The sequence below is a fragment of the Pteronotus mesoamericanus genome, unplaced genomic scaffold (genome assembly GCF_021234165.1).
Source record: "Pteronotus mesoamericanus isolate MK-2021 breed Mesoamerican mustached bat unplaced genomic scaffold, CSHL_Meso_final contig_182, whole genome shotgun sequence".
In the NCBI taxonomy this organism is placed as follows: domain Eukaryota; kingdom Metazoa; phylum Chordata; class Mammalia; order Chiroptera; family Mormoopidae; genus Pteronotus; species Pteronotus mesoamericanus.
Window position 1 is genome coordinate 22,190,171 of NW_026555078.1, and position 71,620 is coordinate 22,261,790.

Genomic DNA, 71,620 nt, shown 5'->3' on the forward strand with positions numbered 1-71,620 from the left:
GTATATGATTATTCCTGGACAGAAACCCAGCTGAGGTCCAGACTGGTAATGTAATTTTCCCATGTCACGCAGGTATAAAGGTCAGTGCTGAGACAGGGACAAAACCTTGGCCTTCAAATCTGTAATCAAAACATCCCTGAAGATTTTGCTATAGGAAGACAGCGTTGTAGAGAAATGTTTTAAATGAAAAAAAGAAAACCCACAAGGACTGTTGTGTCTGCCTGGGTTGTGGGGGTCTGGGTAAGGGTGACTGGGAGAAAAGTTTCAGCCAGTAACCATAGGGTAGGGGGTCCCTAAGAAAGAAGAGGTTACTACAGGACATGGCTGATTCTCAAGAGAGGTGACTAATTTTACAATGAGTCAGTCTAGGCTCGGGAAGGGGCCTCTTCCTCCTCCCAGGCCCATGACCTAAGCGTGGGGAGGCCGGGCTATGCTCCCTAGCCCCGGGGATGATTAAACTGCCTGAAAGGAAGGACAAGGGTGGCCCTTTCCACCCATGAGAGCAGTCCCCTAGCCCCTCTTCTGTCCAGGCATCCATCCGGGGAGCTCTGGCTGGGCTGCTGGCTGCTGCTGGAGCTTGGAGGCTGCAGGAGGCAGGCGGTAAACAGGAAATGGTTAAGTAAGAGCAGGTGGAGCACGAGGGTGCTGGAGCAGGGCAGGAAATAGCTGAGCAGCTGAATGGACTCAAAAGAATGCTCTGCCCTCCTCCCCAGGCTCTGGAAAGGCGCTGTCCACCCACTCCTCCCTGCCTCACAGTGTGAGTCCCTCAGCCTGGCAGCAGCCTGACCTGCCCACCCCCCACCCCCATCCCCAACTCCTCAGCACAGCAGGGTCTGGGGAAGGTGTTGGGAGGACATGGGCCCAATCAACAAGAAAGTCCAGCCTGTACCAGTGGGGCCAGAAGGAAGGAGTTCCTTCCCTTGCGGGACTGTGAGTCAGGCCCATCTCCACTGGCGTGGGGGCAAGGGGCTTCAGGATGTGGGCAAGGAATGCTCTCCAAGAACTAGGGTTGTTTTCCTCTTCTTTGTTCTTATTTCCTAGAGGGCCCTTTGCATTGACTGGGGCTCCCAGGAATGCTACATCTTACTCTGGGTAGAGCACACAGCCCTGTGCGTGTCCACCAGCCAAGAAGGAAGGAAGGAAGGAGGCATGGAGTTCTCTCCTTTTCTCCCCTTTGCTCTTACAGCAGCAGGTACCAGGCAGGGAAGTGGGCTGCCCTTTAAGGGGAGATGGGGAACTTGAGCTCAGGGAAGTGACTTACACAGTGAAGGGGAGCCAGGGCTTAAACCCTCGTTCTGCTTCCATGCTCTACCCCTGCTCTTCCCCTGCTCGTCCCTCTGCTTCTCAGATTCAGATTTTCCTTTTTTCTCTCTGCCTGGGGAATAAAATCAATGCTCTGGGTACTATTTTGACCTCCCTCTCAGAGGGACCTAACCTCATGGAAAAACAGGGCTCTGCTTCCCAGGGCCCTCTTGCACACTGAGCACAGGCTTCCTCCCTGCACAGCAGGTGGTCTAGCTACTCTGGCCTTGAGGTGTCACTGGCCCATAGCTGTCTGAGGACTCTGGGCATCCAGGTATCCAGGTAGGAACTCCCAACTCAGGCCTCATCAGGCAGAGATTCCCCCATTGCCGGGCACCTGAGTGGACACAGGGACACTGAGGCAGGGGGTGGTCTGTTCTCACCGCTGCTGCTGCTTGTTCCCTGGCATGTTGCTCTTGGGATCAGTAATGCTACAATGAGCAGCTGATGGCCTTGACCCCCACCTGAGTGGGGGGTGACCAGTGGGGGAAGAAGCTGTGCTCATGTTTTCTTGACAGCAGTGGACACCAAGGGTATTTCAGCCCTGAATGATGTTAAAAATTTAAGTTTATTGGATATATAGTCTATTCGATTACTTAGAGTAAGTATATACTGAAGTATGTATGTGTGTTTATTTATGCATGTTGACTTATTTAATTCCTACAGCAACCCAAAGAGGAGGTGCTTTGATTATTCCCATTCTAGAGATAAGGAAACAGGAACAGAGAAGGGAAGTTGCTGGCCCTCGTCACAGGGCAGCCGTGGGTCCAGGTATTCTGCATTCGGACCTGGACAGCTGGCTCCAGGCCCCATTCTGGCCACTATGCTGAATTGCTTATGTGGGGAGCCTTTTGAGGAGGCCACACTGGTTCCTTGGATGTCCCTAATGGGATCCCTATTCTTCAGGAGAAATTCCTGTTTTCTCAGTAGCTGGAAGTTTCTGGGCATCCTTTTCCACTAGCTGAGACTCTCTAAGAACACCAGGGGAGAGGAGGAGAAAATGGTGGAAAGCTTATTGCTGCTCCAGGCGGAGCTATGAGCATGCTGTCTTCCCATGGTCAATGCCATGGGGTCCTGAGGAAAACCTGCCACTGATTCTGTTCATTCAGGAGCCATGTGTTGGCACCAATTTTGTGTCAGGCTCTGGGCTGGGTACTGGGAGGAACCTACTTAAGTAGACACAGTGTGTGCCCCAGGGTGTTGGTGTTAGAAGAGACAGTCACTCATGTGTCTATTGATTAAGTGTGGTGGACACTGAGATGGGGGATACATGGGGCAGGGGGGTAGGAAAGCAGGAAGTCTGACACTCAGCCAAGCTAGGAAGTCAGGGAAGGTGTCTTCAAGGTGACCACGCCTTAGCTGAGTCTTGAAGGATGATCCAAGTTAACCAGGAGAAGGAACAGGGGTAGGGTGGGGCAGAGGCAGGGCCTAAGAAGGCAGATGTTATAGTGCAGGCAAATGCTTGGAGGCCTGACACTGGGAGGTAAAAACAGAGCATAAGCACATCCGCATTCCCAAAGGCAGTGTGATAGGAGATGAGGGTAGAGGTTTGCATCACAAGGGCCTGCAAGGCTGCATCTGGTCTCTGGAGCTTTGTCCAGCCTCTGCTTCCTGGCCTGGAAAAGCACTGCAGCTAGGTGGACTCACACTCCCCGATTTCAGAATTACTGGGAAGCTAGAGTAATCAAGACAGAATTGTGAAAGGATGGACATTTATAACAATGGACCACGACAGAGAGTGCAGGAATATATCCACACATGCATGGTCAGTTAATTTTTGACAAAATGCAAATAGAATTCAAAGGAGAAAGAATAGTCTTTAAAACAAATATCATGCTGGAAAATGTGTAAAATATAAAAGTATGAAAGTCAGAAACATAAGAAAGTATGAAAGAAAAAACCTGGAAGTATAAAAGAGAAAAACATAGGAGAAAATATTTATGACTTGAGTTAGGCAAAGATTTCTCAGATATGACACTAAAAGCATGATCCATAAAATAAAATGTTGATATATTAGACTCCTCAAAATTAAAAACTTCTGTTAAGAAAATGAAGACAAGCCACAGGCTGGAAGAAAATGTTTTCAAAACTTCCATCTGACAAAGGATGTGTATATAGAATACATAAAAACTCAATAATAAGAAACAATCCAACTTTTAAAATGGGCAAAATATATGAACACATACTTCACCTCAGAAGAAATATGGATGGCTAATAAACACATGAAAAGATACTTAGCATCAATTTCTAAATTCAAATAATAATGAGAAAGTTCTTTATACCTTTTAGAATAGCTAAAAACATTAAAAACAGACAACTGACAATAACAAGTAATGGGGAGGATATGGAGCAACCGGAACTCTCATTCATTGCTGGTAAGAACGCAAAACAGTACAACCACTTTATTGTAAAGTTAACCACAAACTTATCATATGACCCAGCAATCCCCACTCTTGGGTATTTACCAAGATAAATGAATACTTAGATCCATGCAAAAACCTGTATGCAAATGTTTATAATAGCATTGTTCATAAGGGCCCCAAATGGGGAACAGCCCCAATATCTTCCCATTGCTGAATGGATAGACAAACTGTTATAGGTCATGCAGTGGGGAGCTACTCAGTGGTGAAGATGAACTGCTGATATATTCAATAACATGGATGAATCTCCAGTTCACAAGGCTGAGAAGTCAGATTCTAGTGGCTTTATACAATGTGATTCCATTTATACAACATTTTGGAAGAGGCAAAACTACAGTGGAGACAACAAAACTGCTGAGTGCTTTTCAGGGGCTGGCATTGGGGACAGGGTTTAACTACAAAGAACACACTGGAGAATTTTGGGGGGGGGTGATGAAACTATTCTCTATATTAATTGTGGTGTGATTACCTGACTGCATAAATTGGTTGAAACTCATCGAGCTATATTTTAAAATGGATAGATTTCACTGTATGTAAATTACATTGTCATAAATCTGACTTTTAAAAAACATGGTAGCTGGGTTATAGAACCCACCTTGACCCTGGCTCCCAATTGCCTTTCTGCCTCCTCAGACCCTGCCCCGTCCTGGAGGCCCCTCCCCCCAGCTCTGAGGGAAACCTTGCTCCTCCTGGTTTTCCAGGGCTGCTAGGGGAAGTCTTTATTCATGAGCCCTTCCTTTGTCGTGTGGGATCCTTCTTTTTATTAAATGAAAGTGCCCTTGGGAGGGTGAATAGCTTAAGCTGAGGGAGGCTCTAGCAGGATGAGAGAGAGGGAGGGGTTGGGAGGGGAGACAGTTTCCAAGAGGTTGGAGAAGGGTAGGGGTGGTTGGCTGCACTGGGCTGTGCCCCTGTGTTGTGGGCATGTCAGGGGCAGGGACAAGGAGCTATGTGAAGGCAGAGCCCCCTCTTCCCCCATCATTGGCTTAGGATGCAAAGTTCTCCCTCCCTACCTGGCAACCACAGGCCTGGCCTGGGCTTCCTTCCCAGCACCTTCCCCCTACCTCCTAATTATCCAATTCCAAGTACAAATTGCCCAGACAGGTTTGGGGGATTATTTCTTTATGGTAACCAAACACAAAAGGCCTCAGCATCCTTTCTCAGTATATTTCCACTCCCCTGGCTCCTTGGGGGTTCAGATCACCTTCTGAGTTTCTGTCCTTTTGGGAGTTTCCTGGCCAAGGAGAGGAGCAGGCATCGAGGCCTCAGGCCTCAGTGGTTCTGTGCTGCAAATTACTGGGCGGGACGATTGGTCAGGGCATCTGTTTGGTCTCTGTAGCTGATACGTGTATTTTTTTCTACAACATTTTCTTCAAGTAAGCTCTGCACCTCCCCACCACAGGGCCTGTGCACATGCTGTTCCTTGTCTCTAGGGCTCTTCACCTTCTGATTTAATTAAATCACCATTTACCATACCTTACTGTGTGGATGGTGCTGAGGAGCAGAAATAAATAAGAGGAAATTCCTTGTGTAAAAGAAGACTTTTGCCAAAGGAGAATGGTGATGATGTGGTAGTAACAAAAACAGCAACAGGAGCAGCAGCAGCAGTAACAATGGCAAGACTATTGTGGAACGTACTATGTGTCAGGTATTACAGACACAATGTCATTCAAAACTCACTGTGGTCTACAAGGCTGTCATTATTATTGTTCTCATTTTATTTATTTATTTATTTTTAGACAGAGAAAGAGAGAGAGAAACGTTAATGTGTGGTTGCCTCTTATGCACCTTCCCCACTGGGGACATGGCCTGCAACCCAGGCATGTGCCCTGACTGGGAATTGAACCAACAGCCCTTTGGCTTGCAGGCTGGTGCTCAATCCACTGAGCCACACCAGCCAGGGCTCTATTATTTCCGTTTTATAAGTGAGAAAACTGAGGCTCAGAGAGGTTAAGTCATTTGCTGAGCATGTCCTTGACTTGACTTGCCACAAAAGGAAGGAAACACAAAGATAACCTTGATCTATCTCATGGGTTTCCTGAGGCTGCAACCGGAGGTGCCAGCCCAAGACTGTGGGCAAAGGAGGGCTGGGCAGGAGGCTGCACACATGGCCAGCCCACCCCCACCTTTCCTCCAGGGCCCTTCCTATTCATTGCATTCTTGGGGGACATTTTTTTCTAATGTGTAAAATGTAGGACTGGCTGCTCAGGGGTGACCAGAGGCCCTGGGAAAATGCCCTGAGGAGGAGCCTCCCTGACTCAGAGCTCTCGTACTTCATTTTTTGGACCAAGCTAAGGTGTGTGCTTGATGTTGGGCTCACAGCAGACCAATAAGTCATGCTCGGGCTCCCAAAGTCCTGGTCGAGCTCTGCTGTCTAGTAAACCAAAGACAATCATTTATGAATAATGAGGGTGTGATATTGTGCAATAGTGATGGACTGAGGGGTGACTCACTTCTGAAGTCCTCGAATCAGAGCAATGTTATTTCCTTTGGCTTCCAGTAGACCTAACCAGACTCTCCTAAACACCTGCTTCCACTGCTGAATCAGAGATGTGGGCTCCGGTTTGCGGTGGAGGGCTGTGACCTTACTGTGGCCCGAGACCAGTTAGAGAGAGACATTGTTGAGGACATGATGTCCTGGAGTTAAGGCTGGTGGGGCCAAGCGGGGTGAGGAGGCCTGGTCCTGGGGAGGGGGTGTAGATATTGAGCCCACTGAGAGAAGGGAGTGCAGCATTTTGGTTGAAGCCAAGAAAGTTCAGAGGGAAAAGATGCAAAAGATGATCCTTGAGCAAGATTTGATTTCTCTCGTTCCTCCCTCTCTACCCCTCCTCTCATGAGGAAGACAGAGAAGCAAAACTAGGAAAAGCCTCTGGGTAAAGACAGCCTTTGGAAAGGCCAGGGCTTGGTGCCCGCATTGCAACTGCCTTAAAATAACTTCGAGTGAAATAACTTCGAGTGAGGCCTGACCAGGCGGAGCCCAGAGCTGGTGACCAAGCTCGGCCTGCGTGCGGCTGTCCAGCAGATAGCAAGCTCACTTCCCACAGCCCAAGAGATAGGCATATAACACCTCCAGAAAAGCAAAGCAGGGGGACCCTCGTCCTGGGGAAGCCCTCTGAGGGCAGGATGGAGTCTTCCCTTCTCCTTCTCTCCCTTCCTCCCTTCCCCCCTCCCTCCCTCCCTCCTTCTCTACCTCCCTTCCTCCCTTGCTTCACACCCTCAGGGCCTTCAGAGATTTGGACAGAGTAAGCACATGCTCATAAAAGATAAAAAGCCCAAAAGAGGGTGTGGAAGAAGACCCTGGGAGGGTGACTCTGGGGCAGTCACCAGGGGTCAGAGATGTCTGCAAAGCCAAGTTGGGAGGACAAGATTTAAGAGGAACATTTGGCAATCTGTGCAGGTCCAAGTGGGAGGTGTCTGGTCACACACAGTCAGTGCTGTTGTTATGGTTAGGAATGGTGCCAGCTCTAGGCAAATCCAAGATAGACGACAATTACCCAGATTGTATGAAAACACTGTACAAAGATTGACCCTTCCTGAGACATCTAAAATTATTACTTGTGAAGGGGAGCAAAATATGTGTTACTTTGTCATGTGGATTGTTTTAAAATGAAGGTAATCAAGACTCAGCCCACTCAGGAAAATCTTTTACCTCTCCCCTAACTGCCTAAAAGAATTTAAATGGGGGATCTGGCCCAGAAAGAGAGCTATTACCAAAGATAACTTTTCATCTGAAAGACTTAGCTGCACAGCACGACAAATAATTACCAAATATCTGCTCTTCTTAACATCCTGGGAAATGCCCTCCTCACTTTGGGAGCCTCGGGCCCCCCTCCCATTCCTTAGCTCAGGAGGGAATATGAGCCTCAACTGCCTGACTGCCTTTGGGGCTCATATTTTTATGGGGCTCCCATACATATGAATTAAATTTGTTTTTCTCCTGTTAATCCGTCTCATGTCAATTTAATTATTAGACCAGCCAAAGATCCTAGAAAGATAGAAGGAAAATGTTTCCTCCGCAACCCTTGAATTGCACCATTTTAACCTCCAGACATCTTTGGGGAACGTATCTACTGCCTAGGGTCCACTGTTTCCCTGTGAACTATGCAAATGGCAGGTTATTCACTTCCTGGTCTTGAGGAACATCATCAAGGTGAGGGCTTGGAGACCCTGATGCGCTCTTTGTTTTGCTCTCCATTTCCTTCTGTGACTTCGGAAGTCTCACGGCCAGGACAACTGGCTCTGCAGGGAGCCTGGGCCCTTTCTAGAGGACACAAGCTGCAGGAACTTGGGAGTCCTGCTGCAAACGGTTTGCTCAGCGAGGCCTGGGCCTGGGGCTGAGATGTCTACTGCCTTTGCAAGGAAGCTAAAATGCTAACTGGGTGGGCGTCCCTGCTTTGGGAGACCATCCCTGGCATCACATAATGTGGCACTGGAAGGGATGTCAGCACATTTCCCCTCCACAGCAAGTTTCTTCTATAAAATGCCAGAGGCTGCTCTGCGGCGGGTGTGGGGCATGGGCAACACTTTCACTCATGTTGCCCCCACCTCCTCCCGCCCCACTGTCTGCGCACCTTGCAGTCCTTGTGTAATTTGCCGCGAACTTCCCCTGTTTCTCTCCTCCTCTCTCCAAGGAGGAGGGAGTTTTCTCTCGTGTGTTCTGCTGATGCTCTCAGCTCATCCAAGGGGGTGGAGTGATGAGCCCTTTCTGCAGCAAGGCCTCCCAGAGAACAGCCTGTCTCACTTCCCCAGTGGAGCCTGGTAAACGAAGGCAGGTGTGAGCCTGTGTGGCGGAAGAAACCGGTGGCGGGAGTAACCAGGAGGCTGTGGGTCAGAGCATTCCGCTTGCCCCTCTTCCCTCTCTCATTCTCTAGCTCCCTCAGTGCCCGCTTTGTGTTTCATCTGCTCTGAAGCGCAGCCACGACTTCCAGGTGCCTTCGCAGGGCCGTCGCGCCCTCACTCCCCTGCCCCTCTAGGCTCATCTCCCAGCCTCCCCCCACATTCCCCTGTGCAGGCCACGCTCATCTGTCGAACCCCAGCACCTGTAATGGGGCTGGGGCACCTACGTGCCTTTCGCCGGCTGCCCCCTCTGCCTAGATTATGCTGGTCTCTCTGATAAACCCTTATCCGTCTTTCAGGTTCCAATCAGATGCCCTGTCTGAGTCTTTCTGGATCTCCCAGAGAGAGAGTTGGGCTGTCTCAGCACGCTTTGCCAGCCTCTTTATGGGAGAAAAGTGAATCTAATTGCCCTCTAATGAATCGTTGGTCTTACTGTCTAATTCCCTTGATGCAGAGTGAGCCCTTCGGGAGCTCCATGCTGTAGTCACTCAATAAACGGTCATGTGAGCGAATGAATGGACAAATGAGAAAAGGAGACGGAGGTGCACCCCGAAGGGAGAACCTGCCTCTGAGAACATTACTCAGGCTGCCCTCTCCAGAGGTTCCTTTTGGGCACGGATTCCCCCCTCCCCCCCCCATCCTCAAGATGCTGCTCCACCTGCCCCACCTTCTTCAAGGATTTCTCCATGGCTATTTGCCTGTGGTTTTTCTGGTCAGTTCATTGAAGGACTTGTGCATTTGGTGGGGACTTAATGCCCAAAAAAGCCTGGGAACCAGGTCTGGGGGAAATGAGAGGAAGGACCTTACCCTCTGCAGTGAGGAAGTCTGCTCAGGGGCAGCCGGACCGACAGGAAGGAAAGGCCCCAGGGTTTGGGGATGATTCCTTTGGGGGACAGGAAACAATAAGAACGTTTTATTGAGTTGAGGTTGGGGGGGTCATGGGCATGGTGGCAGGAGTGAGGAGAGAGTGAGTGGATGTGTGTGGGTGGCTGTGGGAAGGAAGGGTGTGGGTGAGGTTAGGAGGGAGTGGGAGAGCGGGTGACTCAGTGGCCCAGCTGCACGGTGGCGGGATAGCAAGTGCCTGCACAAGTTTGAAGTGAGAGTTGGGGAAAGGAAATGAATCAGGGGAACACAGGGGCCAGGGTCATATGGAAGGGGCATGTCACTGGGTCAGTGAGAGTCCTTGGCTTGGAATTGCTCACCCAGGCACAGAGGTTGCTCAGGGCGCAGGTTAGGGCCCCCAGAAGAGGTGGAGGGAGCAGGAAATAGACATTAGGACCTGGCCAGTGCCTGGAATGTGGGCTTCTGGGCAGCCCGGCTTTCCTTACAACACAGGGAACAGCTGGGATTTGGGGGCCAGGCTAGTCCCCTGCAGGACATGCCTCAAGCTGCTGAGGAGGGCTAGCAGCTAGTTCCTTCACCTGTCCCCTTCCGTCCCTCCCCCAACCCTCCCAAGTTCCCTTTCCCTGCAGTTCATATACTAACAGCCCACAGCACTCCAGGAGGGGGTAAATCGGGATCCATTTGTTTTTCCAGGGTTTGACCTCTGGGTAAAACTCTTCCCCCAAAATGTGCCAATTTAAGTGAAAGCGATAAATCAGTCCCTTTGAAATGCAGAAGCAGCTTGGGGAAGCCCCCTTTGATATGCAGCTTGGAACCGAGGCACTTAAAACCTGGGTTAATTCTCCAGCTTTATTGGAGGCAGAGAAAGGGAAGAGGAGGAAACCCAGGGCCAGTCATTAAGTCTGGGCACTTGAAAAGCATGGGGCAGGGGCGCAGGGGGATCACGAAGGCCTGGCGGCCCTGGGAAAAGCGTCCGGGGCCCTGACGAACTAATCCCAGTTCCCACCCAGACAGATGAGACGGGTTGAAGGGCGGTGGAGAGGAGGGGCCGGCAGAATTGGGGAGAGGCTCCCAAGGATGGGGAGGCGGTTGCTATGGAAATGGAGTGGGGCCTTGGGAAGGAGAAAGCCAAGAGCCAACTTGGCAATTTCCTGAAAGGAGCTGAGAATTCGAGTGAGTGTGTGTCCCATTCACTGGGCAGCTCTGGCTTTCGGAGGCCAGGACCGCAGGCCCTGCAAGGGAGCCAGGGCCCCGGGCTTGCCTGTTACCTGGGGGGAGGGCTGGCGGGGGAACCCTGGTCTGGACCCTCATTAGAAACATCTGTTCCTGGAGGCCTCCTCATCCCAGGGCTGGGGGAGGAGCCGTGCCTGAGGGCACCACGTGATGTTCACACAGGGTGGGGCTCTGAGGCCACTTGGCTCCCCACATCCCACTCCCAGAAGGGAGGCCTGCCTGGGTGTGGAGACGCCGGAGGCCCGAGGTCAGCTGGTGGTGGTGAGGTGACCCTGCACCCTGGATTTCAGGATAGTTCCCACTGTTATCCCTGCGAGTGACAAGTTCAGGTCTTGGACTTGTCAGGCAAATGCTCCAGTTCGAGGTTTGGGACGAGCAGCCCCCAGTGACTTGACTTTGTAGCTGGATTGCCCAGAGCTTTTGAATGCAGCGCCCACAGCTGATGGCTGGTTCTGCCTCCTCCAAGTGGCCGCACGGCCACCCATCCTCCCCTGCTCTGTGTGGTCTGAGCTCTTTGTTTTATTTTTGAGGGAGTTGCGAGTGGAAGATGGGAGCTTAGAAAATAAAGACGTGACCCTCCTTCCAGGGGTGTCCAACCTGCGGCCCGTGGGCTGCATGTGGCTCAGGATGGCCATGAATGCGGCCCAACACAAAATTGTAACTTAAAACATCATGAGATGTTTTTGCGATTATGTGTCACAATGTATTTAATGTTTGGCCCATGACAACTCTTTTTCATCCAGTGTGGCCCAGAGTTGCCAAGAAGTTGGACACCCCTGCTGGAGCTCGGTCCTTCCATTTCAGACAGGCCCGGGTGGAGGATGACCGTCAAGCGCTTGCCACCCCCGGTCGCCCTCTGACCTCGGGGTGCCGCATTCTGGGGAACGCATTTATCATGCAGCAGGCTGGTCTTTTGCCGCACAGGTCCTGGTTCAGTGGGCTCGGGGTTCACATACACAGACACTCAGGGTAAGCTTAGCAGCCAGTGAGAGGGGCTTTTCCTGATTCCACAGCACTACCTCCCCGACCTCAGGAATTGGGAACCCACATCCATTTGGAGAAGCTTCTCCTCCACCTGTGCCTCCTCCTTAGACACCAGCTCACCTTGAGTCAAGTAGGGCTTCAGGGGTCCGCCCGGCCCTCCCAAAGCCTTCTCCTGTCATATGCTTATGATTGTATGCCTCAGTAGGCCTCAGACAAGGCATCAACGGAACAAATCACAGAAATAACTCAAATAACTCTTTTTAGCTCTTTACACTCAGGACAAGCTGAGAGCCCCTAGAAGGCAAGGGTAAAGCAGTGGTTTCTCTGTGTGCCACCACCTGACACCCTGGGGAATGTGAGAGAGGAGGCACAAAGGGCCCTGGGCAGGCCCAGCTCTCCAGGGCTGCTGCCCACTCCTCTGGTCCCTGTCCTGCGCTGCGGGGGCCAAGAGGTGGGAGGCTCCCCTGTGCCCTGTGCCCACGTGATCGCGCTCTCTTGTCGTTAGTCTCCAGATTAAATGAAATTACATTACAAAGCTCCAGAGCATTTCACCTAAATTAAAGCAGCAGGACTGCGCAACAACCCAGCCCCATGGCCTTCTAGAAGTCCAGGGCAGAGGCGCCATTTTGCGCCCCTCCCCATGCTGAGAATGTCGGGCTCAGGAAAGGGGTGTGGAGTCAGGCTCACAAAATGCCTGCTGGGAAGCAGAGCCAAGAGGGCTTAAGATGTGGGGGCAGGCCAGATAGTCCCCCAAAGGCCCCGGAAAAAGAAAGACGATGGATGGAGGAGGTGCACGGGTGTGGGGTCCTGCGGAGGAAGGCAAGAGAGAAAAGGCAGATCACGGTGGCCCAGGCGGCGTCAGAACCGATCCGGAGTCAAAGCTAGTGAAGGCCACATTCATGCTGTCTTAGGTGTTGCTGGGAAGAGACCTGGGGGCGGTGTGTGTGTATGCCCATGCCTTTGTGTATGCACGAGAACCCGGGCCTGTGTGTACACACACGTGTACGCGCGTGCACACACACAGGGCTGTGGGGCAGGCCGGTGCCAGAAACTGCTGCATTCCTCTTAACCTCAAAGCCAGCCTTCCGTCCAAAATGCTTTCTCATTATTCGCAGGCACATTTCTTCCCACCACACTCAGCTCTTGTTTCTGTCTTTCTATATGCTTGCTGCAGTTCAGACTCTCTCCTGCTCTGCAATGCAACTGTGAAAACGCCTGCATTTTATTAATGCTGCCTGGAGTCAGGCCGGGGCCCCTCTGCTCTCACCGCCCCCCACAACTCTCCTCTTCCACATGCTCAGTGAAGCAAAGCACAGGGGTTAACCCTGTGTGTCTGGGTCTCTGTCCTGGAGACGTGGGGATCCGCGAGGTAGTGTGGAACCTGCAGAAGAGGAGGAGGTCCCCTAAGTCCTTTAGACGGTTTGTCAGGGGGTGTGGGGGCTCCCTGGACTCAATGCTTCCCTTGCCCTGAACTTTTGGCTGGTTCTTATCACTGCCCCTCAGCGTTTGTCTTCAGAATAGGAGGACATCATTCTGTCTTGAAAGGAATTCTTGCAAAGTTCTAAGAGAAACTCCTGAAGAGGCCGGCCCTTTAAGCGTCTACTCTATCCGTTTGCCTTCAGGAGCCAGTGGGACTCCTAGAAACCATTCCAGAAACAGAGCTGCTTTTCTCTTTAAAATATTTTCAATAAGGAAAGCATAAAGAATATAAAAATGGCCTATCACCCTGAGAGTCCTGTAAACATTTTTTTAAATACAACACATGCACATAGCTTTAAAAGAAAAAGAAAGAAAGAAAGAAAGAAAGAAAGAAAGAAAGAAAGAAAGAAAGAAAGAAAAAGGAAATGAGCATAGGAAGGTATATATAACACAGAAACTTCAGTTTCTCTCCTCTCAAACCACAGTTGCTCCTCCCAAAGATAATGATTGCTAACGGGGGAAGAATTTGAATGCATACTGACATCTTTTTTTCATTAAAAAGAAGCCTGAGATTCCCACCATATCAGCACATGGAGTCCCCCTTCATTCTCTATAATGGTTGCATATTAATTCTGAGTACGGCTGTATCATAGCTTAGCCAGGGTCTCCTGATGGGTGCAGAAGATGCTTCCAGCTGGTAGGTTTTCCACACATTGCTGCAGTGAGGATCTCTGGACATATGCCTTGGGTGTACCTGCTTCAGTGTGTCTTCAGGGAAAGTCCTACCAGCATAGTTGCAGGGTAAAAGGATGTGTTTATGTAATATTTTGTCTACTTTTTTTTTTTTAAGTCATTTGTTTTCCTGCCCTTCTCCATTTCTTTTTCTATCCGGCAAACTCCTAGTCATCTGTCAGATTCTAGCTCATATTCCACCTGCTCTGTGAAACCTTCCCTGATTGATCTAGGAACCCACTGGCTCCTCCTTCCATGCTTACCTAAGCCTGGTTGTAGCTGGCTTTTAAAAAGTGTCTGTTCTCCATATAGGATCATGATACAAGCACATTGACATCATTTCTCCTGGTACACAAAGTTTTGTCTTTTAGCATCTTTCTCTGTGCAGTTCCAGGGGACTTGAACATCTATTTGTACACTCATGTTCATAGTAGTGGAAACGACCCAAAAGTCCATCACAGTTGGACAGATAAAATATGGTCTATACATACAATGGAATATTAGTCTTAAATAGGAATGAAATTCTGACACATATTACGATACGGATGAACCTTGAAGATATTATGAGTGAAATAGGCTAGTCACACACAAGAAAGACAAGTACTGTATAATTTCATTAACATGAGGTAATAGAGTAGTCAAATTCATGGAGATGGAAAGTAGAATGGAGGTTTCCAGGGGCGGGGAAGAATGGGAATGAGGAGTTAGTGTTTAATGGGTCCAGAGCTTCAGTTCAGGAAAATGAAAAAGTTCTGGGGATGGATGGTGATAGTTGCACAATAATGTGAATGTATGCAATGCCACTGACCTGTACACTTAAAAATGGTTAAAATGGCAAATTTAACTTTTATTGCACATATTTTACCAAAAGAAAAACTTTTCTTTCTTCTTATGAAAATGCGCCATCTCATAGGCTCAAAGTTCCTGGCAGGCTTTTTCCGTGGGTGAGCATACCCATCCCCCTACCTCAAGGCAAGGCTGACCCATCCAAGATTGGAGAGTACTTATCCTATTTTCAGATATTTCCAGGGAAGTGAGCCCATTACATTATTAGGCAATCTTTTCCAGTGTCTCAAAACCCCAGACATTCTTGGTACCAGACCTTTCCTGCTGCACCTGAAGTTAATTTTTCCTTGGTCAGTAAGTGCTTTGTCAGGCACTGACTCTTCACACACTTGAAGGCTCTTGTTACATCATCCCCCAACTTGAGAACTGAGGCCACTGAGGAACAGGCTGGTGAGTGGACTTTGAGGGCCTTGTGAGACTTCCTCTTAGGCTCCATCCTCACCAGCTTGCGGACTGATATTGCTGGGTTTTGATTCCTCAGCGGAATCTCGCGCACAGGATCCTGGGGCCCTGGGAGGTGAAACAGTCCACTGATCTCTCCCCTTGTTAGGGGTGTGGTGTGTTGGGCACGTAGAGCTTTTTCCTCTCAGCTCTCTACCTGCACCCTTCTGTGGAAGGTCTTTTGCTGACAGGGAAGAGTTCCCCAAAAGACAGGTGCAGAACTAGTGAGTCATTTCAGCGACCCCCTCTGTCCTCCAGCCAGAGATTGTACGGCATCTGAATCAGCTGTTTGGAACATGTACCTGGCAGTCACAGTGTGGAAGGTGCTGACCTTGTCATTTTAGAAACATCAAAGGGCTAATGAGAGAGGAATGAGAGCTGAGAAGACCTTCTCACCTGGGTGCCTGTCAACCGCAGGCTTGCAGCGCCTGATGGGGCTGAGAAATGTTGTCACGAGGTTGGAGGAAGTGGAGACTTCTCTGTTGAGAGGACCTGTCCCCAGCCCCCCTTCTGGGGCACAGGAAGGGAAGAGGGTGCAGCTAAACGGTGGCCCCATGCTCAGCGACTCAAATGTCACTGCTGCTACAAAGGGAAATCCGTGTGGGGGTGAGCACCTCCAGAGACCTCACTCCCCTGCCGTTCGAGGACAATAACATCACTCCTGTGTTCATATGCCAGGCCCAACAGCTCAGGAACATTAGTCGATGAGCCTGTGTTGACATTTTTGACTTCAACTCATGGCTTGTATGTAGGACTTGGCCTCAAGAAGGAACTGAGGCCTGAGGAAGGCAAGAGCTCTAAGGTACTTCCTGCAACTAGAGCTCAGATGAGGAAAGAGAGTTCCCACAGATCAGTGTAGTAACTGGCGTCTAGCATGAGCTTGGTGATGGGCTTTAACATTACTATAGTTCATGAATCATAAGGTAGCCTTGGTCCTTTCCATTTCCCAAAGAGCTGGAATGTCTAACACAGCAAATTCCAGACACCCTGGTAGAAATTACCTTATGATCAAGTTGCCAGGGCACTGTATCTATAAGCACTTGGAAATGCTAGTATTAGTATTTGGTTGTTTCCGTTCTTTTAAAAAAAATTGTGGTCTGTTTATTTTTTGCTGTTTTTGTTCCGGTTCCATCCTTCAACCCCCAGGTTCACCCACCCAAGCTGCTGGTTTCAGGAAACTCAAGAAATCACATGCTGCAGAATATATGCGTTTCACAAGAAGAAAGGAGCTGTCTTGGTGTTGATCACCATTGCATGGCTAGGACCTTGCATGTTACAGGCATGTAGAAGCTCCTATTAATAGCTGACAAATATTGAAGGGAGGAAAAAATAGTCAAGAGAGTTCACTTGAGTTGTCCGAAATTCCACAGCAAATCAGCAAGAAACCAGGAGAATCTGCCCTTGCAACTCACATGCCAGTTCTTTGCAGGAGGCCATGCTGTGTCTCTTTTTAAGCCTCCTTTGCGTGGCTTTTGGTGTCAGTTAGCCCTCCCAGGGGAAGCAGCAGCCAGGGCTGGGTCTCAAAGCTCAGGGCTGGCTTTGAGGCTGTGCCTCACACAGGATGGGCAGGGCTCAAAGGCCTGGAAGAGCTGGGAAGGGCCATGATTTTGGTAAAACTGAGCCTTTCTACAGCAATCAGCAGGGGGATTGACTTGGTCTTTGGGACTAGAGTTCTCTTGGCTCAGAATTGCCACGCAGCCATGTTAGGACCCAGGTCGTTGGAGGTGTTTCTGGAAAGGGTCTTCTCCCAGTCTGGCCCTGTGGAGCTGAGGCAAGGTGGGGCTCTCTCCTGTAGGACAGCCTTCAGAGAGCCCAGAGCAAAATGACCATGCGTCTATCTGCCTTGTTCCTCTCTGCTCTCTTTCTTAAGGAGGAAACTTGCTGCTCTTCCCCTGCCCCCCGCCCCGCCCCGCCCCCCCTCCCGGGGGCAGCAGGGTTCAGAAAGCTCCCCTCCCTGTGGACAACTTTGACTGGATCAGAATGTGAGCAGGAGGGAAATCATGACTTTCCAATAGTGCTCTGAGCTTAGACTGACCAACACTTTGTGTCCTGGTCGTGAGACCCATATGACTGAGAGCACGAGACAGAGGCAGTGACTGGACCAGGCTTTAGAACATTTTTCTTTGCTGTCCCTCAGTATCCGCCCAGGAGCCTGTCATCCAAGGGTTTTGGAAAGCCCGTCCAGGAAAACACCTGAGGTTGCAGGCAGCTCTGGTTCTTCCCCAGCCCCCACTCTTAAGAGTTCCCAATCGTTAGATGTCCTTCCACACAACTTCTTATCATTCAATCTGTGGCCCCAACAGCCTAGGGCACAGTGGAGGCCTGATGGTGGTTTTGCTGAGGCCAGCAGAAAAGCTGACCAAGCGTGTTTGGCCGCTGGCTGGGCTCAAGCAGCGCTCACAGAACCGGCGTGGGCTGCCACAGGTTCCCTGTGGGATGATTTCCTCACCCACCTATGGTCCGTCAAAGGGCTTTTCACTGTCCCGGTCCCTTTCTGTTCATTTTTCCTCTCCCCGAGGGGCTGCCCTCCTCACACCCTCTCCCACGGTCCCTTCTCTTCCTAAGCTCTTCCTGGGCACCATGTAACTGTAAGGACCCTGAGGCCTAACACCTCAGGGAGCCAGCTTTTTTCAACCCAGACTCCACCACTGGGAAGAGGCTGAAAGCTTTTTCAAGATGAGTTGGGAAGAGGGTTAGAAGTGTGTTGAGAAGTTACGTCTGTTTCTTTTTTCTTTTCCTTTCCCCCTCTGGGGCCGAGAGACCAGATTTTTTTTTTTTTTTTTTTTTTTTTTTTACAGTACATTTTGGCAGGCCCCATTTTTTTCTGACAGAAAAAAAATAACAGGCATATTTTGGGCGATTACTCAACTGGGGTCCTTTGTGACAGGATATGCAGCTGCGTGACTAATGGAGCTGGCTTTCTCCTGGCTTCCTTCCCCTTTCAGTGTTCTTGTTTACCGCCCCATACCAAAAAAAAAAAAAAAAAAAAAAAAGAAAAAAATACCATAAGCTACAGATTTTTATTTAAAAAAAAAAAATGCTTTGTGAGATACTCAAAGGCAATAAATCCTTTGGATATCCATTTCCAGGGCTGCAAACTCCACGCCCTCTTCCACTTTTTCTTTTCAAACACACAAGCTCTTGACTCATGACATGTGAATCTTCTTCTCCCACCCCCACGTCCCTGCTTTCTTCTGAACATATGTCCAGCAGATCGTGTGTGTATGTTGGGGGTGGGAGTGGGGGGGAAAGGGAGCAAGATGGGAACCATATTTTTGGTGCTTAACTCAGCAATTGCTAAAGGAAGGAATAATGACTTCCAGGGGCCTCGGGACCTTTTTTCCCCCCAAGGCCTGTGTGTTTCCATGATCTGTGACAATTCTGTGTTGTAAGCAAAAGTTATTACAAAACATGGAACTAGCTTAATGAGGAAGGGTACGTTCCAAACAGGGAGTGACTCTTTCTTTATAGAGGAAATCCAAATTTGGCTGGCTTTGAAACTCAGGATCTTTGAGCTTCTCATAGAACTTGGGGAAGAGACTCACTAGTCTGTAGCATTTGACAACTGGAACTGGCCTTTTGGTTTTTTTGGAGATCAATTGGCTTTTTATATCAAAAGGTGTCTGGTTTATGGATAGGAAAAATTGATTAGCTTGTTAGGTTTGACAGAGACAGATTGATATAGATGAGGTACAAGATTTGTGGCCAAGTGATGGGTTTGAGCCTCAGTTGTGATCTGGAGCAAATCATCTAACATCTGTGGGTCTCAGTGGCTCCGATGTTACAATTAGGATGGCATCCTCTCCTCCTAGGTTGCTGGCGAGAAAAGTGAGATGCCAGACGTCCAAGGCAGGGGAGGGAACTCTAAAGCATGCAGTGATCACTGCTGCTGCTTCTTCATCTAAAGGGCTGCTCAAGCTTTGAACAGAAGAGAAAGGCTTGTTCTATGAGCACCACGATGTCATCTGATGAAGAGAGGAGAGATTATTTATAAAGCAGCCCAGGACATAATATTCCAGGGGTGTTTCTGAGATTGGTGCTGCCTCTGAGTTTGCCCGCTCCCTAAGTCCTCTTCCACACAGGTCTCAGAATCATATTTTTGGTCATATTCTTTTCGTACTCAGGAAACCATCCCATCAAACCCAGACCAGAGGCACCATGGATCCTATCTCTTCTGTCTGTCCTGTCACTCACTCCTGTTTGCCTGCACTTTGTCCTGGAGAAGTGAACCCTGGATACAGCTCGTACTCTACTCCCTGAGCCAGCATTTCCCCTGGACATTGCTTGGAAACCCCCCTCCTCCATTTTCTGCCTTCTATTTTTCTTCCTGCTCCTCTCTGTTAAACCTGGTTCATGTATCATTTCTTATGAAATTTCATCTAAAACATGACTGTCCTAGAGTGTCCACTGACTAGGAACACCTTGAGCGGACACTCCACACCCTCTAGTAAATCCCAGAAACTATCTTTTTTACTCCCCATTACTTGAGTCTAATGTCCTCGGCAAAGGTAGCTGACCTGATTTTGCCCGTGGGTAAACTGAGGCACCCACCAGACAACTAAACTGGTAGAGATTACACAGCAAGCCCTTGGCGCAGACAGGAATAGAAACCCCACATCCTGATTCCAGTTTGCCTGAAGTCTAAAGAGGCACCTGAGTGTGGATATCCCAGAATAGCTTCTCCCAGGCTGACCAGCTGTGAAGTGATGTGTTGCAAGGGTTATTTTTTGCCTTGGCTTAACTCTTAAAAAAACAGCCCAAGCTCCTAAAATCGGCCTAAGAAAATCCATTTCTCACAATGTCATCCGCTTGCCAAGTTTAAACCTAGTATATTACATCATGAATGCCTTTGGTCCTCACTCTCAGCTTACAGCAATGCTCAGGTACCTGAATTAAGTTCAGAAATCACAGTTTATTGAAGGAAACAGATCATTAAGTCACTCCACTGGACTGAAGCCGTCGACGTTGCTTATTTGGAGAAGCTGAGCACTGAATAATGTTCTCTTGATTTATGTGAACTAGGACTAGCTGGAGCTGTGTAACAAAGGGCGTGGCCATCAGATGACAGGAGGTCCCCGGGAGCTGCTGGGAAGAGGGGTGCGGCAGTGGGGCGCTGGAGCTGGCTTGCGTTGGCTGGTTATTAAATTTGCAGGAGTTTTGTAAGCCAGTTGTTAAGCACAGACATTATGACCAATTAAATTTGATAAACTTGTAATTAAAGTATACTAAAAACAAAGGTAATAAATACTACAAATGGATCACATCCTAATTATCTTGTTAAAATATACCATCATCTATGCTCTTGAGTTATATGTGTACGGTATCAATATGGTGGGAATACTACACACTGTGCAGCTCTTCTCAATTCCACGTTCAGTAACACCACATTGGGTAGCTTTACATCAGCCATGGTGAGAATATGTACATTGCAGTAAATTCTACACGTCAGGGCCTAGATTTAAGAAAGTGACAGAGAAAATGTTAATGAGTAGATGAAACATAAAAGTATGTTATATCTGTAGCAATAACATTGTGAATTGAGGTAATATTTTTCCAGTATTGAAAAATAAGTATTCAGTTCAGTAAAGAAGTCATTCCTGCCATCGCCAAATGAAGTCCTGAAATACACCTTTGTTATTTCATTTTTGTCTCACGTATTATTGTAAATGAAATTATCCTCCAACAGTCATGTCAGTTCTATACTTGGAAAGCTGATTAAACATTTACCATCATACTACCGAAAAACAGCATGTATGGACTACTCAGGTCTCTGAAGGAAGACCATTGTTGAATACCTGGAACCCAGAAGTAAGAGGCACATCTGAGAGGCAGCTATGGAAGAGGAGATACTAATGGCTGGGAAGAGAGCAACATAGGTGATACCATTTAGATTCAGCAGCCAAAGATTAGCCCATCAGATCAGGAAAGTAGAAAATAAAGTAGGTAGGCTAAATTGAAATATACAGCTGGATAAAAAGGTCTGATAGTAGAAAAACAATGACTTCTAAATTCAATTTGAGGATTAATACAATATATTCACAGTGCCTTAAAGTTCTAAAGGTTTCTTTTTTTAATACATGAGCTCATGTGACCACCAGAACAGAACTATTAGCTATTGGCATCATACCCATTTTACAGATGGGAAACTGAGGCAATGGGTGGTTAAGTAGTTCGCCCATGACTAGTCTTTCTACATAAATGGCTAAACTAGGACATGGTGGAGAAACAGAAATAGCACAGACTTTGGCGTCAGATACCCCTGGGTTAAAAATCCAACCTTGTCATTTATGTAACTTTGGTAAATTTAACTTTACCTTTCAAAGTCTTGGTTTCTTTTTACTTACAAAACAGAAATGATAATGCCTCTGTCACACACTTGCAGTGAGGATTGGCTTAAATGAGACTATAGGTACTAGAACTTGGGAGGCCATCCATAAATGTTCATTTCCTTCTCCCTTGCACCATGATGTTTTATAATTATTTACATTTGATTTTGAAATGCAGCCAAATGTAAGTAATTATAAAGACTCTTTGGGCTAACATATTTACTTTTATAATTATATTTTTTAGGATTAGATGAAATTGCACTGTGTGATTTTAGGCCAAACCAATTTGGGGGCGGGGGCGGGGAGGAGAGAGGAGATGGGCTAGAAGAGGGCTGGGATGGGATTCAGATTTTGTAAAGAGCTCCTTCACTCACTGGTAGTTGGAGAGAATCTGTACGCCCCACCATGTTCAGCAAGGCCATTCTGTGCGACAGGAGCTAGAGCTCCCAACGGACTGCCCTTTTCTAGACTTGGGCCTCCACATCACTGCTGGCAGAAATGAGCAGGCCCAGCTTCTGACCCCTCTGTCCCCTAAAACACTCATAGCCTCACCACCAGTGTCTAGGTGGCCTGAATATATCAGTCACTAGGTTGACAGTCTGTCCCCCAAACGGTTCCCTAGGGCCAGCCTGATTCAGGCCCAACGATCTCTGTTCTACTTGGTATTTTAAATACTGTGGGAGCTCAAGACAGGATGGTATATTCGAAGATATTTCTGGAACAAGGGCCAGGAGAATGCAGTTGAAGGTTCCTGAAATTTCATTTTCCAACTCCACTTTGAGCCTCAGTTTCCTTATCTGTGACACAGGAGCTTGCTTAGCTCCTCCACCGGGTCATTGCCACAGCTGAATGAGAGAAAGTATGGGAAGCATGGGGTCAATCTCACAGGCCTGTGTCTGGCCCACTTTTGGGTCTGGGTGCTCTGCAGATCACTCACTTCAGCAAGCCCACCAGGCCTTGTGGCCTCACAAGAAGAGCAGAGCTCCTCTGGTTGGCTCTGACCTCCCGCTGGCCTGTCTACAAGTGGAGACATAGTCCCTGGACGCTGGGTAGAGAGGCTTGTCAGCCAGTCAGTGCAGCTCAGGCGCTAAGCGCATGAATGGATGCCCGCAAAGCACTCTGGGCTCTTTAATTGAAAGCCACTGGAGCGAGACAAAGAGTGCCTTCTCCTGCCACATTCCTCAGCGGGGGGCTTGCCCCAACTGCCTCACCCAGGAACACCTGTGCAGGTGTGGACATGTACACTTTCCTGGATGCTGGCTCTACCCTAATAGTGTGCAATGCAAGTGCATATTCTTCTCTCCTACAGAGACCTCCCCAACTGTGATGTGAAACATAGCTGTAATCTCCGCGAGTATGCTTCCAGAGCAGCAAAGTAGAAGCCACAGGCACTCTAAACCATCTTGCCTACTGGGAAATCTTTGGAAAGCTATTAAGGACGGCTTTAGATTCTATATGACCTCTCTGGGCCAGCCTGCATCCCCAAACTGAATACAGCCTCTCCCCTTGCCCTAGCTCAGAGCCTTTGGTGTCCCCAGCTGTCACCTACTATAAGGGTCTAGGGCCAGCCTGCAAGGAATGGGGTTCTAGCTTCCACTTACTAGCTGTATGACCCTGGGAAAGTCACTTTAACTTCCCTGTGCCTATGTTTCCTCATCTCTAAAAGGAGGAATCATAGTTGTACTTACCTCACAGGCTGTTATGTATATTGTATGAGCTCATGCAGTTGAGTTACACGTTAATGTATGAGTTAACACAAATATATGAGTTCATACTGTGTATGTAAAGTGCTTAAACCAGAGCCTGGAACACAGTAAGGGTAATTACAAGTGATACTACTACTACTACTATTATTGTTATTATCAATTTCTAGCAATTATTGTCCGGGTCCCATTTTCCTGACTTTCTAACCATAGCTTCAAGGCCCAACCCTGTTTACACTAGGCTTGCTACTACCATGAACACTCTAAAATGCGTGGAAGATGTTGCAAAAACAACTTGGGATAGAGGATTGAGATGAGGATGTGGCTTGAGGGAGGGCAGAGGAGTAGAGAAAGGCCATGGAAAACAGGATGAGGGAACAACACCTGGGCTAGCCTCTCAGAGGCCTGATAGCCCAATGCAGTAGCAGAGTGTCCGTGGAATTGCTCCCAAATCTGGGCTCCACCGGCATCTACCTTAACCTGGTTTTTTTAGTCACGTGTGTACCACATGGTATAGAATGAATTGAAGTCTCCAGATTCTGAGTTCATTGAGGGTGAGGCCTCGTCTTTGCCTTCCTCATGTGGGTGGGAACTCAGTTGGCTCCGGTGTTGAACTGCATTAGAAAGTTAGTGTATTTGCCACTTGCCTCCTCCCTTGACTTAGACTGGAAGGTTGAGAATGACTGTGCCCTCTTGGTCCCAACCCAGGGCCTTTTCTTTGCACTTCTGTGCTGGCCCATGAGGGAATCAGGAATCCCCTAGACACCCAAGCAAGCTGTGAGACAGGAGTGCTATCTCATGTCCCTTTGTCTAGACTGCACCACTTCCCTCTGTCGTTTCTAACCTCCTCCATGGCCCTTTGCTGAATCTGTGCCAGATAAACCCAAGAGACTTGAAATCTCCTCAAACTCTATCTCAGAACATCAACCGGACATTTTTAGATTTTCCCCAAACTCCCTTTAGATGTTACTAACACCCTGATCCTCAAGATATAACGTCAAGGAAGGGGGACAGGAAAGGCCTAGCTTGTTGAACCACTGCCTCTCTTCCTCTCTCTCTCCTCTGCTTCTGCTCCTGGCCTGGAAGCGCTTTCTATGCTCCCTTCCCACCTGGAAGAACTACCCCCAGCCTACCCGCTGCCTCTTCTGCCCTGTGCCTTGCAGCAAAGTCCTGTTACCAGACTTCCTGGCTTTGCTCTTGTTATCTAAAAGAAAGATTTTTCAATTTAGGACTTCTTTTTCCACAAGCCTCCAGCAACTCAAGAGAGTCAGTGTAGACCCTTGTGGCTAAGCAGGGCCCATGATCCCAGGTGGTGTCCCTCCGTAAGAAGAAGCCATAGCATGAGCTGGCCCACAAGGAGAAGAAAAACACAATGGTTTAAGAGGTTCGTTGTATTACCCCAGAGTAGTTATGAAATAAAACATATGTCATGATGCTATTTCCATATAATTTGGCGTATCATTTTATTCTTATGTGTGTGTATTTTAAATAAATGGGAAAAGGCATAAAACAAATGAAAGTAGTCTTTCCTGAATGGTGGAAATAAATATGATTTTCACCTCTTTCTTTTGATTCAAGCATGTTTTCTGATTTTCTACAATTAATATATGTTACCTTAGAGTAAAAATGAAAAACAAAATTAATGATTTCTTACATTTTATGTGATATTTTATATGAAATATTCAAATACATATTTTATAAAGAAATATATAAAAATATATAAATTATTATTTTATATGTAAAAACTCCATATACCTCTTTATATAATTTTATATTATAATATAAATATAACATATAATAATATGTACTATACATTAATATATAGGTGACTATTCATAGTGAAATACTGGAAGACAGTACAAAAAAATACCAACAATAGTTTTCCTATTTTATTTTTTCTGTATTTTCCAAGCTTTTTACATTGAGCATTTATTATTTTTGTAATTTGGAAAACTAAAACTGTGTTTCCCTTGAACAATACAAGTTTTCACATTATTTTTAGATCATTATTTTTGTTTGTTTTCCTTGTACAGGTTATCTGCCTGTCTTAGCATGAACACGGGTGCAACTTTTTTGACTGTTGGGTAGCTTTTAAAAGCTTGGTTTAGACCCTGAAATTACTGCAGGACTTGATGTTTCTTTCCCTTGGCCAGCTCGGGCTCATCCATAGGACCGCTCAGGATGGTCGGGTGGACTGTCAATGAGCATCTAGAATTGTTTACAAACAGTGAAAAAACACACAGTAGAGAACGCTCAGGGCTTCATTCCCATGCATGAAAAACTGTTTTGTAGGTGCTGACTGCCTGTGCGTGTGCGGTGAGGAGAGTGTACGGAAGATGAATCCAGAATGCTGCTCACCGCCCAAAGCAAGAGAAAGGTGAAACACCCTCAGAAGGGGGATTGTGAGGCTGCATCCTGCTCTTCAGGCCCCTGGGGAGCCGAACATGATGATCTCATGGTTATTTTCCATCCCCTAAGATCTATGGGACTTCCCTGATGCTTGTGTAGCTGTTTGTAATTTGTTCTTTGGCTAGTACTTTCTAGATTGCTCTGAGGGAAAACACTGATTTTTGCATTTATATTCTGGGCCGTTGAAACAGCAAAGTTTTCAGTTCCCATCCTCTGTTTATGGATTTGCCTTAGGAACTTTTATCCAATATAAAAATGAGCTCAAGGGAAAGGAAGGTCTTAAAGAGACTCTCCAGACCCTCTGGGCCCAGGTGGGCTCATCTGCAAACAAGGACTTACTATTCCTACTCCTAACCCTTGCTCTTGGACTTCCCTGAGGGCAGATAGGCTCTCCTCTCCACCTAGGATTTTGAAATTCTCTGGTGGAAGATTTGGTGTAATGGCAAATGTCATCTCGAGGCTTGAGAGTGTTTTCCACTCATCACCAGTCATCCTTCTACCAAGCAGTTTTAAATTCTTCCTCAGCATTACTAAGGATTGAGAAACAATAGAGGTTTCATGCTCTTGTCCAAATTGCATGGAAAGTTCCAGGGGATGCAAGTGGGAAGGATAGGGAGGAGAATAAAAACAGAATGTCAGGATCTCAGGATGTCCAGCTTAAAATATTAGCCTCCAGGACTCACTGCTTCAAACATGTCACTGAATCTATAAATACTGTCCTCATCACCTGGAGTTGTAAAACTAACATTGTTTAGTTCCCTGGCTTTACATTTATGGTCTTGCTTGATTGCAGGACTCTGTTCACTCAAGCACCCCCTTCCACAGTCCTCTGTGGGACTCTAGGACTATCAGGGAACTGCCTAGAAAGGAAAACCCATGACACCACTGCCCCCAAGGAGGGACCACCTGGGTCCACACTCAGTTTCACTGAACATTTCTATGGTTCTAGGTTCAGCATCTTGCTGATCACTTAAGTTCTTTTTTGTGTAACCAACCAAAGTATTGCCTAAGTCCCGACAGTGTTCAGAACATCGGGGTAGGGGGCATCCTTGGGGCAAGAATTCTGGCACAATGTTGGGGACACATAGACTCAGGGAGACAAAGGCCAACACATCTGAAAGACAGAACATATGGAGTTGTCTTTGGGAAAGAAGCAAGCTGTGTGGAGTAGACGGAAACTGCCATGAGCAAACAAAGAGAGAGGATGTAGGCTCCAGGCTTCCCAGAAGTTTGGCCAGGACTGGGGATTGGGGGAGAGCAGCACTGGAGCTGGACCTCGGAAGATGGGCAAAGTCTAGATAGATATTGTGAGCAAAGGGAGTGGTAGGAGCCAAGACAGTCCTTTCAGTGGAAGGAACAGGGATGGAGCAGGATAGAGGCAGGGTTTGTAGGTCTGGCCAAGGTGGAATTCACGTGGGAGAAGGGATGGCAGGGCAGACGGAAACAGGAGTAGGATGGGGCTGCCTCACGGAGAGCTTTAAAAGTTTTTTTTTCCACTGTTAAGTTCCTGTGTGCTTTTTTTTTCTAGGTAAAGACATGTTACTAGCAATGGCTTGTCCAAAAATCTGACATTTGCCCCAGACCTCTTCCTCTGGCCTTCTTCCTCAGTTTGACTTACTGGTAAGCCCTCAAGCACCAAGCAACCCTGGATGGGTGGTTTGCCCAGTTATCATGGGTGCCTCATGGACAGCCCAGGCTGGCTTTTCCTTGGCAGGGAGTTCCATTTTGCCAACAGAGCTGGACTGGGAAGAGGCTGGATCAAGGGTTTGGGCTGTGTCTCCACAGGCTACCATCTTGGGAGGGCCAGTGGCAGACGCCAGGAGCTGGCTGGCATCAGGGTGCAATCTGGTGGCCACTGAAGAGATCCTCGTCCTCGGAGGGTCTGTGAGCCCACAGACACCTGCTTGGCTTGGCTCTCTGTGGCTGGGAGCATTTCCGGCTGAGATGAGCGGGAAATGGATGGCTGATTGAGAGCAGACAGTGAGAGGGAAGAAAGGGTCTTCAGTGCTGAAACGAGATATTTGTGAGCCCCTCCCTATCTGCACATGGATGAGGGCTGGCCTTAGAAAATGGTTCTGGCAACCTTGAATCTAGAAGCACTCCAGGGGAAGATGAGGGTGGAATGAACCCGCCAGGGCTGCTTGCCATGTGAAAGGAAGGATTAAAAGGAGCAAATGACAGGAGGGCAAGGTGGACTGTGTAGTGAGACAGAGGATATGAAGGGTCAGGGTGTGAGAAGCAGAGCCATTGCTAGCGATTGCTGGGACCTGGGAGCTCCTAGGGATGGGAACTATGGTCGCAGTTCCTGGCCCCTTCCCATGTCTGGGCCCCTGGCCTGCTGCCCTCTACATGGATTCATGAGACCAAGAGGCAAAAGTGAGGGATGGAGGACTTCTCAGCAGAAACGCCCCATAAACAAAGACTTGCCCCCACCAGCAGGGCCGCAGCAGGGGGGACGCTTGCCACTCCTCCCTGCCTCATAACCATGACTTTCTCACTCAGACTGTCCATCTGTCCAGCCATGCCGCCAAGCCCCAGAGCCCCATGCTGGTTTCCTTTGGAAGAGCCCCAGCTCCCGGGGCGACCTCGGCAACAGCAGTGCCCACGATGGCTCCAGGCCCAAACTTCCCATCATAGGCAAGGGTTGGCCTGTCCCATGGAAGTTAAAATAACACAGTGGCTGTTTATGAGCAAGAGCCCTCAATAAAGTCCTCGGGACGGTTTTCTCAGCAGCATGTCTAATCTTCTCTGGCTGCCTCTCAGGGCTCTGGGCTCCCGATCCATTTCGGTTTTTCTTCTTTGACTCATTCTGGGACTTCTCTGCCATAAATCTGAGCCCCGCCAGTGCCTGGTCCCATCAACCAGGCAGACCATTCAGAATTAGCTGTGGTCATGGTTGTCCAAACTGACAGGCAGGGAAACTGAGGCACAGCAGGCTACAGGGCCTTGTCCTGACTCCTGCAGTGACCCAGCAGCTCAGCTGCCAGCAAGGCCCAGGGTTCTGGCTGGGACTTTGACACTGGAGTTTGTGGGTAAGGCTGGGGGACATGTAAACTGGGCCATACTTGGCCGCAAATCCCAGAGCTGTGTGGCAAATGAAATTACAATGCGGGGGAGGGGTGTGGTGTGTGTGAGTATCTGGCAGACTTGATGATGGTGTTTGAAATCCTCCCCAGGCCTGGAATTTGACAAGCACAGAATAGAGATGGACCAGAAAACCCAAAATAATGGGGGAGAGAGAACAAAGAGCTTTCCCAAAGCCCTGGTTCAAGCTGTGGGCAAATCGTCTTCCTGTTTCTCATGCTAAGCCCCTGCCCCCAGGCCCAAGGGGCTGGCTGGGCTGGTCTGGCCAGTCCAAGGCCATGGCTGAACTCCTGATTCCAATCCCTCCTCCTGCCTCAGGCCTCCCTGGGCGCAGGCCTACGTGATCTGGAGAGGGGAGTCTGGGAGGGGGGCGGCTGTTAGGGTTTTAGACACTTTCTAGGTGCCTCTGGGGACCTACATATTTCCTATGTAAAGTTCAGTCTGTTTGCAATTAGGCCTCTCTTCTTTGCTTATTTCCGGAGAGATTAAAAATAGCGAAATCAGCTTAATCTGGACTCTCTGAGATCAACAAGGCCACTGTTTCCAACAGTATGAAAATACCAAGCAGTCCCACCCACACTCATGGGTAACACAGTGTGGCAGGCCTGGTAGGCTTTCTGTAATGAAGGGACCTTAAGTTGCATGAATTCTTAACAGATAAGACTCTGTGTTTGGACCCCAGCAAGGATATCTTCAACGGAAATGGAAGAGGTTTAGCCCTGTTGAGGGCCTGATATTCTCTCTTTTCTTCTAAATGAGCTCAAAGCTGTGAAAGTCTTTTCAGGGAAACCCACCTTGGTTCAATTACTTCACCAGTCGTAACCTTTCCACAGGGACTTGGGCATGTAGAGGATCCTGGGCAATTTTACATACAATGTGCTGCTTCTGACCCACCACCATCAGCACAACAAGTGTCTGAGGTTGTTTCATCAGAGGTTGGAAGAGATGTCACTGATCATCAGCCATCCTGGGGAGGAACAGCCCCCATCTGTGAGACGACTCGTGGGCTGAGGAGGACCATAGAGCAGAGGAATACTCCCTTTTTCTGCTTGATATTAGTCAGAATGGGAAAGGCTCTGCTGCAGCAACAAATACACCCCCGCATCTGTGTTGTTAAGTTTATGAAATCATGATTGTTGTAGTCAGAGAAGACAGAACTGGAGAGTTACTGAGATGTTTTTAAAGGCCAGCTCTGTCTGTGGCTGACATCACTTTTGTCCGCATGCCTTGGGCCAGAATCTAGTCATACAACCTTGACCTAACTGCAAGGGAGCCTAGGATAGGTAGGATTTCTGGTGAGCTGGCATCATCAAAGGCTTTGACTTGGACTTGTCAGCCAGAGACACTGAAGCTAAAAGGATATCCTCAGCAAAACCTCTCATGGGGCTGCAGGCAGAGTGGTGTTGTGCACCGACAGTGCCTGCCGACTGTCCCCCCCACCATTCCCTCCTGGCACAGATGTCCGTACAAAAAATGGCTGCTTCAAGGAGGCATCTTGGAGTATAAACCTGGGATGGATGCCAAAATAGAGCCCATAGCAGGTAACTGGAGAGAGCACAAACAAATACCTGAATTATCAGTGTAAATAGATGTATCCCAGACCATCAAAAGGCAGGGTGAGGCCCTGTGGTTGACAGCACAGGAATGGTAATAAGTTGTTCCCTAGCAGGCCTAGGTCACATGAAATGCCTTCGTCATGTCTGCTTTACATAAGGCTTTCCCACAGGCAGTACTCGTGGGGCAAATTCTTTCTCCCATCGGAGGTGCCTTGACCCACCACCCCAACGCTGGTCTGCCTTGGATTATGACACTGTGGACTTGTCCTTAGCCACTGAGTGCCATGTGGCAGGGCTCAAGTGCTTTTCTGGAATGGTGGCTGGGAGGGGAATACTGCAAACAGTGACAAGTAAACCAAGGGAGATTTAGCAAGGAAGAACTGTTTTACACCCTTTAACAGCAACGTAAATAACTCAGCTTTCTGTCCAGACCAAATTGAGTGATCATGGATTTTCTTACACGTGAGGAACTAATAGAGCTTTGTCAAGGGATGTTATTTGTAGTGTGTTCCTTGGTATTGGCTTGAGAATACAAAGCTGAACCCTCACTAATATTCAGACTAGATGTGTGATGGTTAATTTTATGTGTCAACTCGACTAGGCTATAGTGTCTGGTTGTTTGGTCAAACACTAGTCTAGATGTATCTGTGAAGGTGTTTTTTTTGGTTGTGATTAACAGTTACAATTAGCTGATTTTAGGTAAAGCAGCTGTCCCTCAGTAATGTGGGTAGGCCTCATCCAGCCAGTTGAGTAAAGTCTGAAGTTTCCTGAAGAAGAAGGAATTCTGCTTCCAAAACGCAGCAGAGAAATTCTGCCCGAGTGTCTAGCCTTTGGACCCAAGACTGCAACATCACCTCTTTCCTGTATCCAGCCTGCGTGCTGCTGTGCAGGATTCAGACTTGCCAGCCCCCTAGCCCATTAGCCAATTCTCTCTCTCTCTCTCTCTCACACACACACATACACACACTCACGCGTGCGCGTGCACACACACATATATCCTGTTAATTCTATTTTTTTGGAGAACCCTGATTAATACAACCAGAGGGAAGCAGACTAAATTAAAAGCATTCATGATTAATAGACATTTTTATTAATTCATAGGGAAAGGGAGAAAACTATAGGGAACTACAAGTTGTGATGGTATCAATGAAGTGGTGGTAGTTACTATTACATTAAATGCACAAAGTGGGGTCTAACAGGCTAAACTACATGAAAACAGTGTGGTCTTTTAGTGACTTCAATTCTAACGAAGGGGTGTTTGCTGGGGGATCTTCTCTCTGGGCTCTTCCTCTTTCCGTCTGGGTACATTCTGGTGCTGCTCTCCCCCTACTGAAGTGTGTGATGAGCCTTTGTCTGTGCACCTGAGCTGCAGGCTGTGCTTTCAAATTACAGGCCTGCTGCTGGTTCTGCCTCCTTTCCTTTAGTTCCATCTAAACTGTACATGTAGTTTTGATCAACTGTCATGTAGGGCTCTTTTGGTTGCCAGGGACAGAAAAATCTGTTGCAAACTGCTTCAGCAAAAGGGAGAGCTGATGGGTCATGCAACCGAAAGATCCAGAATTAGGGCTAGCATTGGACACAATTGAATTCAGGACTACAATAACATGCTCGCAGGGCTTGATTACTTTTCATCTCTCAGCTCTGCTCTCTGCTATGCTGGCTTCAGATGAAGGTTCCACAGGACAGAAAAATGTCAGCAATTTCAGGTCCTTTATCTCTCAGATTTGAGGTTCCAGGGAAAGGAGTGACTCTCTTTCCTGGAAGTTCTAGGGAAAAACTTCAAGGCATCTTTTTGACCAGGTGCCCATTCAGGAGAATGGACTACACTGACTGGCTTAGGTTTAGATCATGAGCTTCATCCTGAGTTGGGGGTGGTGTTGGCCACACTGGAATCTCATGGACTGATAACAGATAACTGTGGATTCTCCAGGAAGAAAATTGGGCAGAGGCACCAGAAAAGAGTGGATGAGTTCTGACTACTTAAAATGATAAATGGGAAAGGTTAAACATTCATAAGCTACTTATTTATGGGGTCAGGGCCAGTGTGAAGTTGGTTCACTCTGGTTTTGACTGCCCCGGGATCCTTATCCCTAAATGCTTGGTACAATTGCCACTGCCTGGGTGATGCCAGTTCTATTAGTAAAATGCTCTTAAGCCCCTTTGCCAATACCCAGCTCTATTTCCAGAACCTGATTATAAACACAGTTGGGGAAGAGGTGGGGGGAGTATATTTCTGACAAAGTGATGTTTCCATTTTACACATATGACTAATAAGGAACTTGGCCAGGAATAGCTCTTTATACAGTTTTAGAAACCCGGGCTTTGACCATAAATCACTGAATCAAGCTCTATCCACATCCTTCAACCTCAAACTAAGTTTCTGTCTTCCCGATATCTTGCCTGAGGGGCACAGCAACAGAAGAGCTGACATGTAGTGTCCAATGGTGTCATCCCACTTGGACAGCCAGGCCTGTGGAGAGGTCACCTTCCCATGGCATCACCCGTAGCGGCAATCTGGGGTCAGGCAGAAACTCTGAGCTTGGTCCTTCATTCCCTTCTCCTTGCTGTCTTGCCAATATAAGCCTTGAAAGTCAGGAAAACATCTCTGTTTTTCTAACTCAAGGGATTTCAGCCATGGAGGTCAGGGAGTGGAAGGTCACATAAGAGTACATGGAAGATCTTGCACTTTGTGCATCTATATGGGTAAGGGGAAAAAGGGGCTGAGAGAGCAGAAGGAGCATGAAAGAGCTCAAGGGGTCTCAGGAGAAAGCAACGAGTAGTGAGGAGCTTTGGCAGGGAAAAGAAGCATGTCTAAGTTGAGAATCCAGTACCCTTCCTCACGCATTTCTATTAGGATAGACATCCAGAAAACTCCCAAGCTTCCAACTCAGAAGCCAGAGCATAACATGCAAGATGGCTCACAGGATGAGCTGACACATTAATAGTTCAACAGCAAAGGCTCAGTTGTAAAGGTTGGGTTGGAATGACAAATAAGCAGACCAACACAATGTGATCTAATGCAAGCAAGACAAAGCAGGTGGAAGATTTGTTAGCAGCAAGTAGATATCCTGGGGCAATAAAGGAGGAAATTGTTCCCTTCTTTTGATGGGGAGAGCTATATCCCTCCATCTTGGCAGAATTCCCTATTTTCACAGGACCAAGATCTTCGGGGAACTTGTTTTGTCCTATGTCAGCTAAAAATAGTTGAGAGTTGAATGAAATGTGACTTACTAGAGAACCTTTGACCTCTTTCAGGTTTAGCTTTTGGACAAAGTTAAGAGCCTCTCTTCTGAGCCTAATTTTGGAAAGAGCATTGTTTGGGAGTGCGGGTGGGGTGGAAAGATGCTCTGTAAGGGCAGGTTAAAGGGCACGACATTTCTATGACTTAAACATGTAGAGACTATACTTTGTGGTTGATGGACGTTAACGGCATGCCAAGAAAGAATAGGAAAAGGGTGTCAGAACCTATAAAACAGCTTCCTACTCAGCCATACGGAAAGCTGAAATATTGCCATTTGTGACAACATGGATGGATCTTGAGAATATCATGCTAAGTGAAATAAGTCAGACAGACAAAGTCAAGAACCATATGATTTCACTCATAGGTCGTATATAAAACTGAAAGCAACAAATGAACAGACAAGACAAACAAACAAGAAAAAGCTCATGGTCACAAACAACAGTATGGTGGTTCCCAGAGGGAAAAGGCGGGGGAGGCAGGAAAGGTTAACGGGGATCAAATATATGGCGATGAAGGAGATCAGACTTTGGGCGGAAAACACACAATGCAATATACAGATGATAGATCATAGAATTGTACATTTGAAACCTATATAACTTTATTAACCAATGTCGCCCCAATAAATTCAATAAAAACCAGCTTCCTAGAACGTTCTTTGCTAAAAACTTGTCTTGAAACCCTAGCTGGTGTGGCTCAATGGCTTGAGCACCAGCCTGTGAACCAAAAGATTACTGGTTCAGTTCCAGTCAGGGCACATGCCTGGGTTGAAGGCTGGGTCCCCATTTGGGGACATGAGAGAGGCAACCAATCAGTGTTTCTCTCATACATAGATGTTTCTCTCTCCCCCTATTTCTCCCTCCCTTCCCCTCTCTCTTAAAATAAATAAAATCTTTTTTTTTTAAAAAAAGAAAATAATTAATAGAGTTGCAAGCCTCTCTAGCTGCTAAATTAACAATGGTAATGCTTATGTTTTCTTTCTCCTGTAGTATGTGGGTGAATTATCTGAGGTCCCCAGGTATTAGTAGCCATGAATAGTAAAACCTTGCAGCAAAATGCTAACTTACCTTAGCACCAAAACACTTTTAATGGTTAGAGTTTTCTTTTCATAATACTCTCATTTACTGAATGCTTATAATTGGTTTGATGATAAATGTGATGCCACACAGCTAGAAAATGGTAGAGATAGAATTCAACCCTGGTCAGTTAGACTACAAATTCTGAGTACTTAACCACTATGCTATTCTCACCAATGCCTATACCCCCTAAGTCCTTAAGCAACATGATTCAAAATATGAGTTCATCAGTCAGCATCGTGGCAAGAGAGATGACACGCTCTAATGGGGGTAACTGAGAAGAATTTAGAACTAGGATTACTTACAGGTATGAGTAAGGTTAAAGGAAACTAACAAGGCATGGTGAGGTCTGCCAGGGCTAGCAGGAATGAGAGGCATCCAACAGGAGCCATGGCCTCAGGTAGAGGGACAGCAGAGAGATACAGCTAAGCAGGGACCAACAGAGAGGGAGCATGGGGATACATACACTGACCATGCCCCACTCTCTTCTCTCTCATGTTAGTACCTCCCATCGACTGAACCCAACTGAAGCTAGAGGGCAGGGGTGCCCAGTGATGCAATCCTCAAGGTCAGGTGCACAGAGCAGGGGTAGGGGCACAGACTGGGAATCTGGAGGAGCAAATAGACATGCCCAGCATAATGTGTTAAGTCTGGCTGTCAGAAAGCAACTTCTGCTGTCATCTACAGGCAAAGGGATGGCTTCTGAAGACTCAAGAAACAAAATGCTGATGACTAGGAATCAGTGAGGACTCATCAAGAAGAAAGATGGTCTTCCAGTGGCGTTTGGGGGTGGGGTGTGGCAATCCTAAGTTGGGAGCTCATGGCATTGCAGTAGGCAACACAGTGGGTACATTAATGGTGCTATTGGGGACAATGTGGGCTTGAAGGCAGCACAGATGGAGTGGCTGGGGGTGTGCTGAATGGAAGGCCCTGAAGCGCCAATAAACAGAAGAACAACAGCCTGGACAGGTGGTTCCATCCAGTGTCCCAGAGCTCTCCCATGGTCCTTACATTTTGACCGTTCCATTAGAGACTAGGAAGAACTTTCAAAGGTCAGACTTATTTATTTGCTGTTAAAAGACACTGTAGCTCATACCTTGGATAATAGAATTAGAAGCCCCAAAGATCTCAACAATTTGGATTAATTCTAGCTAAATGTAACATAATGAAATAAAATAGGGTTAAATGTACATCTGAAATCTTGGGGCCTTAACAAATGGAACTACACATGGCTAGGATGGGGGAGATGTGAAAGACTCAGGGGTTTGTGTTGATATTAAACTTGACATGAGTCAATGTGCATGATTACCAAGAAAACTGGTGTGATCTTAGGTGACATTAACTGAAGAAGAGCACCAAAGATTTGGGAGGTATTTCTCTTGCTGGACTCTTTTCTGTTCTGTCCCACCTGGAATGCCATGGCTTTGCTTTTAAAGGAGAAACACAAAGAAATTGTACAGCATTTGGGGAGGGGCATGGGGATGGGTGTGAGGGCCTGAAAGCATGTGACATGGGGAACATGTGAGGGACAAGCAGAAGACACAAATAAGAGAGAGGTCTTTGACTATCACCAAGGCGGTCATGTTGGAGAGCCTTGTCCAGGCAGTGCAGAAAGCAGACGCCACTGGGTGAGGGCTGAAGGGAGGCAGATGGAAGCTCAACCCTCATGGGCCCTTGTGTGAAAACTGCCTCCCTCTTTCCTTCCAAAGGGTTGCTGAACATCAGGCTTGCCTTTCACTCTTTCCTAAATGGCAGCCCCAACTCCATGGCCTGCACTTGGCTCATGCCCTCTGCACCCCACCACCTACTAACTTCCCCTTGGAGATACAACCCACAATTTTGTGGCAGTGGGGGTGGGAAGGTGGGGTGGGGAGGGTGGTGGCAGTAGTAGGGTAGCCAATCTTTCTTAGCAGGCCCCCCAAACCTGTTTTTGTGGTGTCAGGTCCTGATTCTACAGAGTTCTCAATGTCCTGTGTGAGGGAGGAAGCCTTCCATTTTCAGGATTCATGATCAGCGTGAACAAGTGGGTATTTCACCCATTTTTCAAGGTTCAGCTTAAACACTGCCACCTCTAGGAAGCATTACCTGATTTCTCTCTGTCCCCTGAACATCTGGTGCCACATAACCAAGCACTGTCAAGGCTTAGTGTCATTTCCTGTGTCACTCTGTCTCCCCAACCACAGTGCAAACCCTCCAGGGCTGGGACCAGGCCTTCTGATTTTCTGAATCCATCATATTGTTTAGCTTCATTTAGGGGAGACAGTGGATCCCCAATAAAAGCTTGCTGTTTGATTCTTTTTCAGCCTTCCTCTCACAAATCCCTTTGTTGAGAGTGAAAGGAGTAAACAGCAAGTTAGTATTCATTCATTCATCCAACATTTTGCAAATGCCTCAAACCCATTAAAACCTCCCCACAGGCAGGCCTCATGTGTCTGACAATGTTGCAAAATTTAAAAAACTCCTGGAGATTTTATACAAAACTCCAAATTTCTGGGTTTTCTTAATTATTCAGTTGAAACAAGTTGTGGCTTCCCCCTTTAGGTGGGCCTGCCTCATTCAGGTCACAACAGTCCCCACCTTGCTTCACTCCTTTGGGTTACTTACTGTCAGCCCCAGTAGTCACTGAGTTTAGTTGAAGAACTACTGACATCTGTAAGAATCTTATTAAACTTTGAACTTAGAGACATGCAACTTACTGGGTTCATTCTCTGACCCACTGTACGACGTGCTCCTCCATCCGCCCAATCTAGCCCAAGATTCTTTCTCCCTTTGCAACAAATCCTAATTCCCACCCTGGGTGCCCATGGCTCCCATCGGTCTTGCTGACAGCTCTGTGGGCCCAGGACGCTGCCCAGCTTGCAGGGAGCACTAGGTGGGCAGGTGTGTGGCCCATCAGGGCATGGCTCCAGGTTGGGCCCAGAGGGCCCCAGCAGCTGCTCTCCATGTGTCAGTTCCCAGGCAGAAGGAGACTGTTTGGGGAGACCACCCACTCAAAGGCTGGGCCCCTTCTCTAGAACCTCCTTTCAAAGACACCTTGGGACGTGACCCTCTGCTTGGCCCAGTGCAGTGATCTGAGGTTGCCCACACTCTCAGGGCAGTAGGGACCCTGCCGAGGTCCTGTTTCCTGCCCTCTGCAGGCCCGGATTTCAAAGCTGTCCATTCACTCTTCTTTCTCCTCCTGCCCGCTTCCCGCCCTCTTCTCCTCCCCAACATTCTTTGCTTCTTGTTTATATTGCAGAAAACATCTGCGAGAGTAAATGACTGAGATGAAAGATCTTGGCAAAGAGCTATTTTTCTTTGCTTGGCTTAAAAGGGGGGAGATGAAGACTTCAGCCTCCCCCCTGCTTCCCCCAGTGTAACTCCCTCCCCCACCTCCCCGAGAGGAGAGAAATGGGATCTGAATGAAGACAGACCAGAAGGTGGCCCAGCCGGCCCCAAGTCCCCAGGCAGGGTAGATTGTTTTTCCAGTGGAACAGGCTGGCCCGGAGGAAAAGGCTACACAGAGGGTGGAGGGAAAGGAGATCAGGCATGCTTCTGCAGCTCGTTCTGCACAGTGTTTTTCCTGCTGGCTCCCCACTCTCTGCCCTTGCTCCAGGCAGCACAGCCACCTCCGCCTGTGGCAGACTCTTTGTTCTGGGCTCTGTGGCAAGTTATGGAGGAGAGACCACCCCCCTGGCTCTCCGTTCTCTCCTTGTCTTTCCTGATGGCTCTGCAGTATTGCAGAGAGTGACAGCCTGGACCTTACACCTTCTCTCCTACTTCAAAGGAGCTGTGTGGTTTTGGATAAGTCAGTAACTTCTTGCATCCTCAGTTTCTCCATCTCTGAAATGGGGATAATGACATCTACTTCACAGAGTTGTAGTGAGGATGGAATGATATAACAAAACCTAGCATGCAATAAATACTTAATAAATGGTGATGATGGCCTGATGGGATGCAGGGTGGGAAGGAGGAAGAAAGTTAATGCTGAGTCTCTAGGTGACATTCTAAACCTCCATCCTCTCTGTGGGTGGAGCTGAATTCTTTTGTCCTCCTGTTTGTAGAGGGATGTTGTGGGTGAAGTAGCGCTCAACAAATACAACGGGGAGGAAGGGTGATGGGGAGACAAGGCTTTGCCATCCTTGGCATAGTCAGGGTCTTTAGACTTTGTGTCTGTTGGCTCCCTGGCACTTGCCAGCTCTTCTGCCTGGCCATTGTCACTAGCACACATAGGCCAGTGGCCCTTGTCACCTAGATGAACCCCTGGTGTCATGCACTATGGGAACAGTTGGGGCTGAGTGTCCTAGGCCTCCAGATTCTTGGCCCGGCAGCCCCTGTTGACATGCCATGGCGGCACGAGACTTTCCAGGAGGTTGGCTCAGAGCCTTCCACAGAGAAAGGCAGAGGGTGTGGCTGCCCTCAGAGAGCTGCTTCGCCCACCCCATCTCACTTGCACCTGGCCCAGCACCACCTGCCTTTCCATGTTGCCTGACGCTCCCTCTCTTGGAGGCCTGCAGTGGCCGTGAGCTTCTTGGGAAGGGCAGGGACAGATCTGCAGAGGACCATGGCAAGGCAGTTGTCCTTTTGGAAAATTATAAGCAGATTCTTACCAGGATAGGACATGGGACGGTAACTTTTGACTCAGGTACAGGAAAAAGAGAAGTTTGTACACGGACACAGCCTAGGAGAAAAGCAGCTGGCAGCTGAGGACCAGGGCAGAAAACATTCTCTTTGCCACAGCATTTTCTAGCCTGAGTCCAGCAGTCTCCCCAACAGAATCCAAGGATGTTGGTTTGCAGAGGGTCAAGCTGGTGGGTACAGAGCAAAAGACCCAAGCCTGGTGAACTGTTCTGGGGCACCCAGACCTGCCCTGTCAAATCTTCTATGCACACAGGCCTCCCTGAGTAGAGAAATACAGGGCTAGGAAGAAAAGGCTGAATCTGTCTCCTCCTCCTAAACTCGGAAGCCGGAAGCTCCCAGTTGAGCCTCTGAGGGGAGGGGTCCAGGGAGGCACATTGGCCGAGGCAGCTACCAGCTCATCTCTGCCCCTGTGCTTGGCCCCCACCCAGCTCACTTAGTAGTATTACTACTAATGGGTACACTGAATTCTGAGAGTTCAAGCAACACAGGCTAGTCACACAGGTAAGTATAAGTTACAGTCAGGATATAAACATGGGTCTGAGTGCCTTCAAAACCTTAGTGTCGCCTCCTTACTATACTGGCGCCTTCCAATAAAAATGTCGCTAGCCACTGGTAACAGCCACAGGTGATTTAATTAATTAAGCAAACAGTTCAGTTCCTCAGTCACACTAGTTATATTTCAGTGCTCAATAGCCACCTGTGACTAAGTGACTGTCATGTGGACCGTGAAGATACAGAACTTCCCATCTGTGCAAAAAGTTCTATTAGACGACACTGTGACTACACTGGCCTATCCTTTTTTTGCCATGCTGTTTAAATCATTTTATTCAGCTACACACCCATTTATCCTCCAAGCACCTATACCTTCTCACCCTACCCTGGCTGTCCCCAAGGGCTGGGTGGGTATCGTTCACGCCCTCTGGGAATGAAGGGGAGTACGGCAGAGCGGAGGGATGGGTGCTCCATGAGGACTGGGAGCCACGAACTCATCTGTGCTCCCTGCCACTCTGCTGTGTCTGTACAGAATTAGGGCCTGACTCGTTCCTCCAGGGCTGGGGGACTTTGGGGCCTAACTCCCTCACCCACTAAGGTGGGCCCAAAGGTCACTCTGCCCGCCTGACGTGGCCCTTTCAATCACCTAGCCCTCTGAACAGGACCCTGTGAGCGAGCTTTGTCCAAGAGCACAGGAGAAAGAGGCTCTGTCTGGGAGTCTGGGAGCTACTCTGAGCCCCGCACAGAGGCCAGCCCTGTGCAGCACCACCCAGGGAGTTCGGGCTGGGAGGAGGCAGCGAGCTCCAGCATCACACGTCAGCCTCCTTGCTCTGATACTGGCTTGTGCGTGATGGACCGTAATCCTCAGTTATCCTCTTGGGAAGGGGGAGAAGAATATTAGGATCAGACAAAGGTTGGAGACGGAGCCAAGGGATTTTGTACACAGTGCTGCAGGAGTTTCACAGCCATCCTCAGAGGTAGCTGAGGTTCTGGTGACCATTCTCGCTGGTGGATTGAGATGTGACGCACAGAGAAATGTGCCCCAGGACACCCAGCTAGGTCACAGAGGAGGAGGCTGCCTGAAGCCAAGTGAGCAGGTCACCTGGTCTCTCAGAGGAACTCAGATCTGCTTCGTCCTGCCCCACCCTCCATCACACTGTGCTGTAAATGTGCATTCTCTGTTAACTTGGGCTCCCAGAAGGCAGACACCTTGTTTGGTTCCTTGCTAAAAGCCGGCGTCTGGACCGTGCCTGGCACTTAGAAGGCCCTTGACAACATTAGATGGATAGCTAGAGCTGGAGATGGAATGTGGGTAAATGCATGGGACAGAAGTGTCACCTGGCTTCTGTCTGCTGTGAGGCAGGTTACCTGCCTCCTAAGAGAGTTGATGTCAGTGTCTGGGAAAGTACCATCTCTGTCCCCTCCTTAACAAGGCACCACAGAGAGAGGAGATACAGCCAGTTTGTAAAACCAGGCAGACCTATTGGAACGCTTGGTGCTCCCAGATCTTAGGGACCCTCTCCACCTCCTCTCCGGCGCCTTGGCCCTGGCTGTTGGAAGCCAGAGGCTCCCTCCAGGGGCTGACTTCCGGTGAGGGCTCCCTGGCAGGCCCAGGGCTGGGCGGAGACTGTGTAACTGGAGTGGGAGCTGCGTGTCAGAGGGGACGGGCTGCACAAGAAGACCTCAGCCAGGATGAAATAAATCTGCCCATCTCCCCCCACTTGCCTGCCCTCTCTCCCGACCTGCACAGGTTTGCAATTCATCCGCCGTCCTCAGATGCTGTTCCTGCTATCAGATGATGAAAATGGAGATTCGTCTTGAAGTAAGAAAGAAGTAGCTCGCTTTCCCCCTTCTCAGTCTATTTGAGCCCCCTCCCTCCCCCCTCACCATGTGTTCCTGAAACCTGGGGCCGTTCCAAGTCCTAAATGTGCTGGAAAGTATATCCCTGAGCAGCTGCGAACCTGCTCAGGCTGCAGTGGCCTGGGGTGAATCAGAAACCAAGAGATAGGCAGGCTAACAAAGCAGCCCCTTGTTCCTGCGTTGAGAGAGATCACCATCAGCACTGGGGCTCCTGGGAGTGCGGGGCAGTGAGCTCACACACACTTACACACACACTTACGTGCACACACACTTATCCGCACACACGTACCCATGCATTCACACCCACCGTTTGCCTCCTGGCACCATCCACCTACCTTACCCACTCAGAGGAAACACTGGGGAGACGTGTTCCATTGCAGGCCTGAGGCCATTGTGACAGGCCAGCTGGGCTAGCCTCTCTCTAAGTCAACTCTATCCCAGCCTCCTACTCTTTCCTTTCCCTCTAACTTCACTGGGAGGTGGGGGGGGGGGGGGAGGGTTTGCCTGAAACCAAAAGGAGTGGGCTCGTCTTAAAGCTATGCACTGAGCTAGGGACCGTGAAGGACAGTGGGATGCATAGCCAAAGGGGCGTCTTGGAGCCTAAGAAGGTTTTGGGAAGACTATTTGCAGACACCAGACACCCTGAAAAAAGAATTCGCAGGCAAGTCTCAAAGTAGGCCTGGTCATGAGTTGGCAGCCACTCAAGGCCGCGGCAGAGTCAGGGGGCCTTTCCATCAGGCCTGATTACAACCACTCACAGTCCTGGCAAACTGCAGGCATTAAGTGCCAAGTACCTACGGGGGTCCGAACCACCCACAGAAGCTGCCCTATTCACACTCACCACATCCTGGCAAGGCGGGGGCGGTCTCCTACGACCACAAATGGACAAACTGAGGCTCAGAGCCACCTGACTGCCAGTCACTGGCCGTGACAAAACTAGAAGCTCAGTTTTTGAGCCTAACCCAACTCCTAAGGGTTGGATTCTTTCCACTAGATACTTCCCATGACCTGGTCTAAAGACAGGCAAGGGAGGAGGATTAACAAAAAACACTCCTGCATGTAAATGTAGCCCCAAGATCTCATCTTCTCATGTGAGGAGGGCACAGCCCAAATTCCAGAGTGTTTCCCGGCTAGAAAAAGGCCTCCACTTCGGGACTGATGCAGAAAGATTCCATCCACCCTGAAGCATTGGGGTCATTTCCAGCTCTATTTTCTCTCCTTGTCCCCGTCCACTGCCTGCTGTGTCTCAGAAAGAACTCTCAAATCCTTCCCCTTCCCCCACCCCCTTTCCCAAACACCACTGCCTTCATTCAAGCCCACACCACCTCTTCCTGAACTACCACCATAGCTTCTCCAGGTTACCATTCTGTCATGCCAACAATGGACCTGCTCTTGATGCTCCCCAGCTTAAAAATCTCCTTGTTTTCTCTTATCCCCAGGATCAAGTGAGAACATCTTAGTCACACAGGGCCCTTTAGAAATTGGGGTCAGCCCCAATTTGTCCTCATTTCCTATTGTTTCTCCCCAGGCACCTGCCGTACCAGGCACATCAAACTTTTCTGTGTTGCCCCCGTGCCTTTGCACATGCTGTTCTCTCTTCCTAGAATATTCTCCCTCTAATATTGTCTCTACCCAGAAAACTGGTATCCACCCTTCAGAACAGAGTTCAAATGCCCTCTAACTCCAGCACAGTCCCATATTCATGGCTCTACTATAGGGCTTCCTTGAATGGCAACCATCATTCACATATTGTCTGTCTTATTAGACCAGTGGTTCTCAACCCCGGGGTGATTTTGTCTCTCGGGAACATTTGGCCATGTCTGGAGACATATTTGGCTGGCACAACTTTCGGGGAGGGTGCTACTGCATCTAGTGGGTAGAGGCCAGGAATGCTGCTAAACTTCCTACAATGCTCAGGACAGCCCTCCTCACAAGAATTATCCAGCCCTTAGTGTTAATAGGGCCAAGGCTGAGACACTCTGCACTAAAATGTGTGTCTTCTGAGGTGAACTTTCATTTGTATCTTTTTAGTGCTTGGCCTATGGCGGTATCCAGTAACTTTTTTTTTTTTTTTTTTTTTTTTAATAAATAAGTGAACAGATGAATAGTTTTATATACTCTCTATCTGTAGCATGTGGGTCACTTTGAGACCACCACATTAAAACTTAAGAAAGCTGACTGATAGTGAACAAGTCTGTTGAAAAGGATAGAATAAAATGTGTATGTGAATCAAAATTGGCTTTCAATGCAGGAAAGGACTGATATTAATTAATTGGAGTGGATCTCAAGTTAGGCATGAAGATGCATCACTGGGGCACTTCTTTTTTTAATTAGACAGGGGCCTATGATTGAGAAGTACTAGGTAAATTCCTCCAACATGCTCACACAGCAGGAGTTAAACCCTTAGTAGGCTTCACAGCCTACACAGGACCTGGCCAACTTAGAGATGGTACGGACAGAACCAGTAAACATGATCAAAGCTCCAGACACCTAGGCTGGGTGAATAAAAGCAAAAGGAGTTGATATTATTTGATCTCAAGGAAGTGGCAGCTGAGGTGTGTCCTAGCAGCTATTCTCCAGTAACACAGGAAGTTGCTACATAGAGGGAGTGACCAGCTATTTTTTGGAGCCCAGAACCCAAGAAGAAGAAGCTGATGGGGGGAATGGAGGTTAAATGCTTTCTAGATGGAGCAAGTAAGTGAAGGAATGACAAGGCCTCATGGGGGCTTATTGCTGAGGGTTTGAGAGGACTCTGTGCTCCTTGCCTTTTCCTTAGATAATATCCCTACTTCATAATAAGCACTGTTGGAGAGCTGGGGAGAGGGCTGTCCAAGCACCAGGCCTTGCTTCTAGAACTTTCTTATGAACTGGGAAAGCAGGAAAGACAGGAGGAGCCTGAGAGATAGAGGGCAGGAGTATCGGGCAAGGAAAAAAAGGGTGAGAAAGAAAGAGAAGGGAAAGCAAGAGCAAAGAGGCAGCTGGAAAGACATAAGGAAAATGTCGGGGCCTCAGCATCTGGAAAACAGACTGGGGGCTATATTTAGACTGCCATGACTTGCAATAATTTGTGTGAGGGGGAAAAAAGGAAAATGTGAAGTTGGCGTCGTTTTGGGGAGGGAATGAGTTACAAGAAAAGGATGGTTGATAGGGGAGAGCGGTGCAAAGCCTCAGTCTTTGGACCTTAGGAAAGGGCGTCGGAACAGTGCCGGCTGTCAGGAGTGAGCGATGGTGTTTATTCAGCCTAACGCAGCTCATGCCCCCAGCCCCAGATGGGCCCCGGGCTCCCCACCAAGAACGTGGGTGCATTCCTGGGCATGCCAGGCGGCCCGTGTGCCACAGCACCAAGACGTGTCTGTGATGATGCAGCGTGTTCTCTGGGGAAGTGAGGGCCGCGCCAGGGACTCCGCATGGGGGCTCAGGGCTACGTGAGCAGCGCTTTGCAAATCCTAGGAATTTGTATACATTGCCGAGGCCTTTCTCCAGCTGGATTATAAATAGAGGATTAGTTCAAAGGCAGGCAGCCTTTTAAAGAGATGGTGCCAAGTGAAGCCTGCAAACCAAATACAGTAAAACCTCCTTAAGCCCCTATTGGTTTATTCCAAATAGCATATACGTCAAAGCAACAGCATTTCCCTGGCTGAGTAGGTCCCTTCTTTTCTTTTAGGGAAAAATCTAGAGGTTCAAATGGAGCTTTATGGTAAAATCTCAGTTACTCAGAAAGAAACATAAAATTCTAGATTACTGGAACTTTCCAACTAGCTAAAGATTTGCCCTTTGAAACATTACATTTAAAAATGTAATTATTTTGGATGCAAGTCTTTATAAAAAAAAAAGTCACATACTTCCCAGGTTTTAAGATAGGATACACTGATCTTAATTTAACATTTTTGTTCTGCTTAGGGTCATTTTCATAAACTCAGTTACTGTGCTATTTATTATTCCAGTAGTGCCAAAACCTTTGAGGTATGTGTAGTCATTTGTCTCTATTCTAAGTCACTTCAAATCACTATGCATTTGGGGTTTCTAGGTCTACTTTTTATCAGGGAGCGTGTCACTTTACCTGTAGTGAACTCATGACCTAACTTTTTCTTAGTCTCTTCTAAGTTGAGAAACCAGATAGGCAAACTCATTAAAATTCTGTGTAAATATAAAGTAAATAGATTGTGAGTGAGGAATTTAGCCTTTTCTATCCTTATAGGATTTATCCAGTCTCTCTTAGAGGGTAATAGTTCATCCAGCCCTCTGGGGACAGTTGCTTTGAATTATATGCTACTTTAAATAAACCAATATGAGCCTACACAGATAATTTTGGCTGCTTAGACGTCACTTGGCTCATCTCCAGGTTCTGGTCTGATTTTAGATAGTGAGGTGTCTGGGAAGTTGTGTTTTGGGTAGATGAAGCCTTACTATAATTTGAAATCTATGTTCTCAAGGCCTTTCCTTGCATTTGAGTTAACTGTGTTGTTTTCTTGTTTTTTTTTTTTTTTTTTGCCTGCCTATCTTTGAGGCTGGTAGTGTGATTAAACTGAGCACAGGAAAAAGACAATAAACAATGATCCCATCCTCTTGTTAATTAATGTCTCATTTTCTATATCCTGGAAGATGGTGGGGATTTCTGGGCAGGATGCTGAGCAGATGAGCCACATGTAGCATTCAAGAATGGAAGGATAGTGACTCAAAGATATTGGGTTGTGTGTTGATTCAGGGAAGCCAGTAGAAACTGGGTAATCAAAATGGATGAAAACAGGCCAAGCCAACCTGTGAGGGCCAAGGTCCTTGGGTTGTTTTTGGCATCTTCTGGTTAAGCAGGGAAATTCTGTCTGTGGTTATAAGATTTGGTGCTTTGTAAAGCCCTCAAATGGCTGATCTCTCATCAACAAAGATCAGACATTACCTACAACAAAATTAGGCTCCAACAGAGGAAGCGACTTTATATTCTCCTAGGCCAACAGGCCAAGAGGTGACTCTCAGAGGCCCTGTAGGCCGGGCCTCGCAGCAGGCTCACATTATTTCAAAGGTGTCCTGTCTAAGAGCCCAGGGTCAGACTTATTTTGTTCTCAGACCATTGTGGCCAGCCTGCCCACATGCTGATCTGAAGGAAATCTGCCCTAAATAGCCATGTTCCAGAGCACATGCCCCATGTCCTCTCCTCACATGACATGTCCTCTCCTCACATGGGCACTGGACCCCAGTGTGACCCACCAGTGATGACCAACGAATGGGTGGCCTGGCTCAAAAAGAGGAGTTAGGCTAAATAAATCTTGTCAGGGGACTCTAGAGTTGAAACTGGACAGATTAGGCCCATTGATACTGGGCAATAGCATTGAAAATGTAGCTATAGAGTGGGGACCAAAGGTCTGTCTGTAAGCCAACCTTATGGGGACATGGAAAGTTGGAGTAAGAAGTGGAGAGCAGAGGTTCAGAGAGAGAACATGTAGAACATAAGGCAGCGAAGAGACAGATGTCTGAGTTCCTCACAGCTCGTCGGTTCCCATGAATCCCGGTTACACTCACGTTCCTGGAGCAGGCCTTCATTCTTTGCAACAGAGACGTTCATCTAAGACTGCCGCAGTCTCTATAAAACAGTTGCTCAAATGCCAGGAGATCGAGGCTAGATCCATCTTCCTATGTCCTCCTCTAGCCCGAGGAATTCCATGTCTTTAACTTTCTCCCAGAGGACACATTTTTCGAAGGCTTTAATCCTCCTGTGTTCTTTCTCTGATCCTGCCTAAAGATTTCCAAATCCTCCATGTCCCCTTGCTCTAACCGGGGCCAGTGTCGCCACTGGGGACGGCCAGGATTGATTGTAGTGCTCACTGCACTTCTGGTCATCAACCCTAGAAGTGCACTCTGCTTGATTTCCTAATGACAGAGCTGTCCTGCTAACTGACACGCAAATATGCTTCTCACCTAACCCGAAACCCCCCCAGGGTCATCGCTGTTACAAAATGTCAGTGCAGGAAGGGGCTTGGAGGTCATCTAGCACAACCCTGTCATTTTAGTAATGAAGTAACTGTGTCCCAAAAAGGCTACATAACTTGCCCAAGGTCAGGCAAAGTTGAGTAACTTGCTTTTTTCTCATGGTGTGAGTGCACACGTGTGTGTGCTTTTGCTGTTACTAAGCTTTATCCCACTAGGTTAAAAATTCTTCTTCGGGCTTCAGAGGGCATTTTGAAGTGTGCATATTCAGATTCGAATGTGATGTTTGTGGTGCTTCAGGACCGATGGAAGCCAGTGTAGAGATGTTCCGCAGAGCTCTGTGTAGGCCTGGAGTAGAATGTACCCACAAATACTCATCTTCTGGGTGACTGACTGGTCTCCAAAGTAGGATATGTGCAAGCTGATTTGTTGTAGTAAAGGAAAAAGATTAGAATATCTATTTTTAAAAAATTTGTTGTGTTTTACAGTGTCCTCAAATTTTTTTTATTAATAGGTGTGTGCAATCAAGACTAACACATAGTTCACTTTCAGAACTGATGTTTAGAAAAGCACCACATAATACAATGTGGTGGGGAATATATGTATTCACCCTTATTCTGTCTCATGCAATTCCACTAAGCAGGTAGTACTTGAACTTCAAAATTGGAAACTCATTAAGAATACAAATACATTTAATAACATTAATTAATTATTCCTAATTGTTCTTTTTTTAAAAATATCTCTTAGAAATGAGAAGACTCTATTACTTTTATGATATAAAAATGCTTTTTTTCTTAAATCAAAAGCCATGGTTATTTTTTTAAATTTTATTCATTTATTTATTTTTAGAGAGAGAGGAAGGAAGGGAGAAAGAGAGGGAAAGAAATATTGATGTGCAAGATAAACATCAATCAGTTGCCTATTGCATGCCTCTAACCGGGAACCTGGCCTGCAACCCAGGCATGTGCCCTGACCAGGAATCGAACCTATGACCTTTTGCTTACTGGGATGACACCCAACCCACTGAGCTACATCTGTCAGGGCACTGTGGTTATTCTTAATGGTGTAAAATTAAAGGCATTCTTATTAAAAGTAGAGGTAAAATAAAGATGTTGGCTATTACTTTTACTATGTAGTTTTATTATATAACAACCATTTGGCTGTTTCATCCAATGCAGTAAGACAGACATGATATAGAAATGAGAAGTAAAACTCCTGGAATCAAGATGAATAAATTTAGGTTTCAGTAAAACAGATTAAAGTAAGGCATAAATAAAAACCAATACTGAAGCAAATTATGTCAATGACCTTCAATGATCCAAGAACAGATGTTTCTTCATATTTATAATTTTAATGCTGGAAGAAATCTTAAATATGTACTTGATGAACAGTTAAATGTCATAAATAAGTTCACTTTTAAGAAAAATGGCTTTTTCTTTATGTATAAGGCTTGAGGCACCATAAGTCATTGAGAAAGAATTTTATTCAGCAACTAGAACTGAGACAAATTAGAGATTTGAGCAAAAAATTAATTTATAAACTCATTGCACATCATTTCCAATTAAACTCCATATGGTTTAAAGAGTTAAATGTAAAACACAATAAAAGGAAATCAAATAGATTTCTAAAAGAAAATATAGGTGAACAGATATACCTAAGCCCTAGATGAGGAAGGACTGTAAACTACAAGCAACGAAAAAATCCCGAAAGAAGTAGAGATTTGACTATATAAAATGTTAATGCTTTTACTTCTAATAATAGAAGCCTAATTAAAATGCAAAAACAAGCTGGGAGAAATATTTGCAACAAAATGTGAGAGACACAATGTTATTATTATCCTTTAAGAGTTCATATAGTTTGAGAAGAAAAACAAAAAGATAAATCAGTAAAGGACAGTAACACATAGTTTATATTAAAGGAAGTGCAAAAGGCCAAACTTCATAAGTAAATTTCATGAATGATCATTTTCTACCTATCAAAGAAGCAAACTTCAGTTTCTTTTTAAATGGAATAACTCAAAGCTGCCAATTTGTGGAGAAATAAACATTCTTATTTACTGTCAGGAGACAGAAAACTGATACCACTTTACTAAAAAGAACATTAGCAATATGCATCAAGAACCTTAAAAATGTTCATCAACTTTGATCCATTAATTCCATTTCTGAGAATTCTGCCTGTTGTATGGTTGTTAAATTTAGCAAATAAAGATATAGGGTGCTCACTTAAATCTGAATTTCAGGTATAGAGTGAATACTTTTTAAAAATAAATTTGTCCTCAGCAATGTTTTGGGCTGTTAGTATTAAATTCCAGTGCAATAACCTGCTTTCTCCTCAGTGTGTGTGTGTGTGTGTGTGTGTATGTGTGTGTGTGTGTGTGTGTGTGTGTGTGTACTTTTGCCATTATTGAGTTTTATCACACTAGGTTAAAAATTCTTCTTCAAGCTTTAGAGGGCATTTTATCTGTCAATTCATGCTTATGGAAATAAGCAAAGATTTATGCATAAGGTTTATTCTCAGGAGGGCAGAGAAGTGGCAGAAATAGGTAGGTCCTGTGGCCACTTGACCAGGAACAGAAACTATGGCAGGGTCCTGGGCCATGGCCTGGGTGCCAGAATGGGGACAGGTACCGTGTCCCTGCACAACCCTCCAGCTTAGGGGCAACCTTCACATCTGAGCACTCAGTAGGTGCTCACTGCAGGAATCGCGAGGAGCAGGTAAACGCTTGTCGCATGAATTCGGATGCCAGTGATGCCCAGGGCAGCACAAAGCAAGGCCTGGGAAGAGAGGGAGGACAGGGAACCCGGGGCCGAGGAGGAAGGAACGGACGGAGGCAGTGTGGGGGGTGTGAGGCAGGTGGTGGCAGCGTGCCCCCTCGGCAAAGGGGAGGCAGCCCTGGGAAAGGCTGGTGGCAAGTGGAAGCTGAGAGATGACAGGCTACTGGAGCCAGAGCCTTCTCCCGCCCAGAGAGAGACCACCCCCCGCTGCCCCCCATGCACACCATTCCCATCTCACCTCCTCTCTGGGGAACCTGCACAGCTCTGTCCAGGGCAACGCCAGGACCCGATTCTGTAGTGTTTGAGGCAGGGCCTTCAGCGAGGGGCGGGTGGCCGTTCCGAACCTTCTAGAAAAGGGGACGACACAGGGCTGGACTGATTTTGTGGCGCACGGTTAACGTTAATACTATTTTGCATGAGTTATATGTTCTGAACATGTTTGCCCACTTCTCAGAGGAGTAGGGTAAAGGAAGACATCAAGGGCAGGAAAGGAGAGCGATCCTACCATCTATTGTAACCATATCTTTTCTCCTTCCGCGGGAATGAGGAAATAGAAGAGTTCCTCAAAAGCACTGCCTTACTTGAGAGGGGTCTGACTGAATTTTTATGCCCCTGCTGCTCCCCTGCTCCTCTGGACAACCCAACCCTTCTCTCTGTGGCCCCCCGAGAGCGGGGTTGGCAATGGAGACGGCTGTCATTCATAGCCATGACAGCCATGTTTACCAGCAACTTCTGGGGGACTCTTCCGTCTGCCACCCTCACCATTTCCCAGAATGAGCCGCTCGTCGTCCCCTCGAACCTGCGCTTGGATGGCCTCAGCGGCAGGTGGAGGCATGGCCATGCCGAGGGAGGGCCAAGTGGGAGCCGTCCTCGCAGCCTCCTTTTCCTCACTTCCCACGTGAAAGGTGTCCTCACGTCCCTCCATGTCATCAGCTTGATGTTTCTCCGTTGTCATCCTGCAGTGGTTAAGGTCCCTGTCTTTGGGTCAGAATCCTGGCTCTCTGCCCCTTACTGGGAGTGTGAACTCTGGGGGGTTACTGACCTCTCTAAGTCTCAGTTCCCTATTTATGAAATGGATATAAAAAAATAAGTAAAGATGATGCATGTAAATATCTTAGCACAGGGCTGATACATGGTGCATACGCAGTACTTGGTCGGCATGATAACAAGTCATCACTATTCTCATTATCGCTGCTCTCACAGGCCTTTGTCATCTTGTATGGGAACTATGTCTTGGGCTTCCTTGTCTCTAGTCTCCTCTCCTCAAATCTCCCTTCTAAAGAGCAGCCTGGGTAGCTCACTAGAATATGAACACATGACCATTATCAGTTTCCTGCTTAAACCCTTGAGGGTTACCCATGGAGCAAGCCCCTTAATATTATGGATAGTCTCCAAGTTCAGAATCCTGCCTACATTTCCCATGTCATCTGCCATCCCTTCTGCTTCAATTTTACGGTCAGGGATACTAAATTCTCAGAATCCTGCGTCACCCACATCCCAGCACCTGCTCCAGCACACACATGGTGCTGTTCTTGTGGCCCCTTAGACTTGGAATACTCCAGCCCACCCTTGGAGAACTCTTCTCAATGAAGAACTCTCCACCAAACCAGGGCTGGGTCTCCCTTTCTAGGAATACCTCAATCATGGCATATACCATGCTGCATTTTTTAAAAATGGATTTTATTGATTTTATTTATCTATTTTTAGAGAGAGGGGAAGGGAGGGAGAAAGAGAGGAAGAGAAACATCAGTTGGTTGCCTCCCACATTTACCCTGCCTGGGGACTGAACCTGAAACCCAGGTATGTGCCCCAACTGGGAATCGAACCGGCAACCCCTTGCTCTGCGGAACAATGTCCAACCCACTGAGCCACGCTGTTCCGGGCAGTCCTCCCTTTCTTGATGTTTCTGCAGTACTGACTGATTCTCTCTCTTTCCCCTCAAGCTGCCTCCTTTTGCTTTCCATCTCTGGCTTCTCCTCCTTCTAATTCCTAAACATAGACACTCTCCCTGCTTCCCCCATTTTCATTTCTGTTGCTGAAATATCCTTTTAGATCTCAGTCCCTGTCCCTGTCCTTGTGACAGAGATGACCACCAGATTGTCCTGCTCCCAGAGAAGCTGGCCAGCCAGAGTTCACCCATCCAGGCTCCCTGAATGTGGGTGGGGCCATGTGACTGAGTTCTGGTCAATGGAATGCCTGGTTTATAAAAAACCTCCTTCAAGATCCTCCACATTGTCCTGTGCCAGATGGAGGCTAATTGCAGGGTGACCCCAGAGCCACATGTCGAAGATGGCAGAGCCCTATCCCCTCAGCCCTGTGCCAAGTTAGCTTTAAGCGAGCAAGAAATAAACTTCTATCGTGTTTCAGAGGTTTGGGAGTCTGTTGCAGCAGCTAGCATGCCTTAACTAACCCAGGCCCTCTCTGAGCTTCCTGGTCCTGGGCTCCCCCTGTCCCAAGAGGCTCCCCTTTGCCAACTCAGCCTTCCTTCAATCTATCTGAGTCGCACTGCCGCCTTCCTCCCAACTCTTCAGTGGTTCCCCTTCATCTACAGACTCAAGGACAAGCTTCTGGGAGAGGCATGGAGACCCGGGTTCCAAGCCTCCCCCTCCTTGCTTACTCTCTTTTCACATTCTTACACTCCTGTCAAATCTGAATGCTTAGAGTCGCTCAACTATAACTTGTCCATTCTTTGTCAAACTCCTTCCATTTAAAATCCCTTGTTTTTCAAGATGGATATTTCAGGTTCTCTAGCCACATTGAAGGGTTCCTCTGGGAAGGCTCCTAACCCTCTGCTTGTCTCTCACACGGGGTCCATCAGCTGTTGCCTTGCACTATAAGGATATATGCTTGCTCAGCCTTCCTGCCCTCTCACTGGACTGCCAGCTTCCTGAGCATAGGCCTGGGACTCCATTGTCCCTACCAGGCCATGCACAGCCTTAAGTGGGGGCCAGCTCCCCACCTATCACCCAATAATCCTCCGTCTTTCTTCCTTGAGGGTGAGGCCGGGGAATTGCAGAGTGTACACAACCAGCTCATCCATATCCTCCTCCCTGCACACTGGGAGGACTAACTCTGTGACCTTGTGCATCTGTGGATTCCTTTCTCTCTCTCTCTCTCTCTCTCTCTCTCTCTGTCTCTCTCTTTTATTTATTTTTTTTTTTGTGAGTACAAGGTCTTGGAGCTTGCTTGGAGACCTGGCCAGGCTGGGAAGAAGTTGGCTGCCCTGTTCTATTTAGGCTAGCAGAGACATCAATCTAAACCTCTTTAAAAATAAAGTCCTATTTCAGCAGGATACTCAAGCATGGCCCCACCTACTCCTATAATAAGAAGCTTGATCATTTCCTCTGGGTCCCCAGTCTCAATGACAGACTTTTCACATGGCCCACACCTGTGTGAAAGTATGTTAGGATGTCAATGAACAATTGCCCAACCTGCCCTGGTTTAAAGGAGGATTTCTCTCCTCTTCCAGGCCTTCCTTCCCTGGGTTTTCCTCTCCTTTCTGTCCTAGAAGACCTTGTGACCTTCACTGAGGCTCCTTCCCTTTCAAACTAGCCAGAAGCAAACCTTGTTGATGGAGAATATACTGCCTCCTTACCTGGAGTTTCTGAGTGCCCCCCTGCCAATCCTTTCCTTCACGGCCAGGGAAGAAGCAAACTAAAAACAAAGACCAAAGACTGAAGCAGAAAAGAGGGCTTGCCGTTGTGCTAGAAAGCATGATGGGGCTCTTTGAGCAAATGCTCCTTGTGGGCAGCCTGTGCGTGCCAGTATGCGCGTGCGTGTGTGTGTGTTTGTGTGTGTGTGTATGTGTGTGCGTGTTTGTGGATGTGTGTGTAGCGCACTGAGGATGCATGAGAAGCAGCACATGGGGATGCTGGGGCTGACCCTTCCTACTCCTTGACTTGGCTACTGCAGCCCTGGTTCTTTTCCATCCCTGCTGATGAAATGCTTCTTTATGTCTTATTCACATCCTGTCTTGACTACCACAATTGTCTCCTTGCCGGGCCCACATGTCTCTCATCACCAATGGGATCCAAATGTTGCTGACAAAATAATCTCACTGTCTTTGTGCTGCAATCACATTCCTCCAACTTTTTCAAATTCTTCTCTGTCTCCCATTACGAGGGGATCACACACACAGACCACCATCCCTCCCTGCTTCTTCACAGCCCCCTCACCACCCTACCCCACCTCTCTCTGCCTTTCCTACCAGCTCGTACTCATCTTCTTGCTGGTTCTAAAGTCACAGCTTTTTGGGGCCTGCCCAGTATTTCTGGCATGACCTCCTAGTCCAATTTATTCAGTCAGCAAATGTTTATTAAGAGTGACAGGCACTATTCTAGGCACTGGGATGCAGGAAGAACAAAACTGAGGACACCAGTCAAGAAAGCAAAATATAATAGCACGTCTGAATTATAAGTACTATGAAGAAAGATAAAGCAGACAGACCAGCCCTTACACAGGGTGGTCACGAAAGCCGCCCCGAGGAGGCCTGAAATCTGCTCCCTACCTTCCTCCCCTTGGGGTTCAGGGCTGGCTGGCACGTCTAATGTACTCCTGCTTTGCCAGAGACCTCCCATCCCATCCTTCTCTTTGTTTGTGTCATGTTTATCTTGATCTCAAGAGCAGGGGACGCTCTGGGCATACCTCCGCTGCAACAGGAGTCCTGCCACATTAACTCATTGCAGACCTGCCGTGGGCAGAAGGAGCCGAGCGCACACACAGACTGCTGCACACAGACCCAGGCCTCTTCTGTCTCCCGGTCCAGAACGCAAAGGGCCCTCTAAGTATAGCGTCTGAGTGCCAAGTGGGAGCTCTTCCCGAATGTCCTGTCAATGTCCGAATTGTGCCTCTCCTTTCCTGGAACCAGGGAGCACCAATTGGCATTGGTGACCCAAGCCTGGTTCTGTCTACTCCAGCGCCTGCCCCCGCCCCCATCCCCTTTATTTGAAGTGCAGCAGAGCCCACTGCATAGATGCTGGATGGTAGTGAGCGCCATCTTCGCTTTTAAACAGCCTGCAGGAAAAGCCCCAGTGACAGGGGCTTCCATAAACAATTTTATTAGCAAGCGAAATGACAAACATTAAATTCACAGCAGTAAAAATTGCTGCCCCTTAAAAAAAAATGTCATTGTGTATGTGTGTGTTTTTCTTTCCTTCTGGGAAAGGCTAGGGCTGGTGGGGAGATGAAGTCTGGGGCTCAGTTTAGGCAGGGAACGAAGCTGAGGGTTTCTCGCCTTTTTACAGAGCCTCCCTCCTGGCAGCCGGCTCCAGGGGGCAGCCACGCTGCCCATGCAAGTTGCCTTTGCCCAGGTTTCTTTTCCTGGTCTCTCTAGCTCTTCCCTGCCCGTATAGTAGCCACCACCCACAGTGGGAGGCAGGACACTTCGAACGTGCCAGTCTAAACTGACATATGCTGTAAGTGTAAAAACACACTGGCTTTTGAAGACCAAGTACAAACAAGCAAATGTGAAATACCTCACAGATAATTTTTGTATTGATTACATGTCGAAGTGATATTTGGGAGCTGCATAAAATGTATTATCATATTAGTTATAATATATATTCTATGAGTATTTAAAATTATAAATGAAATGTAGCCCTAAAATTAATGTCACCTGTTCATAGTTACCTTGCTCATGTGGCTATTAGAGAATATAAAATTGCACATGGGCTTGCATTTGTAGCTTGTGTTAACATTTCTGCGGACGAGCGCTGGTCTAGCCTCTGACGTCTGGTTTTTAAAACAGTGTTTAAGGCAGTTACACATCGTTTAATGGAAGTCTTATGAAGAACTCCACTATATAAATGCGGTAAAAGTTGAACTGCCCAGGTGGGAGAGGGGGATATTTGCAGGGAGAGGAGGCAGGGGTGCATGGTGGGGGCTGGGAGTGTGGGAGGAGCCCTTTCCATGATCAGAGCCTGGTCTGGCTCATTTATTATTGGATTGGATCTTCCATTCATTTGAAATTGTGGGGAAAATGGGGGAAGGAGGCCCCCATTCAATCATCCTAAGTGGAATCTGATCCTTATCTTGGGATAAACATTCCAAATGGAAGGTGAGTGCTGGGAGATAAGGAAGATAAGGAAACCATATGGCCCTGTCCTAAGGCCTTATTCTTGAAAGGATTAATGAGTCCAAGGTGGGAGAGGGGTGTCATCTCGGCTCTGTTTTGAGGAGACAAAAGCCCAAAGCTCCAAACAGGAATGTGAACTGTGCCAGGCAGGGAGGACAGGAACTCAAACCCCTCTCTTGCCTTTCCTGCAGTCTCCCCTCCCCACTCTGTCCACCCCTCTTCACAGCAAGGCCCTCAGGCTGGTGGAAATGGACTCCCAATCTCTAAACTGTACTCAGCACCCCAGGGGTTTGGAGTTTGGGATCTGGATGCCCCCCTACCCCATCTTGATCTAACAAAATTTCCAGAGACAGCCACCTCTGCCTCCCTCACTCTCCCCACTGGCCACTGGTGGCTGCCAGGGTGGGGGCACAGGGGAGAGGGGCTTTCCTGGTGGGGGTGGGATTTCGGTGGTCCTGCGGGGCCATATGGCAGGGCCGAGAATCAACTGCCATGGGGAAGGGTGGGTAATATGAGCCCTGGAGAAAGGGATCTGGAGCTGAGGGGAGGAGGAGACAGAGCAATGGGCTTTTGAGCACGTTCTCTCCTCCCCTATGTCACAGGCACTTCATCGTTCATTCCTCTGGCTCTGCTGGTCTTGCACAGCTGTTCTCTGACCCACAACTGGAGACTGTCGAAGGCATTCAGTTTAAAAGCGAAACTGGGTGCTCCAAGCAGAGACAGTGGATTCACGATGGTGCGACAGCGGTTGCTCATAAGAATGAGAATAAATACAAAGAATAACAAGTACTTACTGCAGACTCGTTTTGTGCCAGTGTCTACATTGATTGTCTCTAAATCCGTAACAGCTCTACAAGGGAGTTGTCATTTTACCAAGGGAGAAACTGAGGCTCAGAGAGGCTCACTCACTTGTCCTAAGTTGCACAGCTAGTGAGAACAATAAGAGCTAGAACCAGGAATCAAACCTGAGAGGCTGAACCTTGGAGCCTAAGTTCTTGATGTAGACAGGAGCCCAGAACACGATTATTCCCGTCGAATTTCAGCAGCCTTGGCCAGTGCCAGGCACTTAGAAGAGACCCACCCATATTTTGGACTGTCCTAAGGTAACATGGCTGCCAACCAAGTGAGACCCAGCCGTGGCTTCACACCTTATTTGGTGGGACAACTCAAGCCCACTGTTGTCCAAATAGCTCTCACCGAGGAGAGGCCACCCCCCTTACCACCCGCTCCCACCACGGTCACCTCTTAGGGAGAGATGGGAACAACTGGGATTGGGGGGAGGCAGGTGGCAGAGGTCCCATAGAGATCCAGCTACAGGCTTCCCCGCCTCAGGCTGGCCCTGGCTGATGGCCTCCATCTGGGAATTTTCTGTGCTCCGAGCACATCTAAACATTTGGAGAAAAACAAGAAAGTGAACAATAGAGGCTTGTGGGCTAGAGGACAGGGCTGACTTCCCCTGGGACTCAGCACTGTTCATAAACTGCCCCAGCTGCACTCTCAGGTTGGGATGTCACTGGAGCCTGGCTGAATGGCAGCCTTGTCCTCACTGGGGGCTCGCTACTGGCTCCTTTTATATATGGTTGGGGGGATGCAAATGCCAGTGGGGGAGCTGGGCACTCTGGGGGAAGGCATGCTTTCCTGCCTGAATTTTGGGAAATCGCACAGAAAAGACGCATCTGAGCCTTGGCATTGTAGCTCTGCCAAGTCGTCCCCTGACAGACGTGTCTTGATCAGCGCTGTTTGTCCCACAGGAAAAGAATCAGCTTTCCATCAAGTGGGCTCTCGGCACTGCCCCAGAGAGCTCAAGGTCCGCATGATCTGGGGAGTGAGAGGGATTCACTGGTGCTGAGGTCGGTTTGGGTGGCCGGAGATGACCATGGTGCCCTCGGAAAGAGGCCTGCTGGGCATCTGGGTGCGCCAACGGTGGGTTCCTCTGAGCTGCTCCCCGTCCCCCACCCAAGGCTTTTCAGGGAGTGCCTCCCATCGTCACAGCCAAGGGCAGCAGGGCAGGGTGCATTAGGACAAGAGTCGGTGGGTGGAGGGGTGCACACCGGAGCTGAGACCCTTACCCCTTCTCATTCACAGCCGACCCAGCGACGCCAACCCGGACCCAGGCAGGGCAAATTCCATGGTCAGGTGCTCCCCACACCCATCTCCCGGACCCCCTGACAACTGTGAGGGGCTGACGCGGAGTGTCCCCGTCTGGATGGCCTCCCTGGAAAAGGCCGGAGTGTTTCTAAAGAGGCTGTTCAGACATCACATCACAGTCCCAGACGGCCGAGAGGTTCTTGCACTCCCTTGGCCGCCCTCCCTGGGAAATGCTTTGGATCGCACGGCACTGCTGGGTTGTTTTTGCCTGAGGAAAGTGGTAAGAATCAGCAAGAGCCCCATGGTGGAAGAAAAAGTTAGTGGATTTACTTATTAAAAGCATTTGTAAAGAACCGTCCAGGGGGTGTGAAGGGCAATGTTACAGACGGGGACTGAAGACACAAGAGTGGGCAAGAAGGCCCCTCAGATGAGGGCGCCTTAGCGACAAAGAGAGAGGAATTTAGAGTCAAATGGTTTGGCTTCCGGAGAAGAAAGAGTATTTTTTTAGGGTTTAAGAAGTTCATAATGGCTGTGCAAGGTCACCCCTGCAAGCATTGATCAAGAGTGTTGTGCTAAAGAGGTCTCCCTGAGGGTCTACGTTCCTTCTGTCTTGTCACTTAGCAGACACTTACTGAGGGCCGCCAAGCCTGGATGTTGAAGGCGTAAAATGTGCCTTCTTGCTCTCTAAGCTCTCACAGACAAGCTGGTGATGATTATGCAGGCAGGTTGGAAAGAGCCAGGACAGAGGGTGGGCAAGAGAGCGCGCCGTGGGAGCACAGAAGTGGGAGCCTGGGGGTGGGGAGCAGCAGCCTGAGCTGAGTCTTCAAGGATGAGCTGGGAGTCAGCCAGGCAGCTCAAGAGGAAGGACAGCTAATCCAGGCAGAAGGCACAGACTGTGCAAAGACTGAGAGAAAGCATGCCCCCTCCCCAGTCCCAGGGTCAGCTGGGAAAATGGCTAGGACAGAGCAGGAGCCTGAAGAGGAAAGGGCCAGCTTTGCGTTCTTCGCTTTTGACTCTCATGATTTTCTGTCAGCCGGGCATATGCGGGCCGAGAAAGCCTCCTGGCACGAGGGCTTCTGTTGAGTTCCATCCCTTCCAGCACATTCATTAAAGACCTGGTCCATGGCTTTGGTGCTGGGGTGACCCCCACAGAGAATGTGTCTAGGGGACACCCTCTCCTTTCCTACCTAATGCTTTCCTCAGAATTGGCTGGTCTGACGCAAGAGGCAAGCAGCGGACTTGCAAGTTATAACGGAAGGTTCTGTTCCCAGGCAGCTAAACAATATTATTGGTGTACTTTCTCGATTTTCAGTCTCACTTCTCCCTCACCTCAGCTCCAAAAATCTGTCATTATATCAGTGCAGCTTTAAGACTGAAGTAATATGGGGAACCCCTAATCACACTTCACCTTTAGATACAATCTTTTACCATGTATATCCAGAATTTCATATATGTGCTCTCTAGTTTTATTTTCTTCCTTCCCAATTGCACAAACAGTCAACTGGCTTAGATCCAATGAGCATTTGATTGAAGCTAAAATTCCCCCACTTTCGGCGCCCCGAATGGTTTCCATCTTTGTCTCAATTCTGTTAGGTTTAGGAGAACTGCCCTTCTTATCACTAGCATCAGCACTTCATTTTCCCATTTTCCACTCATTCTTATAAAATAATAAGGTCAAAATGCAATAAAATATTCAAATACTTGCACAAACATGCTGAAACTGAACTGTCATTGGCCAGGCAGCTTTCCCACGCGATGGCTTAAGTGTGAGTTATCAGCCAACCCGGGAGAGCTTGAAGCCGGCCATGGGCTCGGGGCTCAGGGCAGTGGCAGGGTCAATGTTGAAGGCATTAAAAAAAAGTGTGTGGGGAGGGTGCCAAAGTCAAAGATACTAGCCGAAGGTCATGTAGAATGATCCACCCTCTGAAACTCAGTGGGGTATATATTCTGTTGCCTCCTGGCCGAATGGGCAGTCACCACCACACAATAAGGCTGTTGATGACTGCGTTTCTTCAAGCAGTTTGCACTGAGTCACAGACATGCTCCTATAAATTTTCCAACATCTCTGAGCTTGCAGGAGTGCAGGGAAGGGTATGGGGAGAGGGGTCGTAGGGACCGCTGTCCTAGTTGACACCTGGGGAGATTCTGCACACCTGCAGAGGGAAGTCAAGGTCTAGGCAACACTTTCTCATACAGCTCAGCTGCAGGCTGATCTGCTGCTGCCGGGGAGCGGTGGGGGGTGCTACAAGCTGCTATCATCTCCAGAGATAGGGGGCTTACCGGCTGAAAGAGTGGTGAAAGGACACTTAGTGTTGCTTGAAGAAATTCCTCCGGAGACTGGAGAGTGCCTGGAAACGACACCCAGGAGCGCTCTGCCACTTAGCAAGCCTGGCAGTGGAACATGACTTATGTCTCCAAGCTTGTAGCTAGTGTGGCCCTTGCAAACTCAGCAGTTCTAGGGGATATACTGAGGAGAGATTCCTAGTGTCCTCAGAGCTGCCTGCATACCCACAGCCTTTCCTAGATCTCCTTACCCTTAAGCAGAATCTTACATGTGGAAAGAGTTTGGGGAGGAAGCAGTACATGAAAACCTAGTCTTTTTGTCTGTGGCTAACTAGCACACGAGAGGCACGAGAGGAGAAAGAGTTCAATCTTGGGCATAGAAGACTGACTTGGCTTATTCTCCTCAGAGGCCTTGTCTCCGAGTTTCTGGACAAGTTCCTTCATTTGCAAAATAAGAGGGTTGATCTATATCATCTCTCAGCTCTAACCCTCACAGTACTGGTGAAATGAGACAACATGTGAAATGTGAAAATCATAAAGTATGATTTTAAAAAATATATCTCAGGAAATACTTATGGTTCTCACAGTTGAGAAATGTGCCAAGGCAATCAATGTAAGTCCAACCCTAAGATTTGTAACAAACCATGAGGTAGGATTTTGGGGCTCCAGTCAGGCCTAGAGCCACCAGCACAAAACTACAAAGCCCTTTGCTTCTGAATCAAATCACCCCACACTTGGTCCTCCCTCCTCCTTCACCTGCCCTGGGTGGGAGGGCCACAATTTTCCTTCAAGATTCTGAGGGGTATGGGAGCTCTGGTCACAAGTTAGGAGAGGAAAACCTCTTTTTGATTAAACGTAAGACCAAACACACTTTTCAGAGTTGCTACAGCCTGCATTTTGAATTTTGCTTTAAGTTTCCAAGATCTAGCCAGAATATGGAAAAGAGAGGGGGTCTTGCTATTCTTATTTTGCAAACCTCCCCGGAGTGACTGAAGTCTTCCTTCGCAGCAGCAGGTAAACAAACACCTGAGTCGGGAAGGAAAACTACCTGGTAGTCTGCGGGGAATGCCAGCAAGACAAGGAAAGGGAGGGGCTGGAAGCAGAGCCAGCTTTCCTGCAAGCTGAAAGCCTACTTTTGTTTGAACCTCATCCCAATACTCACCTACCAACCCTTGGGAGGGAGGGGCCATATCAGGGGAGGTGTGACTTCCCCAAGGGGCCATTCCTAAAACGAAGTGGGACCTAAAAGCTGTAGGTGCAGAAAGCCTGGGGTGATGTTCTTTCCGCAGCGTCTCTTGGGCCCGAATTTGGGGGAAGAAAGGATCCCCCAGTTCGTCCTGTCCTGGTCGGTGTGCGCTGGAATGCCATGCTTTTCAAAGAGTGTGAGTGATTGGCACTTTCTAAATACTTACAGCGATGGACTGATAAGAAACCGAGCGTCTGGCTTCGCGGGTTCGCGCCCCGCTGGCAGCCGGGGCGCTTGCGCTGCGCCGCAACCATCTCTTTTCCAGGCCGGCTTTGGAAACGGCTCTGTTCATTCCCACGGCCCCCCTTTTCCAATTTTTACTTCTGGGACTGGGGAAAAAATAGACGATGAGACACCCCCACGACTCAGCCCTGGTGACCCAAATGGCTGAGTCAACGGGGCGAAACAGGAGCGTCCCCAACGGGCCGGCCGCCCCCAGCCCCCTTCGCCCCTCGCTCGGCCCCACAATACGCCCTTGTGCCGCGCCTGCAGTCAAGCCCGGGGATTTGGCGCAAGGACGGGGGGAATAGTCGTCAGATATTTAAAACAGAGCCAAGGGAACAAAGCAGGCCTTTGTGCACCGAGGAAGCCGCGAGCGGGGAGCCGGCGGCCGCGCGGAGGGCTGCCCCAGCGCATGCGCGCGTCGGGCCGGCTGCGCTCGGGTGACCGAGAGTTTTCCAGCCCCGGCCGCCGGGCCTTCGTTAACCCCTTCCCGGCTTGCTCCCGGGGACCGGCGGGAAGAAGCCGACTTTCATCTGCTGGTTGTGACCTGTTTAATTGAAAAAAGAAATTGTCATTTTTCATGTTTCTACAGGAAGCACGGATCATTAAAATAAAAATGATATACCAATTGGGAGCCTGGATTTTTAAATGACTGGGATTTAATGGGCCCTGTGAAAAATGAGGCATTTCTAAAAGACGCCTTCTTCAGACACCAGAGAAACCTTTTTAAAGGACTAGCTTCTGTCTTGTATATGCTGGGTGACTGGCTGTTTCATTTTCCTGTTTACTGCCACTTGGGATTTGGAAGATACATTGGTTATTGTTAAGGTCCTGGCTTTTGTTTGGGATTGTGGGCTGGCCAGTGTTGGTTTATTTTTAAAAAATAACTAAATAGAAGTGGAGTGTGCATAGTACAGAGATGGGATTGGGTCATGAACCAAGGAATACCAGTATATAACTAAACTACTTGTGCGTTTCTTATAGAAAGAAAGGGAGGGAGGGAGGAAAGAAGATAGTGGGTATTAAGCACATTTTGTTGTTGCTGAGGGAAAAGATTGACGAGGTCTCTCAAGTAGGATAGACCAGAGGCAGTTTATGGGGGTGGGGGGTGGGATGGGATGTCCAAAGTAGCCCGTCCTGCTTTATACTGACAATAATTTGACAGTAAATGTGCCCCCTCCCCCCGCCATATGTAACGGAGGAGGGACAGGCAGAGGCTGGGGAAAGCGAGCTGCAGACTTAGAAGTGAGTTATGCTTGAAGTATCCAGATGGATGGCAGGGGCGGTCTCAAATCACCAGGTGATTCCACAGCCTTCCAAACAAGGCTCCTGGGCCCAAGTCCAGCAAGGTTAGATGGACAGTCCCCATCAAAGCAAGTCGGGGCGGTGGAGGGAATCAAAGGGACATCTCACAACGCGTGTGCGAGGACTCTGCACCAGTCCACTGTGCTCTGCCTGTGTATACACATCTGAAGAATTTATGGCTCTTTTTCCTTCATAGCTCAGTTACCAGGTGTTCACAAGAACCAAAGAGATTTCTGCATGAGGTCATCGTGGCAAGAAGCTCCCTTACTATCCTTGACCTCCAGGTTTCTAGGGCAACCACTGCTAGGACGTCACTGGTACCAGACTGTGTCTCTTAAAGGCTACACTGCAGCAAGGGCAGATAAACAATTTTGCGGCCAGTCACATAGCAAACTCATTCTCAAATGAGGGCTGATTAGTTAGGATGACATAAGTGGTTTTTTTCCACTTTCTTCCTCATTCTGGCCCAGAATTCTGGGCCTAAAACATGGTCTAAGAATGTACTTTGAGATGTGAAGTCAGAGAACAGTTCGGGAGGGACTTGGAGAAGTACCTTCTTCTAGAGAGAAGGACAACGTCTCTTTCCTCTTGGCTTCCCCAGCCCATAGCTCATTTCTTCTCCCTCTCCCAGCTTAATAAAGGAATTTAATCTATATAAAGAAAGTTGTGGTAGACAGTCTCCAAGGTGGCAGCCCTTGATCTTCCCCTCTAGGTTTTTGCGTGTCGTTTCTCACCTCTTGAATCTGGGCTAGCTATAGCGACTTGCTTGGCCAACAGAAAATGGTAGAAATGATATTCTAGGATTTCAAGGCTTGGTTATAAGAAACCTTGTAATATCTACCTGGGTCTCTTGGAACCTCCATTCCTGGGACACTTGCTCTAGAAACTGGCCACCATTCTGTAAGAAATCCAAGTGAGGCAAAGTCCCTGCTCCCACCTTAAACACCTTCTCGGGGAGTTGTAATCTTAGGCACATCTGTCTGTGCACAGGCAGTGGGCAGAGCTCCGCTGCCATGAGAGTCCGAGGAGCTGAGGTCTTCCTTCCTCATTATATCCCAGTCTTCTTGTACCATTAAAGACCTGGAACTCCCTATGCTTTGATGTGGTAATAGGTGTAGGCACGAAAGCCACACAATCTGGGTTCAAGTCGTGGCTTCACCAATTATTGACGGTGTGACCTTGGGCAGGATGCCTGAACCTCTAACTCCTCATGCATAAAAATAAAAATAGTAACAGTGCTTCATCTCAGGGTTGTATGGGGATTTGACAGGATCCTGCTGGTGAAGTGAACGTTACCTCCTAGCCTGGCACCTGAAGGTGCTCAGGAATTGTTGGCTCTTATCATATGTACTTCCCACAAGGCATGGGAAGGCTCTGGACATGGAATTATCTGCTAGGTCCTGACAGGTGGTACAAGTAGGTTTTGTTGAGAAAAAACAAAAGGGATAATCAGGAAAGAGAAGGGAGTTTCACTTGGGAATAAACCTGCCCAAGGTCCTGGCTGCCCCAGTCACCTGCTTCCTGAGAGCATTATGTAAGAGCTGAATGACATCGGTCTGATTTTCTTGGCCAAGATGCTGACATGTGTCCTGACACCAAGAACTGTCACTGCATACTCTCAGTTCACAGGACCCTGGCAGCCTGGGCCTGCCTCGGGCAAGACCAAGGTCTGTCACAGGTAATACCTGGCTCAGGAGCCATGGAGTACTTGGGGCTGTGAAGGTGGGGAACTGAGGGTAGGGGGTCCCCAGAGCCGCAGGAAGCATTTCAGATCCATCCCTTGACCCCACTTCCAACTCCAGCTTATGGAAACACATGGAAGCACTTGGAAAGCTGTGACTTGCAGGGCCTGCTCCTTGCTCATGTTTTGTCACTGCTTCTTCAGGCCATACCTCATTTTTTGACCTCCAGGAAGACTGGGCAGATAGGAAGATACCAAAAGAGATCATGCTGGGGAAGCATGTCTGAGCGGGGCAGCTGTCCCTGCACATGAGTATGAGTTGCATTTGTCAAATGTCCCTGCGATGTAAAGCGACCAGCAAGGAGCCCGCAGCCCTCTCCTATGCATCCATCGAGCATGTGCTAGAATCCAAGTTCCTTCTCCAGGCAGCGCCTCTGTGCTGTGCCACCCTTCAGCTGGCGCTCGTAGCGAATCATCCTGAGTATGGAGTGTGTTTGCTAGTGAGAAGACTGGCGCTTCATGGGGAGGGTCATTTTCCTGAGAAAATGCCCATTTTACCTCATTTTCCAGAGGCTCACTTCCTGAGCAACAGGCTCAAGGTAAGCGAAGCTGGAGCCCAGGGTCTGGGAAAGATTCCAAACCCCTGGTGTTTCCAACGCGGAGGGGTTATATGTATTGTAAATCTTTATTCTCCTTAAAGTAGTTAAACAGAAAGCAGACATTTGATCCTTCCTTAGCACATCTCAATAGTTCGATTTTCACTGTCATCTGAACGCAAGACATAAAAAAATAAAACATGTAGACTTACTGGGCCTACTGGTTTATCCGTCATATTCTGTTACCTTCTAAGAAATCTGCCTTGTTAGCATATCTGACACTTGAGGAACACGTGGTTAGAATGTGTAGGTGGTGGCAAGGGAATGATTGGCTTATTTTCCTCCCCAGGTGTAATGCTTTGGGCTCTCCACCCAGGGTCACTGCTAGCCCATTTGGCACCTGTGTGCAAATTAGAAGAGGTACCCCCTCCTTTGTGTGGATGCAGCCATGCCAGGGGGCACAGCTTGGCAAGCAGAACGAGGACTGGATTTCAGCCGCCACCCACCTGCGTGTGCTGTGAATGTGACTATATATGGTGGCCATGCCTCCAGCCAACGTCACTGGCTCCAGCTTCTCTTTCCGGAGAGGTGCTTACGAGACAGGGAGGGGGAAGAGGATGCTCCTCGCTGTACGTAGGTTCCTGGAGGCCCAGGAGCAACACCTACATAGAGGCATGTTTTGAGTTCTGGGAGAGTTGGGAGACATTGCACACTAGGGCCCACTTTTACTGGGACAGAGAACACAGCCTTTGAAATTAAGACAGTCTTAGGGGATGGAACAGCTGGTCAGTCTGCCCATAATCCTGCTGGGAAACCTCAGGGCAAATAGCTCAGGATTTGCTCACTTGGACGCTTTACGGGAATTTCCAGGAACCCTTTCCCTCTTCTGAGAGGGAGCAGGGCGGCCCGTGGTGCTCTTCTCCCCTTGCCTCCTCTTGGGCTTTGGTCTGCGGTGAGGACATCTGGGTGCAGGGAGTTTTAACCCATCTCTGCTTTCAGATCTAAATCCAATCACCTGTCAAGGGGCTGGCCTTCCCTGCTTTGATGGGTCCATTTACAGAGTTCTCCGCGGTGTGATTGTGGGGGCGGGGGCGAGCCCGGAAGACTCCCTCTGGGATCTCAGGGGTATCATCTTCCCCAGTTGTGACCCAGCACACTCACCTCTAAAGCGGAATGAACAGCACGCAGCACGTCCATAGCATGAATAGACCTCATGAGGACTCCTGACTTCAAGTTTCGTTGGTTTTTTTGGTAAACGAGTAGAGTCATAGACACAGCCCCAAATCCTGTAGGTAACCAAGGGTTCTTGGGGGGAAACTAGAGATGTTTGTTCATTTCCTCATCCATTCATTTAACAAACATTTACTACTATTTACCACGTGCCAGGCCTGTGCTAGGCTCTGGGTGAAGCAGCCAATGAGAAAAGCACACTCCTGCCTTCTGTTTAAATGTCACCTCCTAGGGAAGGCTTTCCTTGATTACCTCTTCCCTTGACTTGGACCCTCTGTACATACTCCCTTTCAATAAATAGCATCACACTTTCATTACTTGACCCACTTCTGTCTTTCCCTCTAGACAGCTTCTGGCGGATAGGAATCATATCTACATTCATCAAAATGCATCTGCACCAATGTTGGCCCAATGCGGCCCCAAAGAATGCGGGTTACCTCGATCCATTTGGTTCCCAGCTAGTGTGCTGGAAGTCAGAATGGCCGCCTCCCCTGGGACGCTCCCGTGCTTAGGAAAGCCAGGTCCTGTGGAGGCATCCATCTGCTTCTGAGGGGGCTGGGCCAGATGATTGCCAAGATCCCTCCAGCCTAAAGCCAGCAATTCTAGGCCAGATGGGGCTCTGGAGGACTGGACGGTAAAGGGATAACTGGAGCCCGGGGTGCAGGCCAGGTCGGAGGCATGCTCGCAGAACCATTCCAGATGACCGGGCCCCTGGATCCCTCTTCAGGAAAGAAAGAAAGATACGAACGGAGAAGGCAGCTCTGAGGAGGATCTCTCTGGGCTGAAGGCTGGCCTGTCCTTCACCCCCAGCCCATGTACTCCAGGCAGGGGAAACAGACCTCACAACAGGCCTGCCAGAGGCAGGAGGAGACGGGGGAGAGGGAAGTGGTACCATGGCTGCCCAGCCTGCTTCCTGCACCTCAGAGCCTTGGGTCTGGTTACACTCACTGTCACTGAGCACAGAACCCAGGTCACTGCTGGAAAGAGATTAGCTGGGCCTTGGTTGCTGACAGCACTATTTTATTTATGCTGGGCCACTAAATCCTGGCTCTGTTGTTCTGTTGGCAATAGCAACAGGAGGAAAGACAGATTTTTCTGTGTTGGGAGCTTATGTTTTCTCCTGTAGGGTGGGCTATAACCAGCCCAGGGTCCCAGCATGGAGGCTGATGTCCTGGGTGCCCCAGGGAGGTCTTAAAACCAGATCCTGGTGGCCAGTGTAGAAAAAGTCAGCTTAGTTCTGCCCCAGGCAACCTGGGGGTGGCAGGGGTGAAGGGAGCCCTGGGAGCGGGGAGCTAGCAGCTCTTCTAGGACTGGGCTCAGCTGCCCCTTTCAATTTTGAATGGCTACAAAATATTCATGGCAGTTGCCCTAAAGCATACAGAGTGGAGAAAGAAAGAGGAAAAAAGGAAAGAAAACAGGAAAGGAGCTTAAAAGTAGAAGAGAAAAGAATGGGGAAGAAATGGGAACAGGAGAAAAGTATTTGTGGAGAAGTACAGTGATTCCATCAACCAGCTTGGGCATCATCTGTGACATAAACCCTAAGTGGGGTGACCCCACAGGGTTGAAAACAATAGGGCTTCTCTCTGGCAAAGGGCTTTTGCTTCCTATTGGGAAACAGCTGTCATCACGGATGGTGAATCAATGGATGGATGGATGGATGGATGGATGGATGGATGAATAGGACAAAGATCAGTAGGAAAGGTTTGCCAGGAAGCAAATGAGTGAAAAGGGGGAAGAAACAGAGTGAGAAGTGAGAGAATCCAGTGTCGGGGTGAAGGACTCTTAATTGCAATGTTGGTGCCAAGGGGCAGATTGGAAGAGACTTCTCCCCTCCCCTTCTTAAGACAATCTCTGTCTTAAGTAAACATGCAATCTGAGTGAAAAATAGTGTTTACTATACAAACATCCTGAATAAAAATCCCCTAGCCTCTGGTTCAACCAGCTTTACACCTCTAAGTCCCCTTTTAGGGAATCTCCAGAGCCGCTACTGGTCAACTGCAAAACATTGTGTCTGATTTCACCTAATCACTCCCCAGAACAAGTGAATTAGCCTGTGGACAGACAGGTGAGGGCCTGAAACATGATTAGAGGAGGCGGGGAAAATAAGCTTCGGATTAGTTTGAGAATAGGAAGAGTTAAAGAGCCTTAAGCCTTCCAGTCCCTCCTACTCAGGGATTTGGAGTATTAATTACTCTAACAATAGCAAATCTTTGAGTGGATTGTCTCTTCTCTCCATTCGGTAAAAAATGTTGAGTATAGGCTTATTCCCAGAAAGCTAAGTGGGAATGGTTCATTAGGGTCAGGGTCAAGGGTTAGGGGTCAAAGGCTTACACCCTCCAAGCCTTGAACCAATAGTAGGGGTGGCTAGCACAGGAGTGAGCAATGCTTCTTTCATGGAAAGTCTTTATCAGAAACCAGAGCTGCGGAGAGGGACACTGTGAGTCAGATTTCAACAGTTACCTGTGGTGGGGGCAGATCAGAAGAGGTGTCAGTAGAAACTGGAGGGAAGGGGAGCCATTCTTAAGCCTCCACTACCCCTGAGGCCTGCCGACACACTCGGAATCCCAGGGCCTCCTGGGTAGATCCAGACTTACAACCTGCCTGGGCGTGTTCTCAGCTAAATCACAGTTGTGTTTAATGTCAACAAATAACAGGGAAACACTGGCCTTTTCTCTAAAAAAGATGCAATGTTATGTTCAAGCCTAGGTAAGAACAAGGGTGAGGAGGTCTGATTCCCAAGGAAGTCTAAACATCACCTGAAGTCTTGGAAGGAGCCTTAGAGGGAGTGGGGCTAATCCAAGAGTAGTGGTCCTAGAGGTGTTGGCACTGAGTCCCAATATGAACATTATACATGGGTCAAGGGTCAAGTGAAACTTTAGGAAAAGACCTCAACGCTGGAGAGTGAATAGGCTTGTCATATTAGAACCCCCTAAGGGGCCTTGCATTCTCATTTTATCAAGGAGAAGACACAAAAGGTGCAGAAATAACCTCCCCAGCAAGGCAAGTAGGTTTAATGGGTTTTCACAGAACAATAGAAGACATTTCATTTTCCCTCTCTCAGGACAGAGCTGGGGATGCTGGGCTGAGGAGTTATGTGTCCATTTTAATGATCTTCACTGTGGCCTAATGTTTTTCAGTGTAGACTGCCCCTCACTCTAGCTCTTCTTGCTCATGGATTCCTTCCACCGTACCTCTGATTTCCATTTCTAAATCTGTTTCTGCCAGGGGGAGGGAGCAATGCCCAGCTCTTTCTAATTTGCTTTCTTGACCTCAGGACTACCTTTAAATAACTCTATAAACTTTTAAAAATCATGACTTTTGCCCTTTATTATTTAAAATAATAAATTTTTAACATTTTTCTAAATACATGCTATTTATCTATTTTCCTAGTTTAAAAAAAATAAAAATAAATCTTCTCCAGGGAGCATATAGTAGGAGGAGAAAAAGCTCCTTGAATGTTAAGCTCAACTGGCTTGGGCTAAAAGTTGAGTAACTTGTATGAACTTGACCTTAACTCTGATCCCCAACTGATGGTCATCTCCATCAGTCGGAGATTGCCTGAGGCAATCCTAGCCCTCACCAGGGGTATCTATTGCTAAAATCTGGAGGGAGGGACTTCGATTATTTTAGGAGGCAAAACAGCTAAACCAGGAGTTGTGGTGTGGGACTAGAAGGTAGAAAAAAAGGTAAAGGATAGGGAAGGGGCACTATTTGTCCAAGAAATACTGCTGTGGTGCAGCCTACTGAATTTGAGCTTCTGATTTGTAGGGCCTCAAATAGTCAAGTCTAGGCCAAGAGCAAACTGAGGAAGGAGACAGTAGAGTGATTTCCTAAGGTCATATAACCAGTGGGCAACAGATTGTTCACCTTTAGGGGCAGCATCAATAACTCTGTTGTATCAGTCAGGTGGGAAAAAGAGAATTTAATGAGATTATTTGGTAAGGTATAGGCAAGGTTTAGGGGAACAAACAATGGATGGTGTGATACTTTAGGTTTGATATAATTGAGGACGTCCTACCATCCCAATGTCTGAAGAGTCAAGGGGAAAGAATAGTTACTAGAACCCAGACAGAGTACCTATAAGGAGAGGGCTGCCTGACAGGACTGGTACCATTTGGTGGAGAGACAAAACTAACCCACAGTAATTTGGAAGGGTAGGAAGTAGGGGAATAAATAATCCTCCTGCTTCCCATTTCCCTGTAGTTACCTCCTTTGCCTGAACACAACTAGAAACCGGAGTTAAAAAAAGCCCCATTGACGCAGTATAGACAGGTCAGTCCCTTGGGGTACAGGGTGGGGTGAAGGGTGGAGAGTAGATCTGGAGAAGGAAATGGAAGCTATCCAGCTGCCTGAGAAAATAGGAGATATTTGTTTTTAGTAGCCTCCACACTTTTTTCTCTCTTTTCTACATTGGCATACCTGTCCCTGCACGGCTTTCAGATGCTAGAATTTTTTTGATGTCTCTCTACACCCTGGAGCCCCCAGCCAAGTCAGCAGTGTCTAGTTTGTGGGCTTTCCCTCTCTCCCTACTGATTCTTTATCATAATTAGTTCTAGGATTTTTGCTTCTGGTCACAATAGAGCAACAGGAACCAGATTTACCCTCCCACCACAAACAACTAGAAAATGAAACAAAAGTACTGATGGCTTCAGATACTGTCCAACAGGCAGTACAAGACTGTGATCCCTGAGATAAAGGAAATTAATGAGGTGAGCCCTATAATCACCTCCATTTCTGATTAGAGATAAATGCAGGACCGTCCAACAGAGAAAGGCAGCTCACGCAG

The 71,620-nt window shown here is 48.0% G+C and overlaps 1 long non-coding RNA gene across 1 annotated transcript; it reads right to left on the reverse strand.

Annotated features, from left to right (window-relative positions):
• Positions 1 to 18,292: 18,292 nt before the first annotated feature.
• LOC129065750 (uncharacterized) lies at positions 18,293 to 47,193 on the reverse strand. The gene is made up of 3 exons (XR_008528618.1): positions 46,932 to 47,193; positions 20,402 to 20,505; positions 18,293 to 19,018 (listed from the first exon to the last, which is right to left on the reverse strand). It is a non-coding gene; the product is annotated as an uncharacterized LOC129065750 (long non-coding RNA).
• Positions 47,194 to 71,620: the final 24,427 nt, after the last annotated feature.